Genomic DNA, 54,721 nt, shown 5'->3' on the forward strand with positions numbered 1-54,721 from the left:
CCCTCACCTCCAGCCCCCCTTTTCTTTCCTCCCTTACTTGTAAATGGTTGCATTCTGCTAGCCACGTGACGCTGACAGGGCCAGGGGTTTCACTGCTGGCGGGAGATGAGGCGAGATTCACTCGATTAACAGTCCAATCTTGTTCTCTCGCAACCTCTGGTTGTGTAACAACCCTCTTGACTGGGTGAAAGTTGGAAATCATTACAAATCCTGCTCATTGCATTTTAAGTGGAAACCAGTACAAATTTGAACATTTGCTAAGGAGGTTTCATTGAGTTTCAGTGAAGTCAACTGAGGACTTCTCTCCATCACACATGCTCTTGGGAGCTCTTGGGAGCATGCAGTTATGGAACATAAGGTCTACATTTTATTGGTTCGGATTATGGTTAGATAACCCCTCTTACTTGTGTTTTTCACTTTGTCAGACTTGGTTTCAGCAATGTCTCAGATCTGAGCAATTGCATTGGTTTGTACAACGTTGTAATATCAATGGTGATCATCCTATGGTGGCCAAAACTACTTTTACTATAACTACTACTGTTAACTGTTACTTTTTCACCATATCCAATGATGGCAAACATACATTCATGTGGAACAATTCCACTTACCGTGTTTCTTTGTTTAAGATGAAAGTTTGTAGTTTTAAACAGGCCTTTGTTACGTAATTCCTTCTCTGGTAGTAGTCCATCTGGGAGTACTCCTTTGGCACATACAAACGCGTGAGTGTGTCAGTGTGTAGGCGAGAGCAAGATGGAAAGAATCAAGTGAGTGAGTGCGTATGTGTGTTTGAGTTGTGGGTGGGTGTGTGAGTGTGTGCGTCGGCCCTATCCATTCTCAATGCTATCGATTAAATCAAATTTCAGATTTTAAATTAGTCACTTTTTTACGACTATGTTTTCCACCTAATGATTTGAATAGAACAACAGCGCACCAAAGCCATCCTTGTTGCCAATATGCATGAGTTCCTGTGTCCGTGAGTGTATTTGTGTGCACGCATGTGTGCGCAGTGTGCGGGGGCAGCAGCAAGCTGGTGAGTGGGCTGCTCACTGCCTTCCCATTCTTTCTGCAATCAGAGACACTTCCACACTCTTACCAGAGCCATTCACAACCATCACTAAAGAGTCCCAGAAACAGGATGTAGGCCAAGCCGGAGCTGCTATTGCTTGGCCACGAGACACCGATTTGGTTCCAGGATTATGTAAACCTGCCAGATCAAGCTGTGTAGTCATTTGGTCACACGCTGAATTTACATTTTCAACGATGGAATGAAACACCGGAAGCTCTTCTCCTCTTCTTTTCTCTTCTCTTCCCAACTTTTTTCTCCAACAGCAGGTTGGGCGAAAAGGGGAAATATCTGAAAAAGCCCGCAGATCAAAGACAGATTGGTGTGTTATGTCACCATTATTTAATCTCTTACTTGTCTGCTTTCAGGCCAGAATGACGAACTGTTACAAAACAATACTTTATTCTTAATTATTCACATACAATTGACAGTACAATGTAGTAAAATTCAATTACTGCATTTAACCCATCCTAAGTATTAGGAGCGGTGGAAAGCTTCCTGGGGGCCACTTGGGGTTCAGTGTCTTGCTCAGGGACTGGAGGAGCCTGGGATCAAACCCTCAATTCTGACCTACCACAACGTAGTACAAACCTGTGTCTGTGGTTGCATATAGCAAATGAACAACCACCGTACTGTACATGCAGAAATGTGCATGTGTAACAGACACAAACACCCTGCAACACTGAAGAATGATTGCAGATCAGTCTCCCCCAGTGCTCTTATAATACAAACACAGACTAGACTTATCTGACTCAATCATCCCCGAGGGTATGTTCTCCCACAAGAGAACATATAATGAAGATGTGGTGTTATTTACGTAACTACAGCAAGGAGTGATGTCTTTTAGCGGCCTGTCGTAAACTAAAAGGTTCAGGTCCTGAGGCGAAGAAGCTCATGGAGGCACCAACTCAGAGCAGTAAAACAAAGACAAGCCGCCTGGAGGAAAACACTCCGCTGGATGATTTCTGTCTACAGCGGTGTGTCCAGATGTTTCTGGCTATTAAGTCGGTACATGTGTGGGCCACAGTGGAACTGACTGACTGATTGCCTCTCACACCAAGGTGGACACCTAGTGGCCAGAAGTGTAAAGACAAATACAAAATAATTTCAGATGAATAGAGAAGAACTTTTACTGGATATATGAAATATAGTTTGCTTAAACTTCTGAACTTTTACTTTGTCAAATCTGAAAGATTTCCAGTGCAGGACTTTTAATTCTGGTATTTTACATTAACGTAACTGACATTAAATTAACTTCAGGGTCAGAATACCTCTTCCATAAATGGATAGTGTAGTCTGTGGGGTAGACAAAATGATGGAAACACCTCAAGGAGATAGGGAAAAAATGTAGTAATTTGTATAAACTGTGTAACATATGTTTTGAGTGAATACCTAATCTAGGACTCAGAGTTTCTGGAGCTTGTGAGGGACTAAATGTCTTGATAGCTTCTCTTCTACTGCTTCCATTTCAACCCTTGATATTTCAACCTGCGAACAAAGTACATTCATAAACAACACCACAAAAAGAGATGTTTTATATACTGGGGAGTGGCAACAATTTGAATCTAACCAGCAAAGGTATCATATTGCGTATGGTAATGTAATATTGTAAGACCCCACCTTCGTGGATGTGTTTGATCAAGATTTCTATCAAGATTATTTTGTTAAACCGATAACTGTGAAATCCAGTACACACATATCACACATATCATGAACATAAAGTTCTTTTTTACGATCAGGACATGCGTTACCAGTGTAATTTTGTAGCTAAAAAATCACCCCTAACATAAAATACTAAAAACAAGGGATGAAAAAGGAAGAAAATAAAACATACTTAAGCTTTCCCACCAAAGGAAGTGGACAGAATATCGACATTTTGAAGAAAAAGTTCCGTGGCAGTTTCAAAGCTGCAATTCTGAGGATCCAACTTACGGAGGATGTTGTATATTTCCAGAGTTAGAGTTAGCTGAGGTGGTGTTATACCTTAAATAATGCATAAATACCTTGTTCAATTGGACAAATGTTTGAGTGTGTAGTTTTTTGTGGCTGTAGGGAAGATAGTGTGGGAAGTGAGAAGCTTTAGCAGAGCGGGCTTCCGCGGGGAATGAGTGGCATGACAGCGGCCCAGCGGCTCTACATGGCAGATATATGTCCAAAAGTGCTGAGCTCACAGAAAGGTTACAGGCAAGGCTTAGCTGACCCAGCAGTGCTGCGCTCTCTCCCCCTCAATCTGTCTGACTGCATCAGCATAGCCTTCAATACAATATGAGCTCTCTTTCCCAGAAACCTGTCCAATCCACACTTTGCAGTAAAAAAAAGAGCAGGTTTAATTGGCGTTAACTTCCACCAGACCTTTAAACTAAATTGTGCGCTACTTCAAAATCTGCCATCCTGAAGAAGGGCTTTAGTTTTTTTCCCCTGAGGTTGTTGCTGTGAACGTGAATCACCCCTTGCTCTGACCTAAAGTAGCCCATTCAGTTGCATAACTTCCATCAGTGGGGTGGTCAGCGTGGCTAAGCTGCCGAGCCCTCCTGTAATCGCAACTCTCTTTTTCGTTCGATCCAGAAAAAACAAAGCCATATGAAGTGATAACAGCCAGGAAATGAGTTCCATAGAGAGTGACACAAAAGCCCAAGCCTGTTTCATATCCAGTCAATTATATAACGGGGAAAATGAAATTGATGCCTGTTGTTGTTGTTGTTGTTGTTATAGGACGCTCTTTGCTTTCATGTGGCCATGTGGGTTTGAAGGTTCATAAGAGACTCGTGTCTTCTCTTATTACGTTGCAATGAAACACATCCACTAAACTACCCAATAAAACGCGGATCAGACCGAGTCACGTTGAGGAAGCTGGATCAAGATGCGAGAGTGTTTTGATGACCCAGCAGTAGTAGGCTGTGTTGTGACTGTGCAACTAACACAATTGAGATTGAAAAAAACACCACGTATGACATTTAAGACCAGACTATGTTGCTAACAGACCTTTTTCACACCACATATGTTGACATAGTAGGAAAAGCACATGTGTATTCAAAACCATTAATGATGGCTGCATTCCACTTAGGAGAGGCCCTGGTATTGTCCATGCTGACTCACTGAAATGTTTTAGTGGGACATTTGATGGAATTGAGCCATCATTAAGGTTAACAATTTCAGCTGTGCTTTTCCTACTATGACAAGTCATAATGTCTGCTGTGAAAAAGGTCCATCGAGCACCAAGTCATATGTAGTTCTTTGCAACCCACTCATTAGCCAAGAGCCATTCTTCCACTTTTTCCCCCAGAACAGCATGTGAGTCTGTCACAGTCAGTCAGAGACAGGCTTGCAGTCTCACAGACTCTTTTAATGCTTCAACACCTTTGAAAAAAAAGAAGAACCTGCTTTTCTTTATGTAGGCTACAGCACCTTTCATTTTGGACCCATTTCATTCGGCATACGTCAATTTTTTTTTCTAATTCCTTCATTTAACTGCCAAGCTGCACAATGAGGTTACATCACAACTTGAACACTGTACTGTATTCTTGGTATATTAAGACAAATATGCTAACATTTCTGGTATTGTCCCTTCCAAATGTGAGCATTTTAGTGTTTTGCAGGTCACTGTTTTGGTTTTATGGCCCACAAACGTAACTCCATTCTCCTATGAGAGACTCTCACTGCTCTGATAAGCCCACTGAATGCAACTCGTTGCTAGCAATTAGCTGTTGAACAAAGTGGAACACACAGTGGGGCTCAAAAGTTCGGGCACCCCAGCTAAATATTTGTATTAATGTGCATAAAGAAGCCCAAAAAAGATGTGAAAATCTCCAAAAGATATCAAATGACATATGAGACATTTGTATAACATTTCACAAAAAGTTAGATTTTACTTCCATGGTTTACACTTTCAAAATATGCACATTAAGACAAATTTTTACCTGGGGTGCCCAAACTTTCGAGCCCCACTGTAGCTGTTCAAGACATATATACACACACATATTACACACATATTTTCTTTGGGGTGTGGTAGAGACCAAAACGGAGATAACAGCATTAACATTGGACGTGTGTCAGGTGGCCGGAAACATGACTTCAAATTCGAATGCTCATGTTGCTCTACGTTTCCTGGATCAAAACTTCAAATATAATCAGTTAAGGGAGCTTCAAATAGCCCATTTATTATCCCTTATTTATTTGTTTGTTCAAAAGGACAAGGGGTAAATGTTGACACTCTGGTAGATATACATGGCATGAACATATTTTGAGTTGGGGTGCTGACAAATTTTCGAGAGTGACATTTTCAGCCAAAGTCAACACACACAACACTTTATCCATCACAACGCTCCACAAGTGGAAAAAATAAAACAAGAATGAAATCCATAAACCAAGACAGGGCAAAACTAGGCATGGGTAACATAGGACATGGGCCCAAAGCTATGACAATGGTACAGAATAGGCTTAGTACAAGCTCAACCACTGAGCCACAAAACACAAGAGTATAAAACACATCACTGAATTAAATTAAATTAAAGTTAGCTGCCTTGTCGTCTGTTACTAGCAGGGTCGCTGTGGCAGTGACAGGTGTAGAGGTGGTGCTGCTACTTCTTTCAGTTACAGTTGCTGAGTTTTCTGACTCAGGTGTATAGGTTTTTTTAGCCTGTGATTGTTTTATGAAGAAACCCAAAATGCGCTTTTGTGTGATATGCAAGCTAATTTCCTTACTGTTGACTCCAAAAGTCTCCACAACCACCTTTGCTCATGAATGAGTGTCAGAGGTGCGCAGCGCGCCTTGCTCTTGGCAAAATTGGCTAATTGATTCTGATCAAATTATGTGTTTATCTCTTCCCAACCAAATTGTAAAGTCAAATTACATTTAATTGTAATGAAAGGTAGTAGGTTAACATCAATAATCAATTCATTAAAATAAATGTATTTCATTTTTAATTATGGTTGTAGTTTGTCTACCATTTGCTAAGGGGGTGCTGCCTCACCCTCCGCACTCCTAGTTCCCACGGCCATGTAAGATGTCAAGGTTCGTCCATTTATCAGTTGAAAAATTAAAATGCGTCAGACAAATTGAAGTCTGAACAGTGTGTGAGTGTGGATTTAGCTGAAGGACTGACTTATAGCTGAGGTACACAAAGGATCAGCCCCGCCCAGACTGCGTTTTCTGTCTGTCTGAACCTGTGTGTGTGACCCCCTCCATCCCCTACACGCCACCACCTTGTTCCTTCTCCTCCACGTCTGTTTACACTCTCCAGTGTCAACACCGCCTGAGCGCTATGGCAACACACACCGCTACGAGGAATCGGGCCTCATCTTCCACCAGTGTTTCACAACTGGTTTTAGAGGGGGGGGGGGGGACGTTCAGACAGCAAGTGAGGAAGAAAGATGCCTTTGATGTGGGGAGCGAGCTAGTGTTTTATGTTACCGCAGGTGTTAAAAATGGTGAACAATACAAAATACTGCCTATTCATAGCAAAAGATCCAGTTTTACAACTCCAGTGTGAAGTAGGGCACACCATCACCTACACCAGTGGTTCTCAACCTGGGGGTCGGGCCCCCGAAGGGGGTCATGAGACCCTTTCTGAGGATCGCCAGATGGTTGGGGAGAAAAAAACTGGAATGATATATTCCTACACTAAGGAATGGTTTTTACATGGCTGTGTGAGTTCGACGAACAGGAGGTCCTGAACACAGTAAGGGGTCTGAAAGATGTCGGGGGGGGGGGGGGGGGGGGGGGGGGGGGGGGGGGGGGGGAGAAAAAGTCACAAATGCTTTAAATATTCAACGAGCCTCGAACACATTGGACAGGGTTAGGTGCTAAATCAAAATCTAAAACTAAACTGGCTATTTGTTTGTATGTATTAATCAGAGCATTTATCAAAAAATCCCTCAAAATCAGCAGGGGGAGGTGCGTAGAAATAGCAGTTTACACCGGTTTGCAGCTGTCTTTCTCTCATTGTGTGGGTGTGTGTGTGTGTGTGGGAGGAGAGGGGGCCTGGCAATCACCAACCTCATTATTCTGGGGCTTCGCAACTTGAAAAGGTTGCGAACCACTGACCTATAGTCCACATTGACTGATACTTTTGGTTTTTATGCTTAAACCCCAATCTAGACTTTCAAAATAGTTACATAGAGGAGCATGAAAACATGTTGACGTGGTATGTATACGTAAACTCCAGCAGTAAGCCCATGTCTTTGGGGTCTTGAAATCAGGTGTTTATCTACCATCTACCTGGACCTTTCAGGGTTATTTGAGGTGAACGGTGTTTTCACGAGGCTCTTGAGATATCCAAAGACAAATCATCTAGTATGTCTTGGCATCCAACTTTCAAATCACAAATAACTGTTGAGCGTCAACATCTGATTTGCTTTGTTAAGATGTGACAGGGTGGAGGGATCCTGTGACTGAAAGACCACAGGCTGAATCCGCACAGCAAATACACTATGTGTCCTTAGAGCTGGAGGTGTTCTCTAAATTGAGTCACATTGGGCATGTTCATGATGAGTTCAGGGTGACCAAAAAGAGCTGCAGCTGCAAGTGTTCATCAGGTCACGTGACTGGTTGCATGCTGTGTATTTGTTTGTTTTTTTGATTCATAGAACAGGTTTTTTGTCCAACTGTGTTGATAAGTACTTGTTTTCGAGAAATGCGCGCCATGTGTGAACGTGTCAGCTTATATCAATTTCACTTTGTCTCCCAACATCCTTCATCCTGTGTCTGTAAAAACCGAGTAAACAGAATATTGTAAGGTTATCCCTGTGGGAGTCAACGCCCAAGTCTTTCGAAGAGGCCTTGGGGTGATGGTCCAAAACTTAAAAAGGTACATTCAGGCAGGTTGCTGACTCTTGTGCTGTTTTTTGTGGTAGACTTGCTTCAAAATCTTTCAATGGTCTAAAACAAGTTAGCTCTCTCCAAGAGATCAGGTTTCTCTAATCCTCTACCCAATTTACAAAAACTGTGATGCTCAGGAAAGCTGATTGTAAACTTCATGGTTATTTAAAATTGCATGTAAATTCACAGAGTGAGTCAGTCTTAGAAAGACAATCAATCCTCTACCTGTTTGTTGAAATGGAATTTGATATCTGGTGCTAAAAAAAGTGAAAAGTAGCGAAGATATTCCTTCAAGTGCTATTTGTCTTTCGATTTCCCTGTCCCAAATATTGACATATGGAAGACTACGGAATCTCTTTGGAGGTAGATCAAAGTTGCCTTTTCTGTTTCTTCTCATATTTGATGGGTGTAAGAGAGCAGAGGCCAGACAATGCAGTCGCACTTAGGCGCTGCACACAGACACACACACACACACACACATGCCAAATCTCATCATGCTGTCATGCAGGCATACACACGTATGCCTTCATGTGCAGACAGACACACACCCAGACATGGGCGCTGGATTTGAGATCAAACAAAGCTGGGTAACATCAATCCGTTCTACCTGTCTGTGAAACCTCTGTGCAGTAGAAAGCGTGCTGCCAGCTATAGCACCACGCCACTCCATGCCCCCCCCCCCCCGCTCTTCCTCCTCTTCCTCCTCTTCCTCCTGCTCCCCTGAGAAATACAACTCTTAAAAAAAAACATTAAGTTGGTCCATTGTTCCAAAGCAATATCTGAAGACTGAACTAAAACTAGCATCTTATTTTTATTAAAACAAAACAACAAAGAAAAGTCTTTGTGAAGATATGTTTTTCTGGGGAACATTTTAATGGCATCACATTCAGTCCCATACAAACATTACATCCATTCTGTGTGTATACAGGGCTTGTATTTCCAGTACAGGTACATACACTATAAGCCTTTTATGGTGGGAAAAACTAACAATTTTTCATTCCCAGCACAATGAACCAACAGGGCCACATAACATCCTGAATAATTAAACATGTTTGGAATGGTTTTGCACTCTTATTGAACAGAATAGTCCCAGGTAGCAGATCAATTTTACACATGAGACGAAACCAGTGGTGTTATTGAACACTTTAATAATACATTCTTTTTCTGCTGCTTTTGGCCCAGGCGCAGCTAGACCACAAAAAAAGTATCATTACCTCATGACCTAAATAATTGACATTCAAATTATGTTTCCCTGTGTGCTCCTGTCAAAAGTCAATTGAAAATCGTACGGACAGATCATCGCTTTAAAAAACGTGCTCAGTAAATGCAGCGCTGCTTGACTCAGTAAAGTGAAACACACAGAATCTACTTTTATAATGCATAAGGATCTATAGCTACGGCACAAAGCACTGAACCTACTGCCAATCAACTTATAGGATTTCTCACAACCCCTTCTAATAAACACTATGATGATGACGTATGCCTTTAACTGTCTTAAACCCAATTTGGAATTCATCCAAATCCAATTTAAAGCCACACTTATTACTAGTTTCATAGCAACAATTGATCCAATGCCAATGTGTAATGTGAAAGGCTTCGCTCTTAGTGACAAACCCACACAGAATTACAAACCTGCACAAAGCTTTTTTAGCATCTGTCAGCTCATTGTTTTGGTTTTCTGTCCCGTAATCTCACATTTTTTGTCAAGTCTAACTGCTTTCATCAATCCCAATTTATTTTCAGCACTGTTTTCTACCTGCCCAGCACCAAAATGGAAGACAAATGTGGGCGCCTTCCTAGGGAGGTGTTCCAGGCACGTCCAGCTGGAAGGAGGCCTCGGGGAAAAAGAATACTAGGTGCAGAGATTATATCTCCAACCTGGCCTGGGAACGCCTCGGGAATCCCCAGTCGGAGCTGGTCAATGTGACTCGGGAAAGGGAAGTTCGGGGTCCTCTGCTGGAGGTGCTGCCCCAGCAACCCCGTTACCGGATAAGTGGATGAAGATGGATGGATGGATGGATGAACCATTCACCATTCAAACACGTTCATACATTTTGGCCGAGGCTGCCATACAAGGTGCCACCTTCTTATCAGATACACACTCACACACATTTGTACTCCGATTTTTTAGCTCCGATTGGGGACACCTTGGGGTTCAGTGTCTTGCCCAAGGACACTTCAACATGGACTGCATTGCTAGGGACCAAACCAGAAATCTTGTGATTGGCAGGCTCTCCCAATGAGCCACAGCCGCCCTTGACAAAGTTAGTTAAGAAAGCTAGCTGGTGAACACACTATTGCATTGAGCAGCTTTTAGGTTGCTGGAGTCTAGAGTCTGTTCAGTAGAGACCTCACACACTGTCAAGTGTCGTCCCTGTGTCAAGTTTCTGTGTTTAGTTTTCTGTTTTCATGTGTTTTATGTTTTCTGTTGGTTTTCCATTTACTGTTTTATTTTCTAGTCTCCCTGTTCTCCCACGTATTGTCCTTGTTCTACCTCTGTCTTTTGGTTGTCCCAACTTTGAGATTGTCTGCCCCAACCCTAACGTCTTTCACCTGTTTCCCAGATGTTTTGGCTTCACTTTTGCGTAGCTGTCAAGCTGTCCATCTTAACAGTTAATGCTCCCAAATCGCATTAAAAATAAAAAAAAATCTATCATTACCGCCTTAGCTTCACATGCCTATTTTAACATTTCACTTTGTTGGCACTTTATAGATGCTCTCCAAGTGTAACAATGTAGTTACAGTAAACAACCGTCTGCTGCTCAAATACATGGCAAAGATATATTCTGGCCTTTTGAAGAAGTAAACCACAGCATCGCTTATCTGATTGATATAAGAGGAAAACTAGAAAATGGTTCATCCAGAGAAAAGGAGGCACAGCTACACACTTGCGTGGACACAGACTTGCATTTCAATTATTCTGCAGATGTAGAAGTGCACAATGTGTTCTTCATTGTACACTAAAAAAGAAACGTCTCTCTGGTGAAATCCAGCATTAGGGTTCATCTGTGTTTTGAGGGTCACAAGTGAGTGTGTTATATCTCTTTTGCACACAACACAAATTTCCAATTTCCCCTCCTCAACCTCAGGCAGGCAGCTTCAGCTACGCAGCCCCAGATGCTCCTCTGTTCTCAATCTAATGCTTTTACTTCCCGCCAAAGTCTGTGTTATATAAAGCGTTTTGGACCAGGAATGCTGGTGTCAGTTCATTCACCGTCGCAGTGCCCTGGAAGGGAAAATTCCCAAACGGCACCTTGACAATCTATTTGAGTTCCACTCGAGTCTGCTCTGCAGAGTTTCCAATTTGTCTGGTTAAATCGTTGGCGGTTGAGCGCCGTCCAGCTGTGTGAAAGAAAGGCAGACACAACCGCATCAGAGAGGGCAGCGAGTTTAAGGAGTGCCTGACATCAGAGGCGGTGCAGGCAACTGACAGCTGAACAAAAGCACATGGTACCACATCTGGCTTCTAGTTAAGCATGCAGTTTCCCTCAGAGTAGCTCAGCACTATGATTATCTCAGTCCCACCGCCTTATAATGGAACAAAGAGGATTGTTGTCTAAGGTTAGGCTTGGGAAACAGCAGCCCTGAGAGAGGATGAGGAGGAGAATCGGAGTCCCAATGTGATGCCAGGCAGTGGAAGGCAGGGTGTCTGGCCTGCGGGAACGAAAAGCATCTCTGAATGGAGGTGATTAGGGTGCTATCAGCTTAGTGTCACATCCTTGCCCTGCATGCTCCTGGCTTTCCTCAGCAACCCTGCTAGTGTCCTCATAGTCACCCCACTACAGTTGGACCATGTGCACCACAGCTGAGATTTACTGGCAGAAGAAAAAACACCACAAAGTCAGGAGGAAAGCACAGGGTGCCCCTCCAACCACAGAGTATTCGTGCAACTGCTGCTCCAGTGTGTAAACACACGCATGTGACACACATACACCATCCACTTGGTGCACGTTTTATGGAATCCGAACGTGGATTCACTAAGCCGCATGAAAGGGAATGTGCCAGCATGTGGAATAAACAATAGCTATACTAATTTCAACAGTGGGCAAGCCCAGTGGTTAGTCTCAGAAAGATACGGGTCACAAGTTCAAAATACAGAAAGTTGAAGATTCTGCCTGCTCTTGGAGTATCTCCAACCTCTGGATTCACTTAGCATGTAATAAGAACATTTAGGTTTTTTGCTTAGAGTGTAATGTAAAATCATCTTAGGTACTACTTTTTTTTGCAAGAATTTGAACTTCAATATTTATCCATCATGACATATGTACATGACATATAGGCTAATCAAAAAGAATTGCACACAGCCATTCAAAATGACCTACAAGGGTCAGTCGATGACGTTATACCAAACTGAAGAGGGACACACAACATTTAACAATGGTAAAAGCTTTTCATTTCTGCTTAGTTTTTTATTTTTTGTTTCTTTTATTTTGAGTCCACTCTAAATATGGGCCATGCTAACTTTATCCCCGACACCTTCATTGCATTGATTCAGGAAATGCTACTACAGCAAAACAGGTTTATTGGGTGTAAAAAGCACTAACGTAGAGTCATTTAAAACATTGTGTCAAAGTTGTGGCGAATGTAAACACAGAAGTAGCCAGCTGAGTTAGCTATTGTAGCTAACAGGTCATGCTAAGTTGATACTTGCCACCTGCACTGTTTGGACTCAGAAAGCTAGAGTGATCCAAATGAGTCATTTTAAAAATAGTCTCTGAGCCAGACTGAACGGAAACACGGAAAGTAGCCATCTTGATTAGCTGTCGTAACTAACAGAGATCAACTTCCAGGGAAACTCGCTGGAGTTTGTGGTTCTCAAATGTCTAAAGTAGCCTAGTCAGACTGGCCAAAATTATGAAAAAACAAAAAAACTAGTTGAATACTTGAATAAAAAGGTTTGACCCTCACTTTAAAATGCCAAAAAGTCTCAAATACCTGAAAGTTAGCAGGGCATCTAGAGAGACCATACATCTCTAGATGAAATAGAACAGAACACCCTACATTGTGGTTTAGACTGATAAGTTGGGTGGAGTATATTATTTTGAGCTTGAATCCCAAAATTTCTGCTGCTGCACTGCGTGGGTGTGTAGCAAAATAGGAAAAAGCACTTTTAAGTGAGGAAAACGCCAGGTGAATGTGTCATGGTTACTCATGGTACCCGGTCGTTCACCTGCGACATGATCACAAACTGATCATCACTGAGGAGCTAAAAGTGGAGTTTGTATCGTTTCCAAGCGATGGAGAATCATATCAAATATGCGCCAGTGCTCTAATAAAGGCTACATTCACCTAGATGGTTGTTGTAGCATCCACAGTTAGTACACTGACTCATGTATTAGTCAGCATGCTGACTCGTGCTTTAGTATTTCATTCACGTTCTCCCTTGAGCTAGATCCCTAGATGATACATGAATGTTACAGGTGACTTTTTAAATTAATTTCTTAGGTACTACCTTTTTTTGCAAGAATTTGAACTTCAATATCTATCTATCATGACATATGTACATGACATATAGGCTAATCAAAAAAGAATTGCACACAGCCATTCAAAATTGCCTACAGGGGTCAGTCGTTGACGTTATACCAAACTGAAGAGGGACACACAAGATTTAACTATGGTAGAAATTTTTCATTGCTCCTTAGTTTTTATTTTTTGTTTATTTTTAAATTCATTTCTCCTGCTTTGGCACTGTTGTCCTGTCTCTTGCCCTTGTTATTAATTGTGGTGATGAGGACAAAAAAAATAGTTCTATACTTTGGGAGATCATTTGCTATCTTTCTGCTTCTTATCAATCCTGGGTTTTACATCTGTACCAGGCAATAATGATACTGTACATCTAGGGTGTAACCTTTTTTTCCCACCCTCCATGATGAAACCTTTCCATATAGTGGAGTTCACATCCAGGGGTGAAAAGTGGAGGGGTGGCCGGGGAGGGGGAGCCTACCAGCTCAGACAGGTCTCAACTGGCTGCTTCCCCACCTTGGCAAGCATGTCGAGTCCAAACAGCTGACATCATCCCGCAGGAAGCCTTATTGCAAGATGGGACCTGGGTTAGAAAAATATGCTTTGATCCAAACGGGGCCGCAAGAAGGTCTTTCCAAAAAGATTTTTAACACCCGAGTGCTGGCAGTGCTGCAGAATTTCAAGTCGGTGATAGAATGTCATTTTTGAAGTCCAAGCCACAGAAGGATATAGATGATAGAGGTCCACACGAGAATTTCAACACCCTTGTATACTTATATATAGTGAATCTTGAAGGTTATGGAACATGTAGGTTACGTATTAAGATATACAGAAAATACAGTGCAGTATGCTTCCCTTTGTTAAAACCACCTTAAATAGAATCATGCATCAATACCGCTATGGGATGTGAGGACAAGATATGAGTAAGCACAGTGAGACACACCATCTAGTTCCTTCTAGACTGATTAAAGTAACGCACACATCTTTTGAGTCGTGAGCTTCTTTATTTCATATGGCTAGACTGCCACCTTGTGGTCATGTTTGATTACTGCAACATAATCTAACTTCCTGCTCCTTTAAATCAACTGGACTACATTTGCTCCTTAAGAATAACAAAAAACAAAAAAAGTACAAGAAAATACACATTTTGTTGACTTGTGTTTCTTAATTCAACATAATTCACCTTTATTGAGACACCGTCCATTTTAAAACCATACAACTAACAACAACAAGTGGTAGTTTGAGCACACCAGAGAAAAGCAACAATGACCAGAGTACTGCGAACGTAAATAGTCTCTCTTTTTTTGTCCTTTAATCCATGATCCACTGCTGGAAGAAAACAATGTCTTGCCAGCATTTGTTGGTACTAAGTGCAGCTGGTACATTAAGTGCATGTAGTCTACCATTTTTTAAAATGGGCGGCAACAGATGTGCAGAAATTTCATCCGTTCTTCCTGATTCACTCCCATTGGTCCCAGACTTTACATCAAAGTTCCTTGTGTGGACCTGGGGTCGTCTCGGATGCGTCGGACTCCTCTTCTTTTTCTGATGAGAATAAAAGCATGAATAAGTAATATATAATCTAAAAAGATAAATCTAATAAATTTCCTTTTAATATTGATAATATTGTGTAAATCAACAGTAATGAGTACAGCAAGATTTCATTAAAGGTCCCATGACATGGTGCTCTTTGGATGCTTTTCTTAGACCTTAATGGTCCTGTAATTTCAGCCATGGTGCAGAACTATAGCCACTAGAGCTAGGGGGGGCAAGGTGGAGGCAGGGGGCGTGGCCTTGACCAACAGCCAATTTGCTCATTTGAAAGCCATGATATCTCTCTCTCTAATGGGTGGACCAATTTTCTGGGCGGGCAAAGCAGAGAAAGGGGAGGTTACCTTGCTCCTTATGACCTCATAAGGGGCAAGATTCCAGATCAGCCCATCTGATCTTTATATATCGGTATATGTATGTATGTATGTATGTATGTATGTATGTATGTATGTATGTATGTATATATATATCTGCAGAGCACAAATCATATGAAACCAGTCCTTTAACCAACACTAATCATCACCTGGCAGTGGCGTTAGGACACACTCTCCATCTTGCTTCTCATAGCCACTCGAGCAGATGCACACATGGCTGCCTTTAGTGTTGATACACTGCTCGTGCTCCTTGGTGCATACCGACTCTGGCTGGGAACACTCGTCGATATCTGAAAAAAACACAACACAACTTGACAGAAACACTGTTTTCTTTCCTGATGACACACGGAAAGCTGACGTTACCAATGAGTGATAACGTGTAGTAAATGCAGAGAAACCTTTCCTCTGACCGCATACACTGTGAAATCAACCAGTTACAGTAAGGAGGAGGAGACACACATTTTGGAAGAATAAATCAGGTGATATTTTAACTCCTTTATCAGAAGCCCAATACGTCTCATTCCTCTGAGCCACAGGGCCACATTTTTGTCTGAGGACCACCGTTACACTCGATGAAAAGTTCATTTATTGTGAAAACGGTGTATAGTTTATATTGGTTTTGATCATGTTTACAATCCTGGTGGTGCAAAGAATTCTCAGAAGCACGTATTAATCAATCAGTCTGCAGCTGAAAATAGTTCCCCTATAGTGCCATCTACTGTTGTTTGAGTAACATTGGCTAAAAAACTAAAATGCCCAGTTGTTATGGACATTTTGCTTCAGTAGGAACATATAATATGAACAATGTCGATTAATATGTTGAATATTTACTGAATTAGATTGTTGTCAATTGTCACCAACTCAATGATACTCAGTTTAGTGTCATAGAGGAGTGACAAAACTAGAAAACATATTACATCTGTTGTTTTTTTTGTTTTTTACACTCCTCAAACATTCTTCCACAATTTATTTACGGCATAGAGAAGGAGTGAATTATTTACGTCATACCTGTGCAGGTGCCCTCTGTGTCTTGGTACCCACTGGCACAAGCCTGGCACTTATCAGGACCGGCTCCAGTGCAGCCGGAGCACACTTTGTCACAGGCTAAGGGTTACACAATTTTGTGAGTTTTAAATTTGATAGCAGAAATACACATTACACAAGCTTTATGTTATCATGCAGTATTGTTGTGTCCAAATCTTGCAGACCAACACTGAGTGAGTAATTATTACCCTCGCAGGAGTAGGAGCCTTCCGTATTGAGGCAGTATTGTTCTCCTTTACATGGAGAAGGATCTGTGGAGCACTCGTTTACATCTGTAACACATGAGATGACCTGCAGTGAGTAGACGGTGGTGTGCACAGACAACATGGTTTTTGCTGGGTTTTTTTCCTGTTTCCTACAGTGCATGGAGACTTTCTACTGGCCCTCTTACCAACACAAGTTTCCTGGTCATCCTCCTCCCAGCCTTCTTTGCACTCATCACAGTCCTGATTGGTCGCTCCATTGCAGGTCTTGCAGGAGGAGTGGCATTCTGCAGGGAGAGGTGAAGCACAAATTCAGAATCACGTCAGATTTACTTTACATGATAATGTATGTATTAAAAGGTCCCATAACATGGGGCTCTTCGGTTGCTTTTCTATAGACCTTAGTGGTCCCCTAATACCATATCTCAAGTCTCTTTCCCAAAATTCAGCCTTGGAGCAGAATAACAGCCACTAGAGCCAGTCCCACAATGAGCTTTCCTTTTCCTTCCTTTCATTTCTGAGTCTGTAGCTTTTGAGGAGGAGAAGGAAAAAAAAAGGGGGGGGTGGGGGCAACTGCCACTTTGCTCGTTTGAAAGCCATGCCGTCTCTTTCTCATGGGTGGGCCAATTTCTCTGGCCGGGCAAAACAGAGAACGAGGAGGTAACGTTGCTACTTATGACCTCATAAGGGGCAAATATCCTGATTGGCCCATCTGATCTTTAATTTTCTCAAAAGCAGAGCAGGATATCCGGGGCTTGTTTACACCGCTCCGTATTTCTAGCCACTGTGGGACCATAGGCAGAATGGGGGGGACTCATATTAATGTTAAAAAAACTCAAAAGTGAAATTTTCATGCCATGGAACCTTTAAGGTACGCAATGCGTGACAATAAACACTGGTGGTTGATCTGTGTTGAAGTGTACCTGTGCACAGAGAGAATGTGTCGTTCCTCACTTCATTGAAGTAGCCGTCGATGCAGTCCAGGCAGACCTCTCCTTCATAGCCGTGGTCACAGCTGCACTTTCCGTTCCCTCCGCGAGTCCCGTCGCCATCACAATTTCCATTCCCATGGCAAGGTCTGTCAGAGCCCCCCACACAGGCTCCAGAAAATAAAATCAGAACCCATAAGACACTTTAAGCATCAAGTTCTATTTGTATTAATGCGTTCTTTTTTTTAAAGCTACAATACATCTAGTTTGTCAGACACAGAACCAATGTACACGCTATAAGTGCCATTTTATGTTGTGTGAAAGGCTTTTCCTCACCATTGCAGTCCGGTCCAAACGTTCCCTTTGGACAGCACACTTTGATGGTTTCAATGCAGAACCATTTATGCAGATCAGGATGTTTTGTTTTCCTGTATTGCAACAGGAAACACAGGGAGACATTAGGTGTTAACTGAACCTTTTTACTCCACAAACAGCTCTGTGGGTGATTCCTCGGTCAGTGTGCCTAATCATGCTGAAAGAGCATCAATCTGTGTGCTTTTCTTTCTTTCTTTCTTTCTTTTTTAAACACAAGCTATGTTACATCCTAGTGTTGTGAAATTGACAGTTGAAATCCAACCAGGCTGATCATGCTGCCGTTTGACAATATTTGCATATAAGCCGAGACCCACCTCTTGAACCACCAAGTTTCAAAATTGTCTTCGTGTTCCTCTAACATGCGGTTACACTCGAAGCTGCTGCTGTCACACAGCCCCTCCACTATCTCCATCAGACGGATCTCGCTGTCAAGGAAGCAACGAGATGAACGGTTGCTGGGTTGAAAGTCATTAGTTATGCATGCTGCTTATCTAGAACTTTGATACAGTTGATTGTGCCGAGTTCAACAGCCAGCAGCTCTGGTGCAAAGCAAACAGCTGGGATGACCCGGTTCCTGTGGCAGGGTGACCTGGACATGACAGGATGATCTCACCTTGTCTCATATTTGGACAGTTTCCTCTCCTCCCAGGCTGTGTTGCCTCCGCCAAAGTTCTGCTTTGCTGTTCTGTCAAAGCCCTAAAATACAGAAATAGTGTCACCGTGTTTACTGGAAAAAACAGGGAAAGATATGAAATAAGTTAAAGACATTAGGCACGTTTCAACATTATGGGTAGTTAACACTTATTCACAATATAAGAGCAGGATAGCAATAGAATGACAAAAAACACAAAGGGGTAGGCTTCTTAATGTTCTTACCTTGTTGAAGTTATCAGTAATTTTCTGACAGGTAGAACAGGCGCTTTTAAAATCTTTCTTGGCGCAGGTGACTTGAAAAAGTAAAACAATAGTTACACAGGACAATAGCCGCAGTAGCCGCAGCTCTGGGCCGGTGGGCAGCATCTCAGCCGACCAATTCAGACCCTGTTTCATAACAGGGCACACGCTTAATGCACACACAAGCAATGCTTACAACTAGCGCTACACGGTTTCGGACACATCTAAATGAGCTGTTCCTAACATTAAATCTAAGTTGGTGTTATCTATGCAAAGCGCAACAAATTTGTATTTACATGCCGGTTGTAGGAGGAAAAAAAACCCGATGCGATTTTTAGATTTCCGCGTCAGCCTCTTGCTCGAATTGTGGCTTGCGCTCATTTGCTGGGATTGCCTGTCAAATACATCTACAACCAATTACAAGCCGCCACGGCGGGACAAAGCGCTCATTTCCCACGTGGAACATTCTGGATTTCTAAAAGTGGTATTTAAAATAATTACTTTTTTCTCCTGTCGAAGGACGTTTTTGACAGAATTTCCAAAGAAAATATGTATCCCACTAGTAGAAAATATGTCAATAGTTTTAGTGAAATAAAAGCGCGTTTGCTTCCTGTCTTGACCGGAAGTGATACACAATACACATCTTTCAGCTGGTCATGGCAGAAAAGAGGAATGCTTTAGGGCTGCCACTGCTGTCATTATTAATAGCTGTGGCTCTTTTGCATTTATTCGTTTGTCCGTTCACTAAAGTGGAGGAGAGCTTTAATTTACAAGCGGCGCACGACATTCTTTATCACAGGCTTAACTTCGACAAGGTAAGCAGGTGTTACTAGCTGTGCTAACAAGCTAACTATGTAAAGCACCAGTGAAGGAATACTTTTTGGATTTTTTATTATAACGTTTGTAAATACGTTACACATACCATACAACAGCACCGTTAGCACAGTCAGTATGTCTTACAGAGCTTCCCATTTTTACCATTTGTTTGCTTACAAAAGAGGCTACATTGAATAGATTTTTGATAAATGAATACTTCATGCAAAACAAAGCCATGAGTAAGATGGAAAACATATGAGGAAGCTTCTAGCTAGCTAGTGTTTAGAGAAGCATTGTGTTAGTTTTAGTTGTTGTTAGTCAGTGAAATTAACGCGGAATTATTCCTGCTATGGGCTATAACTAATATCACTGTCACATTTAATTGGGCAGTTTTAATTTCAAATCTGAAAAAAGAACATTGCCAATTTTATCTGGAGAGTACCAAATTGGTGGTTTTACAGAAACATTCAAATTGAATCATGCAATCAAATCTACATTGGGGTATGCTCTTACATCATATATTGCATTTATTCCAAAACCATATGCATGTCTTAATTATAATTGTCAAATTACTATTAAAAAATGAGAAAATCTCAGCTCAAAGATTTATTTAGTAGCTGTTTTTGGGATGAAGATGCCAAAAAATAGAGATCTTACCATCCATGACAACTGTCAACCTCTGGCTTCTGCTAATAAAGACATGTGGTATGACCGAGAGCTCCAGATCAGCTGTACTGAGTGTGTATTAGTGTTGTTGAGACCAGAGCCTGTGCTGTCTTTCAGTATGACCATCACGACTTCCCTGGTGTGGTGCCACGGACCTTCCTTGGCCCTCTGTTTCTCTCCATCCTCTGCTCCCCTGTTGTGCTTCTGTCCTCGCTGCTGGATGCACCGAAATTCTACATGCAGCTGACAGGTAAAGGACCAATATCTCACGAATTGGTAGTCACGATACAACTTTATGGGGTGGCAGTAGCTCAGTCCATAGCGTGTTGGGTTGGGAACCGAAGGGTCACTGGTTCAAATCCCCGTATGGACCCAAAAAGCTGGGAGCGCTGGGAGCGTGGATTGGTGGCTGGAGAGATGCCAGTTCACCTCCTGGGCACTGCCAGGTGCCCTTGAGCAAGGCACCGTACCCCCCGACCGCTCAGGGCGCTGGTTCAGCTGGCAGCCCACTCACTCTGACATCTCTCCATGTAGAGTGCATGTATAGGTCCTGAGCATGTGTGTGTATTTCAGGCCTGTGTGTGAGTACTAACAAAAGTGTGGACACAGAGTGTAGTGCAGTAATTTCCCCATTGGGGACTAATAAACAAATGATCTTATCTTATCTTATCAGTATACACTGCAATTCATTCTCCATTACTGTGCAACTCCACTCAAAAAAGCAAATATAAAGACAAATCTACACAGCATCAGCACACTGGTTTTGGTAAAGCAACAGGATAGACGGATGTATAAAAGGGTTCTTGAGCATGTTGTGTTACGTGTCGCCAATGTGGTTTTAAACAGTTTAAACAAATGTGTTCTTTTGATGTGTTCTGTGCAGTCCGAGCAACCCTGGGAGTGTGTGTTGTCGGTGCACTGTGGCACATGCAGAAGGAGGTGAGGAGGCAGTTTGGCTCCACAGTTGCATGGCTCTTCTGTCTGACGTGTGCTTCCCAGTTTCACCTGATGTTCTACAGCACCAGGACACTCCCGAATGTATTTGCACTGCCAATAGGTAAGATACATGGGTAATAATCGCCATAAGCCAGACACTCTGGATTTTTTTTCTTCTGTTTTTCCTAAATTAGCGAGGAACTCTACGTGATGAAAGTGCATTTTTTCCTCTCAGTTCTGGTAGCATTTACATCGTGGATGGCTCAGAAATACGGCCGGTTCATCAGCCTCTCCGCTTTAGTCATCGTTGTGTTCCGGTCGGAGCTCTGCATCTTCTTGGGTCTCATGTTACTGGCATCGCTGTTGAGCAGGAAGCTAGGACTGCTGCAGCTGCTTTATTATGCTGTTCCTGCTGGGATCTTGTCGCTGGGTGAGTAGTCAGTATACAGTATATGAATAATACATACTCAATAAACAATACAATGTCCCTGCTGTTTTTGATTCCCTTGTGTCTTTAACAGCTCTGACGGTGGCCATTGACACCTTCTTTTGGAGAAAGTTGTTGTGGCCTGAAGGTCAGGTTTTGTGGTACAACACTTTCCTCAACAAAAGTTCCAACTGGGGAATATCCTTTCATTTACTCAAGTACACTCCCACTTACGTATGTGCATTTACTAGGGGTGTGACGAGACGCTTACTCCACGAGACGAGACACAAAATAGTGGAAAATAGTTTTTTTATTCAACTGAAAAATCACAAAATGCAAAACAATTTAGGTGCATTTTGAAATCAACTATTAATGATGAATGTTATTTAACTTTTTTTTTTTTTTACTATTTTAATGAATTATATGCAGTAAAGGACGTGCAAACACTGCAAAATGTTTTGTATAAACTCTACCAACTGGCTTCTGCCCTGTACAATTTCACACTAAGCCAAAATGTTGCCACACAAATGATTTAAAAGTGGCAGGGGGATCTTCAATAGTAATTTCCCGCTCCATCACGCTGACATCACATCGCCTCACGAGACAACTTTTCACCTCGACGAGAAATCTCGTCGCGTTTTAATCTCGCCACACCCTTAGCATTTACTTTAACTTGTTAATCTACTGCCCATGAAAGTCATCGAGGAGGATCTCCACCGTGACGTTTTCCTTGACTCTCTTCTCCTCAGTAAACCTCTCCCTTTCTGTGGTACTTTTACTCCGCCGTGCCCCGCGCCCTTGGCTGCACGCTGCTCTTCGTCCCCCTCGGCCTCCTGGACCGGCGGATGAGGCTGCTGCTGCTCCCCACCGTGGGCTTCATCCTCATCTACTCGCTGCTGCCCCACAAGGAGCTGCGCTTCATCATATACACTTTCCCTGTGCTCAGCTTGGTGGCTGCCCGAGGCTGTTCTTTCATGTAAGTCAAAACATGTTACAGCCGATGCTTGCATTTGAAAATACAGGGCAGGCCATTTACATTTTATCAACCAACGGCAGTGCCTGATGGATTCCAACACAATCCAGACACTCTCATCACTTTATAACCCAAACAGAAATACATGAGGAAGATGAGAAAATTGTAGCAGCACAACCAGCAGCAACACTCTTGGCTGACAGATGTTGTTTATTTCTCCCATTTTAAAATGGATACGGAGCAGCTTTTTCCCAGGTATTATTCGGTACCATCACAAGAAAGACATCTTGTGTCAACGGTGTATCAGTGTGTGAGGTGTGACATTGCAAAAGCTATTGCTCACTTCCTTTATGCTTTTGTGCTTCAGTTTGTGCAACTACCAGAAATCCTGGATGTATAAACTGGGCTCCGCACTTGTGGTTGGCCAGCTGTTGGCCAATGCAGCGTTCTCTAGTATTAGTCTCTACGTCTCCCACCACAACTACCCAGGGGGCCGAGGAATGCAGGAACTACACCGGCTGTTGCCAGTCACAGCAGGTTGGAATTACTTTCAGCACATATTCGTAGGGAGTTTCTATAACACTATTAATCTCAACACCTTTGAGAATAGCTAATTACTCGATATAGATTTAAGATTTAACCATTTAAAATGTCAAAACATGCATGTGGTTTGTTTTATTTTTCTATGTTGTGCAAGTATCTCAACTAAACTTTAGTTATGTGCACATGTAATGAAACCCCATTAGAATCAGGAACTATATTAATTGTGGATGAGAAAAATAAATCGTGGCTTTTTTACTCTCAGTAATCATACAACATACTGTGTACAGACAGCGAAAGCATGCATAAAAGTTTTCTTCAGACAGCAGTGTTGTCACATGGTTAAACGATACCTCTGTCCCCTCAGATGTCTTTGTTCATATTGACACATATGCTGCTGAAACCGGAGTATCTCGCTTCTTAGAGCAGAACAGAACCTGGAGGTGGGTGTATTTTTGCAGTGTTTTGAACTTCAATTAGTCAAAAATAATACCCAATATTATCACTTTTGTAATGCAATCACTTTTTTTTACTTTTTCCTTTCTTCTCAACAGATATGACAAACGGGAGGACCTGAACTGCACAAATCCTGACATCAAAATGTACTCCCACCTACTGATGGAGGCTAATGTCACCAAGATCCAGCTACTCCAGGACACCCATCAGCCTCTGGCCTTCATTGAAGGGTACAGCAACATTGCCTTCGATGCGTTTCACTTTCCGCCCGTCAGTGTGCGATTAGAGAGAAAAACTGTGCTCATGGAGAGGAAGATTGCAACCTGACAACAAAAAGAGTGATTTTAACAAGAATGTGTTGGATTAAGTTATCTTTAGTGACCAAAAAAATTAAATAAGCGTAAAGGTGACCCAAAGCAGCATTCTCTAAAGATATAATGGGATCGATTGGAATATATTTGTATGAAAAGAATACCACGGGTCCGTCATGTGTCTCACTCACATACAGATCAACTGCAGACACGTGCTCCCCAAGTAGATAAATGCGTTGCATTGAACTGTCAGACATCTTTTCTGATGTTTGAAATGGTTCTTTCTTCTCATACTGATGTGTAATGCATTGCTTTTCTCATGAATAGCAAGCAAAGAATTGTTTTCTTGCAGACAGGAAACCCTTATCTTACACAGACGACGTTGTTGTTTAACCTCAGGCTGGTTTTTGTACATTTTGTAAAATAGATTTTATAGATGAATAAAGCTGAAATTGAGTGGAGGAAACCAGATTCCTAAATTGGACTTTTTGTTTTAAGCCTGCACATGATGTAATTTTCTAATGATCTTATTGATAACCAAAGAAAAACCTTAGATATTGCATAAGGAAAACCTTTATTTAAAAATGACCACAACATTTGCCTGGTTCCAGTCTCAATGCTAAAACATTTATCAAATTAGGTTCAGAAGTCATTTAATATAAAAATGTACAGTACATTATTTTACTCGATATTAAACCCATAATTTAATCCCCTGGACATAAAACTTAAATTGTGCTTAAGAGACAAATTGTATATTCCAAACAAACTGCTTATTCTGAAAATACAGCAATATTATACATGATCTCATTAAAAACATTTCAGCAAGTAAAAAAAAAAAAGTATTTTTCTAATTGACAGTACCATGAGCCACAAATCCACAATGAAAATTAAATAACATTAACTTAAAACATCTTTCAGTCACAGCATTTATTTCTGGGCCATCATTCAGAAAACAACTCTGCATCTATCTGTAATACACAATAATCAAAAAGCATCCTGACGTGATCTGCGCAATTTAACAGAATATTTACAGCATTTTGACCTGAAGTAGTTTTGAATAAGGCACAAGGAGAGAGTAGACACAGAAAACTAAAAAAAACACATTGATTTACAAGCAAACACATTATCACCAACCCCTACAGCTAGAAAAACCCTCCCTCCCTGATACACTTTGGACTGAGACGTTTCATAACAACAGCTCCAAAGTGTTTAACAGTAGTACACAGAATAAAATAAAACCTCCAAATCTGGAGTGAGAATCAGTGTATAGATCAATATTTTACATGTTCCCCAACAGACCCCCCCCCCCCATTTCACAGCTATGCAACTTGGTCCTTGATTAAAAAAAAAAAAAGGGTTTAATTTAATGCTCAGCAATAATCAGTACTGAAAATAAATCAAAGGGAGGTTGACTTTGAGGAACAGCAGGCCCTCTATGTTTTCCAGTAAAGGCCTGGGCTGATTTAGGGCACAGTTGACACTAGCTGTGCTGAACAGTGTCTCTGCTGGGACAATGCTGGGGGGGCAGCCCACATAACGGGCGGCTACTTTGGCAAGATTGGGCCACAGCAACTTTTTCAGGTTCCAATAGTCAAGGGGGTCACAGCTTTGATCGAGTATGTCTTCCTCGAGGTACTCCAGCACTGCGAGCTCCGAGGACTTTGGCTTCTCCTCGTGTTTTATCTTTTGTCGGATGTCGGCCATGAGGGACCAGAGGTTGTCTTTGTTTGGGTGGGAGGTGTTGGACGACAAGGGGGCCTCGTTGCAGCCATTGGGCAGCGGAGGCTGAACTACATCTGAGGTAGTCAAGAACAAGTCCAGCTCTCGGATCAGATCTTGTTTGCATTGCTCAGCTTCTTCCTCTGTGAACAACGACGTCTTGTATCGTGGGTCCAGCATGGTCGCCCAGGTGTATCGTGGGTCGTGCAGAGTCGCCGACATTTTGCACACCATGGCTTCCTTCAGAGACTTGAGCATGTTGTCTATGCCCACAGTTTCATCAAACAGCAGGTCTATCTTTCTGTTGAGGATGTGAATGAGTGGTATCACTTGTCCCAGAGTGGCAGTGCGGTTGCTCATCTCCCTGCAGGCGACTTCGAAAGGTTTCAGTGCATTGCAGACCGACAGCATCACCTCCCACTGATCGCAGCTGATCATTTCCCTGAAATTGCACTCGATCGACATCTCGTCGATGGCTCTCTTCTGTTCCACCAGCCGCTCCAGCATGAAAAAGGAGGTCCTCCATTTGGAAGGAACATCCTGAATGAGTTGGTTCTCGGGCAGCTGGTGCACCCTCTGGAGCTCAGCCAGCTTCTCCTTGGCCTTTGCCGAGCGATGCACACGTTCACAGATCTTCCGTGCGATACTCAGAAGGTTCTGAACCATTCTCTGGCTTTTTATGGCTTCGCTAACAATGAGGTCTATGGTGTGTCCAAAACACTGCATGGTGACATGGCCATGGTCCTCCAAGGTGTTTCTGACGGTGGTGTTATCAGTTACAGTGAACCCCTTTTTCAACCCTGATGAGGTGATCCAGGAATCCCACAGATACTCCAGCTGCTTTGGGATGTCCTGCATGTCATGATCACAGTCTATTTGTGAGACACTTAGGAGAGCAGAGCAGTGGAAGTCCTGACCCTGGGGCCTGACGCTTGACTCGTACGTCGCCCAGTGGGCAGTGAGGGTCAGGTATTCCCTTGTCTGGCTACTGACCCAGATACTGGTTGTGAAGTGGACAACACCACCTTCGGCCTCTTTCAGGTGGGTCAGCACAACGTCCTTCACCCGTTCGTACATGTCTGGTATGGCGGTACTGGTAAAGTAGGAAGAAGGTGGTAGAGAATACTGAGGCTGGAGGTACTCGAGCAGTCGGTTTAGTCCAGCATTCTCCACCACAGCTGATGGCTGAAGATCCAGTGCGAGCATTTCTGCAATTAGTTTGGTGATTTTTTTGGCCACCGGGTGGTGTTCATCAAACCTCTCACGGCTCTGTTCCGTTTCATAAACAGAAGTGTCCATGAGCTCTTGTTTAACATGAATTTCAGCAGACGGCACATCCCCTGAGATAGTATTGTTACTTTCAAGAACATGTCCATGAAACCTCTGCATGTGCCTGAAGAGGCAGCTTGTGCCAAGGTTTGTAGTCTTTTTGCCTCGGCTAATTGTGCGGCCACAGTGCAAACAAACCACCTTTGTGGGGTCAGTGGGTGAAATGGAGAAATGGTTCCACAGTTTTGACGTCTTTTTACTGAAAACGGGCAGTGTTTGGGGCTTTTTCTCGCTGGCAGGGCTCTCAGTTTCTTTGGTTGAAACTGCGTCCGTAGCGGTGAGATTGGTGTAAGGATGAGGGGAGGATTCCTTCTCATCTGTGCTTTTTTGGTTTTTGAGGACGTCTGGGTGGCGTCTCATCAGATGCCTCATCAGACAGCTTGTACCAAAGTCGCCGCGTTTCCCCCGACTGATGACACATGGACAGTAACGGCACAGTGCTTTTAACTGGTCCACTGGGGACACTATGAAATGGTGCCACACTTCAGATTTCACCCGTTTCATGATCTTCTTGTTTTGCTGGAAAACGGAATGATCCTGATTGAGGCTGGGGCCCTCAGAGAGGTCGCATGGCGAGGAAGTTAGGGATGTATCCTCCCCCTGAGTTTTGAAGGAGAGATTGAGAGAGGATTCCTGCTCTGAGAGATGCATCACATCATCAGATTCCTCTTTTATATCCATGCGGTCCTCCAAGCTCTGGGGTAATTCATCTGATATGGTTTCTGGTGAGGATGGGAGAAGGGTAAATTCTTTTTTTACTTCCAGAGGCTCGTGTAGATGCGTGCGGGACAGTAGTGAAGGCGGGTTGGTATAGGGTGGGGGAATGTGATTGCCTTGTCCGTTTTCCTCAATGACAACCTCTTTGTGGGCTCTCCACATGTGGCGAATAAGACAGCTTGTCCCTAGATCCTTCCCATTTTTACCCCTGCTGAATTCATTCATGCAATGGATACATACTGCTTTGGAATTGTCAGCGGGTGACAGGTAGAAGTGTTTCCATACAGCGGATCTCCGGCGGGAACTTGAGCTTTTTGGGGTCCCGGGGAGGCGCTCAGGCCCACCGTCTGACATATCTTCAAGGTTGTTGTCATTGGAATGTGAGGATGAGAGCGTGCTGCAAACGGCGTCAATGTTGGCATACAGTTCTAGTTTTGGTTCAACTTTGGGTAACACTTCTTTGGATGACAGATCAGAATTTTCCGCTGAGGAGGTGGACGGTGAAGTGTTCTTTGAGGCAGAAGAAATGACGCTATTGGTCAAGTCTCCGTTTTTTGGTGAGTTTGGGGATGGAGGTATCAAAGATGAGGCAAGGGAGCCGGTCAGATTATTTGAGGGTGCGTCGGCTCCGTCTTGTAAAAGCACAGTGGGGTGAGCCCTTCGTACGTGCCTCATTAAACAACTTGTACTGAGGTCTTTCTCGTTCTTACCACGGCTGAACTCTTTCATGCAGTATAAACAGATTGCTTTGGTACTGTCTCGTGGTGATATGCAGAAATGGTTCCATGCAGGAGATTTCTTCCTCGGGTTGGTATTACTCCTCATAGATGAGAGAAGGCTCTGAGTGACAGCGTCCATGGCAACATCATAAAGGGTGCTTGTGTATCCACTTAGTAAATTGCTATACTCATCACCATCTCTAGTTACAAAAGGGCCAACAGAGCTACCAAATCCTAGCCTGTCATCGTCCTCGTCCATTCCGTTTGCATCCCCACCCTCCCCTTTGATATCTTGACTTGCTTCATTTCCATTCTCATAACTTTGACTCTCCATATTTCCCTCAGTATCAGTGTTTAGGCATTTTTTTGAAAGGGTGGGGGAAGCTGGGTCAGTCTCACTTGCTCTGTCCGACTCCAACTGTTTGTCATCCTGAGGAGAGGAAGGGGGAGAGTCTTTATCCAGTGTTATTGAGGAACAAGCAGGGGACTTTGCATCCACAGTGTCATGAGGGTTAATGCTGTAGGATTTAAACACATAGCCATCCTGACCCTCAATTTTTAGGCAGGTCCCTTTGGCTTCTCTCTTTTTACTTTCCATGGAGCCATTATATTCACTGACCGTATCCTCACGCTTGTGAGACACCTCTTCCTCCCCATCCATAGCAGCAGCCCAAGGGTGTGTGTAGAATAGTCAGGTCTGCGTTGTCAAATGTATATTTTTTTGTTCAGGTGTAGTCATCGACACTGCAGCACTCACGCAGGTGTTGTGATGAGTGTGTGGCTGCCCGGGACATAGGGTGCCTGCTTGTCCCTCTCCATTTATGACTGAAGTAGTCCCACCTCTCCCCCACACAACCTAGAGACAGGGAGAGAGAGAGAATATATCAAAGTGTCTTCTTAGGAAATGAGACTCCAAAACAACCTGTAATACAGGTATGCTGCAATAACACTGAAGTCATGATGCTTTACTTTCATTCTTATCTTCTAAAACTGACTTAACAGGCTCTTAATACAAGGTTTGGCAGCAACAAACGATGTGGTGCGTTAGAAGTCACAACTCTAAAACCCCGTTTTATAAAATGTATTTTTGACCAGTTTGATTTACTTTTGAAAGCAACTTTAAAAAGGTAATAAATATGGAAAGGGTTTTAATTTTAAAAGCCCGGCCCGATTAAGTAGTTGCTGTAAGGCTACGCTGTCTTATTGACATAAGCAGGTTCAGCCTGGCCATAAGGTACTTTTATGGACCTTTTTAGGATTTGGCTCTCAGCTTTAATATGCAAATTAAGAGCAGGATCACCTTTCCATGCTTCTTCCACAGAACTGTTGCTCAACTGTAAGATTTCTGGATTATAATAGCCTGCGCCCACTTATCCCCAAAAATGGTATACTCTCTCGCCAATCCAAACATTTCCTTATTCAGTGAGACAATCATGCTTAACAGGGAACAATTTTTACAATATGTATACTGTTAAATTAGAATTTTCAGTTAGTGGACTTTATCTGTGTGCTAACGCCGTTTTTTTTCGCATCATATTTGATTATCTGAGCCTCATAGTACAATAGATCTATGCCCAACTGACAATGTATTTCAACACTAAAACACTTTAGCAGCTGACTAGAACATTTTGAGGAACTGATGACTGAAATCAGCTTGGCGGTAGAATCTGGTAGGAGGAAAAAAATCTAGTGTCCCATTTTGGTAGAGTAGAGACAGTCTATTATTTTTGCCATAACAGAATCATTAGACTACAAATACATAATCAGCACCCCAATGTCAAAAATAAGGATCTGTCATTAGGTTAGATTGTCTTTGTTTAAACTGTCTTAGAGACCGGTTTATAATATTTTGTCTATCCCAATTGATATAAATGGGGTGGTAAAAATACTTATTTTTAAAGCACCTACATATAATGCAATACAGTTTAACAGCATCACAATCTACAACCTCTAAAATGACCACTGAGTTTAATAAAGGCAAAAAAAGACCATGAACTAGTCTTCATTAAAGTGCTCTGCATGACTGTTATCAGTACAAGACTTTCTTAGTTTTAGCTCATAATAAACTGGTAACTACCTTAGGTGAATATGGTGTGTATTTTTGTTACCAAGTCACTCGGAATCTTGTTCGAAGGTAGGCTGTGGGGTCAGGTCTGATGTGATGTGTTAAGAATAGCCGTTGCATTACACTGAATGAAGCTCTATGTACCTGTACAGTATTTGTCAGTAAGAACCGTATTACTACAGACCAATGTCATAAAGATTAAGTGTGTTGTACTTTCAGCATAACATAAGAGAATATATTGAGACACCACTACTTAACATTTAGTTTAACTTTTTACAATACATGAGCAAACTAGACGTTACAGGCAATACATTTTTGAATATTAGCCTAATTACACACAGGTTTAACCAAGTCTAAATTATACTAAAAAATAAATAAATAATCCATAACCCTTAATCTAACCTCACAAATTTGGCCAACATAAACAACTATATACTTGATTATTAATCCAAAAACAGCGTGAAGCGACTTCTTAAGTGAGCAGTGACAACAGTTTTTCCGGGTTTGGCTTAAGTGTTAGCCAGGAAGATCCGAGGGGACAGCAGAAAATAGCCAATGCTGATTAGCTTTCATCTTCACATAACACACCGACTTGTAAATGGCTATATAAGCCGGTTTACGATTCTCCCCCCATTGAATAACCGCTAACACAAATCATGAAGAGTGTGCGACCCTCATACCAGTGACTAACGTACTGAAACATTGTTGGCAGTAACGCTAGCTAGCTACATCATCAGTAAACACCACGGCGGCTATCCTGGTGCTAACGTTAACTGGGGTAGCCGCATATTTAACGTTAGCTAATAAACACACAAAACCAACACAGGTTCAACACTTCTGTCACATGGATTTGTAGCACAAAAAATACCAGACAATGCAACTTCTACAACTATCGTTAACGTTGCAACGGCCCGTGTAGTAAATTTCGGACCACACCACGACTGCTAACTGGTTAGCTGCCAGCTAGGCCACACACAGGACACACAGCTAACCTGGCGAGGCAGAACCCAGCCGTGGCAACACAAGAACCATACGGGATCCGAATCAGGCCAGCTCTCACCACGACGTCCAGGTCACATTAAACCCTCCTCAGACATGTACATGTGCTCAGCATACTTACTGTGAAGTATGACGGTGTGATCACTTGGTTTCGGTTCCTAAACAGTTAAATATGACACATTTGATTGATCCGGAGGGGGGTTCACTTTGTTGCTTTTGTCTGCTAGCAGTTCACGTTCGGCCGGAGCAGCTCCACACAGCGTCGGACGGAAGGAACATGTTTTAATGATGTCACCGGGCGCAGGGTCGTCAGTAAAGCGAAGGGGCGGGAGGGTCATCCATTCAAGCAATAATGCCATATAACCCTGCATTACTTTGTCTTTTCACTCATAAAGATCAATTATAAGTTATTAAAATAACAGATTGAGTGGTCTATGAGATGTGTTACTTATACATAACAAGCGAAAACATATGATTTTTTATTGTAACATTATTAATAATACGTAATGAAATGTAGTAAACACTTTACTGACGTAAATTACAATTAGACAACTTTTTTGGCTTCAAACGTGTCTGAACGAACGCAATTTGACAACGGTTACAAATCATAACAGAGACGTTTTTGAGGATCGTTGATAGTTCAATGAATAAAGTGCTGCATGTGTTGCTGCCACGGTCATTCTATGGCAACAGCTTAATTGATTTTGAAACATATATAAACTATTTGATCATCATGAGAATTACGGCTTTAAACCAACGGGCCTGAATTATTGACCTCAAAAGTGTTAGGGGGGGTCACCAGGGTGGGGCATGATAGCAAAGGTTTGTTGTTGTTCTGCCTGCGTCCTCAACCCTTTTATACTGTCCCCTGTGGCTAGAGGAAAACTGCTGAATCAATAGCCCAGTGCATGACAGATATATAGTAACCAGTTAAACTCATATGCTTTAGTAATACAAATGTAACAGTCCGGTCCAGAGAAACAGATATAACGTTAGGTCTCAGCTTTTATTCTGACATGCAGTGCAACTATACTCCGATTCACGCTTCATTTGTTCGGAGCTGTGCCTTCGGACCGACTAAAGGCAATGCATTGGTTGTGTGACAGATGGGCTTTTGTGTGAAATCTACGACTCACCATCAACATGACCTCCAGCGTCACACGTAGAGTAGTGCGTACGGGTGGGAGTTGTCTGGTGAAACGCATTGTTGTGTTGGGGGATGAGCTGCCCGTACTGCTGCTGCTGTTACTGCTATTTGCTCCTGGTCGACTGTGGCTAGCCAGTGATTCCAGCCTATGAATGGTCCACAAAGCAAACCATTGTGTGTTCTCCGTAGAATTTAATACCGAAACTTCACAGGCATTTTATTTATTATTTTATTAGTAGCTGAAAAGACCCCAGTATCGCCCGTTGGATGAGAACACTGTGTGCGGAATTAGAGCCACTTAGCAGGCCGTATCGCCATTGCTTTGTAAGGCTGCTGGCTAGCTACCGTCTTCCTCAACTAGCAAAACTGTTCGTGAATCCGAGGTATGTTGTTTTGCTTTATGTGCTTTTCTGTGCGTTTTGCGGTGACGACGTGGAAGCATTCAGTGCATCTGCAAAGTGTGTGTCTAATGTTATACGTTGGGTGTGAATTAACATACGTGGTTTTAAAGAGCTCTTGTTTTGTTTGACGCCATTTGCTCCGTTTAGGGGGTGGCTAGCTCCTCTTGCTAGTTAGCTGGCTAGCTACTGTTATTGTTAGCAACTTGGCCACTTTGACAGTGAGTCGTTATGTCAAAAAGAAAATACATCTGCACCAAATGGGCAAGCGCTAACTTCTGCGCAGTCATGTTGAAAGTGTTCTGTGTGACCGCCTCCCACCACATTTAAATGCCTCAGCTCATTGACAAAACTGTAACGTACAGCTGGCTACTTAAGATACATCAGTTCACAACATAGCTATACTAGTCTCTGTAGCTTTAAACTTTAAAGTTCTACCTTCCTTTTGCTCTCTTGGTCAGGTGGTTTACTTTAACGTTATTTATGTATGCATTAAAATCTCATAATGTAAAACTTTTTCTATGTTTTGGTTGAGGGGAGATTGGATTAAGTTATACCATATCTCTCAGTTTAAAACAGGAACATTGGATTATAGAAATCCGTTTTAATGCATGTTATTTCTGGAGCATACATCCATATTATTTGTTTTCTTACTTGCAGGTTACATACTAGTTTGATAGCTGTCAAAGTATGAGATATCCAATCCACTTTATTTATATAGCACAATTTTAACAAACATAAGGTTTCCAAAGTGCTGCACAAAAAGATAATATAGAATAAATAGATAACATAATAAAAGCACAAATAAAAAGATGAGGTACCCAATATAAAGATAAAAACGGCAAAATAAAATAACTACAATGCATAACCAGCACACGGTAAAAATATGCAAGTGTACACATAAGATCAACACTCTACCTGGTGTTAAAAGCCGAAGAGAAAAGGTGGGTTTTAAAAGGAGACAGAGAGGAGGCCTGTCTAATGTGCAGAGGCAGCCCATTCTAAAGTTTTGGAGCTGCAACGGCAAACGCTCGGTCTCGTAGCTTTAGACACCGTAAGGAGCAGCAGGTCAGCTTACCTGAGAGATTGGCTGGGAGTGTAGGGTTGCAGCAGCTCAGAGAGGTAAGGTGGGGAAAAGCCATTCAAGGCTTTAAAAGCAAATAAAAGGATTTTAAAATGAATCCTCAAATGGACGGGCAGCCAGTGGAGTGAAGCTAAAATAGGTGAAATGTGCTCACATTTGCTTGTGCCAGTTAAAAGACGTGCAGCAGCATATCTCATACTGTGGTGTAAAACGTAGCATTTGAAAACAATTAAAGCTTTGACAATTATGTTGCTGTTTTGAAAGTTTTGGACTATGAAAAGTGGGACTTTATGTCAATCCTGAAGTGTGTGTTATGCCACAGAATACTGTATAAATAAATTATCATGGTCTTTGTTTTTTCGGACCTGAAAGGCAGCTCCTCAAAAAAATGCATCCACCTTTTCTGCCTCTAGGTTTAACTTACTCCCCTTGTGAAGTAGATGTAGACCTCTAATAGTCTCTCCCCACTCTGCCTCCACAGCAACACGGGGCGTCAAGATGAAGAAGAAAGCTCGGCAGCACCGGGTTGCGGTGCCGCAGAGGCCGCCATCTCCCATCAAGCCTTCCCCCAACAAGCAGATCCTGACTTACGCCCAGGCGCAGCGCATGGTGGAGTTCGATGTCGATGGCCGCCTCCATCGAATCAACGTATACGACCAGCTGGACGTGATCTCGGATGATGACCCCATGGTGCAGGAGATGATGGAGTGCACCAGCAATAAGGAGAATGCTGAGAAACCACAGCAGGTCCTCCTGAGGTCAGTGAGACTAAAAAACAACCTGGAGAAAAGAAACGCTGCATTGGGCATCACTGGCCATGGAGAAGGAGGTGGACATCCGGCCGCTGGTAATGCCGGTCCAAAGCTTCAGGAGCCTAAATTTCGTACAGTGGAATATAATCTTCCAGCAGTTCCTAAGCGCTCAGCTGCCTTTTACAAATACACTGAGAAGACAGAGGAAGAGCTGGACGAGGAAACAGAATATGACATGGATGAGGAAGATTATGCCTGGCTGGATTTGGTGAACGAAAAGCGGAGAAGCGAAGGGGTCAGTCAGGTCTCTTACAACGTCTTTGAGTTCCTCATCGACCGCTTTGAGAAAGAGTTACACTTGGAGAGTCTGGATCAAGGCAGTGAAAAGCACGCTCCCATCGACGAGGACGCCGCCTGCTCCATCTGCATGGATGGAGAGTGTCACAACAGCAACGCTATCCTGTTTTGTGATATGTGCAACGTGGCTGTGCACCAGGAATGTTACGGTGTACCTTATATTCCTGAGGGCCAGTGGCTCTGCAGACACTGCCTCCAGTTACCCACCCAGCCCGCAGGCTGCATCCTTTGCCCGAACAAGGGTGGAGCTGTGAAAAAGACGGACGATGACCGCTGGGGTCACGTGGTGTGCGCCCTCTGGGTCCCCGAGGTCGGCTTCTCCAACACCACCTTCATCGAACCCATCGACGGCGTCAGCCACATTCCTTCGGCCCGCTGGAAGCTCACGTGCTACCTCTGCAAGGAGAAAGGTGTTGGGGCGTGCATTCAGTGCCACAAAGCCAACTGTTACACCGCCTTCCATGTCAGTTGTGCCCAAAAGGCTGGCCTCTTTATGAAGATGGAGCCAATCAAAGAGGTAACTGACACCGGAGAGTCAACATTCTCTGTGAAAAAGACAGCCTATTGTGGAGCTCACACACCTAACGGGTGTGTAAGAAGGCCTCTTACAATATACGATGATGCCAAACCCAAAAATGGACTATGTAAGAAAGTGTACAAAAGGAGAGGCGTTGGTAAAGGACAGTCAAAAGGAAAAAAGAAGAAGAAGAAGAAGAGTAAGAAACCTGAACCTGAAAGTGAAGCTGCAACCCCTGCTAGTGTGCCTACGTTTCCTGCTCACAGGTATGCTTGTGAGTGGTATTTGTTGTGGGAGATATAGTATTTGGTGTGTTGTGAGGGCATAATACATATTCATGCTTGGTTTGTGAGTGGGGGTTCAGGCCAGGCTTTCCTGTCTTTCTCATAAACACAGACAGGACTGTGGGTTGTTGATGTACAAACACTGGCTGTTGCAGGGTTTGTGCATTTGTGACGCTGGTTAATGTTTGCCTGCACACAGAGAAGCTTCAGGGATCTGCCAGCATGCCCTTTGTCTGCACCAAGTGCCAGTCAAATGCTGTTTGAAGTTCGTCTGCGGCTGTTACTTTTAATATTACTCTGAAAAACCACAACCACATGTAACCAGCCACAGTTCACACAGTACACCAGTGACCTTTGAGGTGTGCCTAGCTAGTTGTCCTGTATCTCTCCCTGGCTGTGTCCTTCTGATACCCATCTTCCTGCCTCGTCTAGGTTACAAACCATTCTGAACCAGGTGTCAGTACAGAAGAAGAAAGCATTTGTGGAGCTGGTCCTGAATTACTGGACGCTAAAAAGGCAATCGAGGAATGGGCTTCCCCTCATCAGACGCCTTCAGACAAGCATGCAGTCTCAGAAGAATGCACAACCGGTTTGTTCATCTGTCAGTCAACCACAGGAGACTTTCAGTCTTCATTTTGCCTTTTACCAAAGTACCAGAAGCATTTCAAACTTGACATGTTTAGTTTTCAATTTCACACATTTTCTATTGGCCTTTTAGAGAAAGTGGTTTGCCTAGTATGCTTTTCAACATGTAGTGCTGCTAACAAGGAGTTTGACCGTGCAGTGTTTACATGCTAGCCGCATGCAGCATGTTAACTACTAAATGTGGCTCTGTGTGCCGTAAAGAAATATAAGACCTCATTGTATGGAAAAATGAGTCTTGATAAACATGTACCCATTGTGCAAGTTGCTAATTCCTTTCTCCAATTCTGCAGTATACATTTTTTTTATATTTCAATTTCTTCTCCAGAGGCAGAGTGAGGAGGAGAACCGGGTTCTGAAGGACCAGTTGAAGGAGTGGCATCGTCTCCGACATGACTTGGAGAGAGCCCGGCTGCTGCTAGAGCTAATCCGCAAGAGGGAGAAGCTCAAGAGGGAAGAGGTAGGACTGGAGGAATCGATGGGTAGACTTTTGACTTAAACCTGTGGTCTTCTAAATACCGCTAAATAAACGAAACAATCTGATCTTGTAATGGTTCCTCTCTGTGCTATGTTCCAGATTAAACTGCAGGAGACCCTTCTAGAGATACAGTTGAGTCCATTCAGTATTTTGCTCAGAAGCCTCCTGGACCAGCTCCAGACAAAAGACCAGGCCAAGATCTTCACCCAGCCAGTTGATGTTGACGAGGTGAGCTTCAGTAGATACTTGGAAGCTTTGCAGTTTTCTGTTGTTGAGCTTGTCCGCACATCATATAATATGTATTTTTTTCCTTTGGATCACACCCACACACACACACACACACACACACACACACACATGCACACCCCTATACCTATGAAAGAAAATGAATCCCATGAGTAAAATATGCTGCAAAACCATTTTAATTCTTGCATTTCTTGTTATGTGGATGTACTTTATCTCATTCTGTGCCACTGTTTATTTATTTATTGTGTAAAAATGCAAAAATTGTACCGTTGTAGCAGGGGGGTGATTGTTGTAAGCTTCACCAAGGAAAAATAGATAGAATAGAATCTGTCTCTATTTAATCTCTTTTGGCAATAGCAGTGCACAGTGTTGGCTGATCAGACACGTTATGCAACATATCTCATAGTGCCGGATTTAACTTGTGGCATTATGCCGATTTGTGGTTTGGCGCTCAGGTAATTAGCCAGAGAAGAAAGTAACTGCAGCCATGATGAACTTTTTAGGACATGTACATCCAGTTTTTAGCAAATACAAGGACTATCATTTGTCCCCCAAAGACTTCCTGTTTGATAGGGCTCAAAAGTGGACTTGCTGGTTCATGTTTCAACACAGTACTTTGCCAGTGTGCTGTTTTCAGGTGGAACACCTGCTAACGGCGGAACCGTGAAATAACGGGAAGTCACACAAACCTTTTACATAATTTCAACTCTGTGTTTAATCCAAATACATTAAATACAAGAGTCCAGGGGAGGACAACACAGAGTGGGATCTTGTGAAATATCAAATCATTGATTATGAGTTTCTATACTACCACTCACTAATGGAGAGGAATTACAACCTTTGCTTCCCCGTACATCACCAAACATGTTAAAACATGTTTAAAGTTGCACTTGGACACACCACAAAGAATACAGACAGCTCATCTCAGTGACTCTCTGGTTGTAAATCAACCCCCCCCTCGTTTAGACAGTGTGACTGACTGTTAAGTGGAATGTGTTACTCGAGGAGGTCCACTAGCAGATGGTGACGTGTGAAAGAGGTGAAGGGTTCATTTTTTAGCAAGCCTGGCTAGCTCAGTCGGTAGAGCATGAGACTCTTAATCTCAGGGTCGTGGGTTCGAGCCCCACGTTGGGCGCAACTTTTGACTCTGAATTACCAGTAGATTTGGTTTTAAGACATTTCAATCTAGAAAAAAATATTGCATATTATTGATATATATATATTTTTTTCATCAATAGTGTTGTGAAAGATAATGTGCCCCAGCAGACTAACGTGATCTACTTTACAGATACGCTGACATGAAAGCTCTATTAGAGACTGTATCTAAAATAATAATATTTGGTCTAGCATGTTGGGTTGACATGCAACATACAATGACATTCCCCTTATGTTTAAAAATAAATAGTGAAAGTAATTCTCAGATAATTACTTATATCTGCTGTTTCCTGATAGGTGCCCGACTACCTCGACCATATTCAGCACCCAATGGACTTCTCCACCATGCGGCAGCGCATCGATGCACAGGCCTACAACAACTTTGAGCAGTTTGAGAACGACTTCAAGCTCATTATTGACAACTGCATGAAATATAACTCAAAGGACACCTATTTCTACCGGAGTGCCGTTCGCCTCCGAGACCAGGGCGGGGCCCTGCTCAGAAAGGCTCGGCGAGATGTGGAGAAAATCGGCTTTGACACGGAAAGCGGCATGCATCTGACTGAAGCGCCCGAAATCAAAGCACCAACATCCTTTTCTTGGGAGGACGGTAAGGGCAGCGGCGAAGGCACACATGCCTCTGTGATGTGTTTCCATCAGTGGAGTCTGGGCGAGTGAAGGAGGAAATAGTCACAAAATTTGACCATGTTTCTACTGTTTTCATTTTCTCCTTAGTGGACCGCCTACTCGCGCCAGCCAATCGGGAGCACCTGTCTCCGGACAAGCAGCTGCAGCAGCTACTGGAGAAGTTTGACCTGACCTGTGCCATGAAGTCCAGCCCCTCCCGCAGCAAGCGCCTGAAGCTGCTCAAAAAGACCATCAACGATGTGCGCAATGAGATGAGCCTAAAGAAAGTCCTTCCCTCCCACCACCACCACCACCACTCGTCTTCCTCCACAACTCCCTCCACATTAGCATCATCTTCATCAGCTGCCTCCCAACCAGAGTTGAGTAACCCTAAAGAAGAGAGATTGAAGCTCAATGGACATTTTCCAGATGATGAGGGTACGTATTGGGTTTGGATTTGTGTGTGCCATGTGATTTTGAAAGGCAATCACATGTCCTTAATATCTTGACGCGCAAGTCAGAGGTCAGAGGTTAGCCCGTAATTCTAAACACAGCCTCCCCGAGCAATGCCACACGCTGTTCCCTAAACTGATTGTGTCTGAAACATGGTAGTAGAGTTGTCTTTGCTCTGAGTTGCCCTCCGAATCTCAGATTTTTTTGTTAGCAAATCAGAGTGAACAAAATTGCGATTAAGTCTTATTATATTATTCATTAAACAATAATTATAAACTCTGCTCTGTTGGTGTTGCCGTGAGCATTGGTCTGCTGTTTCAGGGGAATTCGCAGAAAACACTACAGATGCTCCTGGTATTTGGGAAAGCGGAGCCTATGGTTGTGAACATGAACATTTCTAATTTTCTAAAAAGAAACTCAAGAAAGCGATCTTAATTAAAACCTTTGAATGGCATAGGATAATTGGAGGTAACTTGTTTGTTAATGTGGAATAAGATTCTTCAATAATGACACACTCTTAATTAAACTGATAACTAATGTCTTTTAGACTCAAATGTTTTTTTTTTTTTGTCCAAACAGAACAAGAAAATATTATAACCAATGGTTTAACGGAAAAATGTTCAGAAGGCTTACGGACACACAACACCTTATGTGAACTCCTGATTCCAAATGACAGAAGCAGACAGTTACACCTTTTAGGATTACATGGCTATCGTGGTTGTGCTCTTGCCGCAGAGAGCGATTGGCAAATCCAAACAATATCCTTATGTCCCTCTCTTTCACTGATCCCTGAATGGGACCGCACCTAGGGCTCAGAGCCAACACTGTCCGCACCAGTACACTATAATCACTACGAAAAATGTGGAAATAAGGTTACTGTAGTAACACACTTTGTTACTGCATTGGCTTCTTAAAGCTTAAACTCAGAGACATGGCTGAGTCACATTAAGTCTGCTAAAGATAGCGGTATAATGAGCTGGTGGGTAAAAAAGAAAGGAAAAAGATATTTTGCACATTTTTTAGTCATAAAAGTAAAATAAAAACTGTTTATTGTTTACCTTTATGATAAACCTAAAAGTAAGGCTAGGAAATATGTCGATGTTGTATCGATATTGGGATATGAGACTAAATACCGTCTTAGATTTTGGATATCGTCATATCGTAATATGGTATAAGTGTTGTCTTTTCCTGGTTATGAAGGCTGCATTACAGTAAAGTGATGTCATTTTCTGATCTCACCAGACTGTTGTACCTGTTCTATTATTTGCCTTTACCCACCTAGGCCTTATATCCACGTTACTGATTACTGATTATTTAAAAAAAAATCTCATTGTGTAAATATTTTGTGACAGCACCAATAGTCAACACAACAATATTGTTGTCGGTATTGTTACCGAGGTATTTGGTCAAAAATATGTGATATTTGATCATCTCCATATCACCCAGTCCTACCTGAAAGTTTATGTGTTGCAGCGCTTTACTGTTGGTAATCGCGTTATACTAGCTCATATTTTGTTGTGTTGTTATGACTGGACGTTTGTTGTATTGTTAATGTTTTTACTTTTGGTTGTTCTTTCAAAATAGTACGCCAAAGATTTCATTATGCGCTTATTCACAGCTAATCCTTTACAATAATAAAATGTACTATATTCTATTTCTATAGCACCATGAGGAAATACTTATGAGAATGGAAGAGAGAGCGAAAATAAATTAACATAAATAATAAAACTGAAAGAAAAACAAATGCACTGCACCCAAAAAACCAAGTAAACAAATTGTGGTGCATAATTATGAAAAACTTAAAAGCAATAACTGTAAGCCCGTGTGCCATAGAATGAAGAATATGTGTTGGGCTTGGTGGGTGCAATTTGAATAATTAATGTACGCTGCATGGTCAAACATTCAATCGTCTTCTTCTTCCCTACAGGAGACAAATCTCTTCCTCCTAAACTGGAGCATTCAGACTCTATCCCCCCCCTCATCCACTCGGACACAGACCCCGAGCCCCCCACCCTCAAACCAATCGATGCCGCCCCAGACTGTGAAGACAGGCATCCCAGCAAGCGCGTCAAGTTCGACGGGGAAATACCAGACCTGCTCCCCTCCGCCCTACGCCTCAACGGCCACTCCCGCGACAGCTTGCAGAACTCGTTGCTGGACAGAGACGTGAGCGTGGTGGCCACGTCCACGCTCGCAGAGCCCACGGGCACGGTTAACCGCCGGACGGCCGTGCTCTTCCGCAAATCCAAGGCCGCTAGTCCCCGCAAGCCCCCGAGGAGCGAAGACGAGGGGGCTGACCAACTCGAAAGAAAAGAGGGCGAGGAGGAGGAAGATGAAGACGGCGCACCGCTGGGCTCCAAGTCCTTCCTGTCGGTGGTCATACCCCGGCTGGAGACGCTACTTCACAGCAAGAAGAGGAAGCACAGCGGCAGCAGAGACGGAGAGCAGGACGGAGATGGGGGAGAACATGAAGACGAGGGAGAGTCCCCTGTGAAACGACTTGACACCGGTAAGAAGTGTACACAAAAAAATACTTAAATGGGCTGTGTGTCGGTCACTACCAGATGTGAGTTGAGTGCCAATGTGAGTTGCGCATGCAGGGTTTACTGGCTACCCAATGTGAGTCAAGTATACGCCATAATTTCGCCAAGGGATCCGGATCCAGCTGCAAGCAAGGTGGGCGCCTCTGTGTCATACTGAGATTTGTGAAATCCACAAAATAATAAACTTTTCTCGCCCCTCCTGATAATTGCCCCAATGCCACTGGCCTCCTCAATGACCCCCAGTAGCTCAAAGCTCTATTGAAAATAAAGTACAAATCAATAACTTCATCTTTTACATGTTATCTATGGATACATGAAGTGGAGAAAGAAAGATTTCAGACGAATTAGGAGGCAGCAGGTTCAATATTTTATAGAGAAATCAACAGGTTACGGACTCCACTCTCATGACCCTTTATGCATGTTTACTCTACAAGACTCCAAAAGCTGCAGGAAAACATACTGAGCCTTATTTAAAGTTAAGAGTGTTTAGATGTTGCCGCGTCTTTGTCGCAAAGTGACGCGTGCGCAACTCACACCTGCATTTGCCTCACATCGGGTAGTGACCGTGTCACTGACTATGATTTCTGTGGTGATTCAGTGCCATCAATATTTCCACTGCCTAACTCCCAATTTCCACCGATTCCAGGACGGCGGCAGAGTCATTAGGTTTCCATTAAAGTCAATGTGTGTATTTTCACCGACTGCAGAACGGCTGCGTTCCGACATCCGGCCCGACTCCGGCGATCCGCACAGCTTCTATTTCTGCCGGACGCCGTAGAGCTCTGCAGCAATTCAGCACATGGCAGATACTGCTGGACAGGAAGTCAAACACAGAAACAAAATACAACATCTGATTTAGTTTTCGAAAGAAATTAGAGCGTGCTCACGGCGAATCATATTTCCCTGCACTACACCTTGAAAACACAGCACAGAGTTGTTTCCTCTCTACGCCTCTGGATGGAAACAAACTGTTGTTGGTTTTGTGGTTCTATTCTACGTGAATTCGAGTGATCTCCTGGGTCCTCGTGACTTCAGCTGTCTGTCAGTCATGGCCGCAGCCGTTATGCAACAAATCCGGACCTGGTGGGTATTTGACGGACGGCGGAGCACGGAGCCGCCACGCAGCGGAGCCGATCCGCAGCCGCTCTGCAACCGGTGGAGGTGAAATCAGGCGTAACACTAGCCTACCGTATACTTTTTCCCGGTTTTCCTAGTTACCCAATGTCAGAATAGGAATACCATTCCTTCACTGCTCTGATTAAATTAGTGTATGCATTTAGTTCTGCTGCCAACCCCTGAAACTGTCAGTTCAAACATTGCAATTAGCCGTTAGACTACTTACAAGTCAGCGCAGTCAAAACAGCACAGCAGTAATTAGCAACAGACACTTGTTTACTCTTTTACATCAGTGTGCATAATAAGATTAGAGGCTGATTGGGAAAAAAATGCAGACACATTACCATTTCGTGTTGGGTTGTAAATCTTTGTTGCATTCTATTGTGCTGTGCCTCCTCTCAGGCTTGTCAAGCGGTTTTCTGGAGGTGGAAGAGGAGAAGGAGTTAGAAGACTCTAGTAGACCCAGTAGACCTGTGGAGCCACGAAGACGCTGTGCCTCGGAGTCCTCCATCTCTTCATGTTGTAGTCTGCCAGGAAGCGCCAGGTAATCCGCCAGATAATAACATACAGCTAGTCTTGTGTTTATCTTAGTTTGATTTGACTTTAAAGCAGGACCTAACGATGTCAGCTTCCCTTCTTCTATTGTTCTACTAGCTGGTTGTCAGAGCAAGCCATCTTCAGAACCAGAAGTTGACTGGTGTATATATGTCTTTTTGTTTTGTTTTTGTTTCTAGCACAATTCTCAGTCTTCCAAAATGTGGGAAAGGGAAGCCCGCCTTGGTCCGGAGAAACACTGTGGACGACAGGGGGGAACTAATCGCCTGCATCGAAACCGGGAATTTTGCGAAAGCTGCACGACTCGCTGCTGGTAAATTGGCTGCATTACGAGAATCTGAAAGCATGTGTGAGGGTTAGTCTTAACTTTATGTACACAGACTATCTATTTTAGTCACAGTTTCTAATAAATAGAAGTACAAAAGCTGAATCAGAACCTGGATGATACTGACTTTTGAGGTTGATACTAATAACTCACACAGTAAATATGTTTTACATGTAGGGTTGGGCATTGTTTGTTTGGACGATTCTGATTCCAATTCAGATTCTTATTGATTCAGATTCTTTGAGGGGGGGGGGAGTTGAAGTGAGTCACATTCTTATTTCACAAATAAGAGGAAGGTTTTATTTTTGATTTTAATAGTGGGTTGCAGTTTGACCGAGCTTTTTCAACTCAAAATTAAGCCGCTTACTGCGCTCCATGGCTGCAGCACAACAAGCGCCCTCTTGCTACGGAAACCAAAACTTGCACGTATTAAATTGGTAAGCGATGATCGGATTTTAAACCAAAATCCTCCAAACGATTCCTATAAACATGGGCCCTCAAATTTGGTTATTGGGAAAAATCTGGACGTACCTAGGCAGGAGACTTGACAAAAAAAGTAAATATTGATAAAACATTTATCACCAAAAAACCTCACTGGACTTCCAATTAAAGGTCCAACGTGCTTTGTAAAAAGCACACAGCACATATTCAAAAAACGGTGACTTCAAACAGGCCGTCCGGGCTTCTGTACAGATATGATGTGACTATACTACATATAGACCCAGAGTGCCGTTACAGTGCCGTTACATCCATACCCCGGCTGCAACGATGGTGTAGAGACGCCGAGAGCGCAGATGCTGAAGACCCGAAAACGCTGACCAATCAGAGCAGACTGGGCTTTTTCTGGAGGGGGGCTTAAAGAGACAGGCGCTAAAATGGATCGTTTCAAACACAGGGTGAATACAGGTATATACAGACAGTGTTAGAAAAATAATGTGTTTTGTGAACATTAAAGCATGTAAACATGTTCTAGTAGGAACCCGGAATACAAGTGTGAACCTGAAAATGAGCATTATATGGGACCTTTAATAGAAAATAGGACCAAGTATACAGAAGGCAGCTTAAAAAACTGTTATGTGCTGAAATTCTTTCTTTTATGAGCCAAAATATATGCACAATAAATATTTGTGTATGTTGCCAGACGTCTGCAGGTGCTGTACAATCTTAAAATGTTTTAAATTGTGTTATGAAAACTATCAAACTTTGAACTGGAGAATTGGACCTTTTAAAATTTGGTCTTAAAAGTTTAACTGGCAGACACCTGACATTCATACACACATTAAAGCAGGGTTGGAAATTACCAGCAGCTTCCAGCCAGCTTCTTGTGACTTTTGGCAGTGACCGGTGAGTCTATAACCTCGGAATGCCATCATGGCATGTGACCAGTCAGTCAGCAGCTGGAGACTCCTCTAAAATTCATATTTGGCTAATAAAAAGCTAAAAGTGGCTGGTAAATTTTAATATATGTCGTTCACTGTGGCTCTTAAAGGGAAAAGTTAATTTCCCACCCTGGTTTTGCTGTGTGATCCTGCACTTCCAGCACAGTTTTATAAATGTGTTTTTTTTGTGTTTAAACCCACACTTGACTTGTTTGGTGTTGTTCCCGCTTCCATAGAGGTTGGCAACAGCAATATTTGGATGCCCGCTAGTGCTGCAACTGTTGCATTGGAACCCCTAAAGCTAGTTTGGGCCAAGTGTAGTGGATACCCTTCCTACCCTGCCCTGGTGAGTGTTTATGGGAGAGAAAAGCATGACAGTCTAGTCTTTTTAATCTGAAGTTTTCTTGTCATCTCTTCACTTTGGAACATAATTATGGCACTCTCGTCCAGGACCAAGCAATAGTTTTACTGCGGCTGTTCTTGTAGGTGTCCGGTGGACAGTTGTGGGTGGGGGGGGATGTCTGGTGTTTATCCTTTAGGTGGCAGTCTTTCACTGTTAAGCACTACAACCACTTCACTTTGACCTTAGCTTGAAAAGACAAATGAAGAAAACTGTCTGTCTGTCTGTCTGTCTGTCTGTCTGTCTGTCTGTCTGTCTGTCTGTCTGTCTGTCTGTCTGTCTGTCTGTCTGTCTGTCTGTCTGTCTGTCTGTCTGTCTGTCCGTCTGTCTGTCTGTCTGTGTCTCTCTCTCTCTGCGAGGGGATGTATGTTTGCCATTCGTTTGCATTCATGGGCATCTGTGTGTAACGGCCTCCCCTCTCCCCCCCCTGTGTGTAGATCGTCGACCCCCACATGCCGCGCGTGGGCTGCCAGCACAACGGGGTGTCAATCCCCATGCCCCCCATGGACGTGCTCCGCATTGGAGAACAGATGCAGTACAAAGCCGAAGAGAAACTCTACCTCGTCCTCTTCTTCGACAACAAGCGCAGCTGGTGAGTGCTGCTATCTGTTAGAGCGATTTAAGCTGACGCAGGTCTCTGCAAGGATAAACCTGTCAGCATGTCCCTCAGCTGATCATTATTCTCTCATGGCTGCGTCACATCAATTGTCAAGAGACAAGAAAATAGCTCTCCTAAAAATGTCCACTGTTTTTCAGTGGTAGGCATCTAGTATAATAAATAATATTAAAATAGAGTAGAACAAAAAAGCTTTTTGTTTTGTTCTTTACCACCAATCAGTTGATTAAATACTCCCGAGTTCTAGTTAGTTTATCCTGGCACACACATCATTTATCTTCTTTATTTTCCCAAAGAAACGTTTTCCATCCCAAAGACCACTGCACCCTCAAATGTAGCTGAGACAGTAGCAATAGTAATATTTTGGGACTGACAAGAACTGATGTTGGGGCTGGTACTGTGAGTCAGCCAGTTTTCTCCGTTTTTCCCTGCCAGAATACCTGCAGAAAACCTGTGATTTTTATCTTGTGTGTGTTAGAGTTCGACCGTTATATCGGCGGACTGATTTTATCGACCAATGTTAGGCATTTTCCAAACAGAAAATCAGTATTGGCATTCATAATATAATATACCATTTTTTTTATTTTTTATTTATCAGAATAATTTATAATGACACAAAGGATTCTGATAAATGAATATTTAAAAAAATAAAATAAAAACCCTTTGTTATGAGTGTTTGCATTATATAGTTTGTCCACCAGAGGGCGCTCCACAACGTCCCTGTTGGCAACACTCTTTGATTTATTGTGTTTTTGGTCAAAGGACTTTTAAGTTTCATATCTTAAGTTTGTCTTTTTATACATTTTAATTATCTATTTCATTTATTTGCTGTTCCTCTGTTCTGTTGTGACAAGAAACAAACAATTTTATTTTAAACTGCATTATCATATTATCTTAGTGAGGACTCGAATAACTACAAATAACTAATGTGTTAATCTGTTTATGTTCTGTTACACATTTTTTTAAATAACCCCAAAACCGAGGCGCCTTCTTCAAATAAGTGTTGAAACAAGTAGTCAGTTGACATTCATTAAAGTAAAATTCCAAACATTTTCCAATTTCAGCTTTTCAAATGTGAGCCTTTACAGCTTTTCACTGTTGTTATATAATTTTTTTAATTTCTTTTTATCAGACTTGAAAATAACACTATTGTCGTATCATAACTAGATCAGTTTTTTAGCTTTATTCTTCCTGTTCCGTGCAAAAACCAAGCTGAGAGCAAAATCTGCTAGCGAGAAAGTTACACGTAGAGCTATTGTCGTTGGTTTCCCTCACCTCAAATGAGAGAAAAAAAACATGTGAGACTAAACACTAATTATATGTAGCTCTTTGTTTCAAATCAAACTCAGTTCATTGCAACAAATCCAAGTTTTCTTGTAAGAAGAGCAATACAAACTTCTAGAATTATTAAAAATAAGCAACTGTAAGCTACTATTCAGGGGTTGTAATACGACTGCTGCATGTTTTGTCTCCCCTTCAGGCAGTGGCTACCTAGATCCAAGATGGTTCCTCTTGGAATGGACAAGACCATAGACAAAATCAAAATGATGGAGGGACGCACATCCAGCATTCGCAAGGCTGTCCAGATCGCCTTCAGCCGTGCCATGAACCACCTGAGCATAGTGCAGGACGAGCCAGTCAGCGACCTCAGCGACGTGGACTGATGACGCTTGCTCGCTCGCTCTCTCTCTCTCACACACACAAACACACAAGTGTACGTTTCCTGTACCAAATACCTTCCTCCACTCCCCCCTGACTCCCTGTCTCTGCAGGAGACTCAAATGTTTACTGGGCACCTGCTGTAACAGGTGGTGTCTCTTCCTCATCCATTCCTACTCGCACACACTCCTACCATGTGCTGCTGGGATATGGCTGCTGCTGCTGCTGCTGCTGAAATGAATGTGTCTATCTATTCTTCTCCACCTCTAGGCTTGTAACTGTGCTTAGAGACTGCTCTTTATGTCCACTTCCCATCCCATCCCTCACTCAGTCCACCAATCACAACTGTCATTTTCATTCATCATTTCAAGGCAAAAAACAAAACAGTCAGTGATTGATTTCCTACATTTTGGTAGCCTTACCAAACGTTTCCGTGGTGTCAGGACTTTGTAGTGAGACACGAACTTAACACCGACCGTTAAATGCTGGCTGTGGCTGATGGGTTCGTTATTTTGGCAGGTAGCCAATCATCATTTCTGTTACAAGTCATTAAGAAAAGAAGCGTTTTAGTAGCTGGCAAATTAGCTAAAGTGGGCAGAAAATGTACATTTCATGCCCACAGGAAGGCTTTTCATTTGTAGCCAAAGCTTATGTGATGTCACATTTACTTACTGGTTCTCTCCATTTACAAATCTTTTTTGTTTGTTTTGTTTTTAAACTGTAAATATTCTGTACAGTTGCCTGACACTAACTTATTTTGTAATTTTGACATCAGTGGGTACTGTACAGGGGTTTTCTTAGTATTTATACTTGATGAGTTCTTGGCACTAACATGTGAGTGCTATTTTGACAGTGCTGTATGATCAAGAAGAATGAAAAAAAAAAGAAGTGCAAAAGCCTTTGTATAAGAAGATTAGGGCTAAGATGTCATGTTTCAGAAAATTATGAAAGTATTCCCTTTTTCATTTTTTTTAAGTTATTGAGGTTTATAATCGTAAGCTTCCATTTGGCATTTATTCATTTTTGTATTAAAAATAGTTTTAGTATATATTTTTTCCAGATATATTTATACAATTTGAATACACGGTAATATGGTATGGTATGTAAGTCTCTGAAGCTCATACAGGCAGTCTGATGTCGTGGACCCAGAACGTATATTGTTCTCAAGAAACCAAAAATGTTGCTACCCAGATGTTTTTTTTGCCGATTTCATTTTCTTTGTGACGTGTGAACTTGTTGCCAAAAAAAGTGAAGAGAAAAAAAAAAGTAAAAGTGTATTTTTATGTGATACATTTGACTGTTCCTTGGTTTTGCTGTAGTCGTAGGGAGACGTGCCTGCGGTAACTTCTTGTAAAGTTTTTTGCATTACTTTATACCCAAGGAAAGACTCGCAAACTGATTGTGGTAAAGTGGCACATTTTGTGGTGGATACTTGCCTTCTTTTTTAAGTAACCTTTTTCTAACTTTTTTTCAAGTTGTAGACTTCAAGACATTTCATTTTTATTCTCTTGCCTTTTTTTCTGGGTAGCATTGGGTAGTTTTGGTATATTTCATTTTGTACTTAACTGTAGTAGTTTTTTTAATCAGGTCATATGATATATTGCTGGGACAGTTTTTTTTCTAGCAAAAAAATAAAAAGAAACAAATATGAACATGTTTTGTTTTTTATGTAGTATCTCTTGGTGGCATTGTGCAGTATTCAGTGTTACACAAAGTCACTGCTAAAGTAACAGATTAACAATTTAATGAAGCCAAATGGTGGGGCTGCACAATTAATCGCGATGTTCTTGAAAATTCAACATGAACTAGTGCAATATCCAAATCGCATATTTGTTAAAGGCAAAACGTGTCAAACTATTCTAAAATAAAGTATTGTGGTGCTGCAGAGACATCCCGGCCTACAAACGGACCAAAGAAAAAAAAATCATTGTTTGGTACAAATCCTTGCAAAAAATAACACTTCAATCATATATTTTTCAATGAAAATTAGTGATACAAATATGAGCATTCCTTCCAATATCATGTATATGCATGCATGTTGCAATCGCAGTCAAAATAATCGCAATTAGATATTTTCCTCATATCGTGCAGCCCTAGCCAAAATTCTAATTCAATTTGTGATTACATTTACATATTTTAAGCCTCATCTGGGGCACAAGCAGGACTCAAATTCTCCTCAAAGTCACTTTAAAAGGACGAAACCTCCTTCATGGTTGGCGGCGGGCAGACACTAATTCACCCTCCTACCTGCCATATGGCACTGCAACCTTCTCATTTACTCAGCTGATGATTGTCCACCTAAACAGAAAATTGTGCCCTATAAGTTGCCAGCTAAATAACATTTGCTGCTGTATTGCGATTTAAATGAATTGTTGAAGCTCAGAATTTCATAATGGAAATCTATGAGAGAGGAATGATTAGATTCAACTTATGAAGTTAACTGCTCTGACATGCATGCAGCCACTAAGACACAGTTTTAGAGCAATTTGAGTCAGAAATGACTGTTAGCTGTGAGCCGTTAGACCTCATCATTAACATGACGGACTGGAGTGTGGAGCAGTTTCAAGATTAGAAAATATTTTTCTACCACCACTACTGGTCAAAGTCCCACATTTTTTACTCTACAAGCACACATGATACCTTATTTGACAAGATTCCAACAAGTAAAAAAAAAAATCTAAACCCTAATAGGTTGAGCACTGCGACACACAGTGGTGTAGTCTAATGTTGTGGGTATAGTGTACTTTATATGTATGGGGGGGGGGGGTCTGGCTGTCCTCCCGCAGGGAAATTTTGAGTGTCAAAGACTTAATTTCCTTTATGCACAAATTCACGGTGGAAATACCTTTACCTAGCCTATGCAAAAAACAATAACAGATGGCAATTCAAAATTTTTCAAAATAATATGTTGTTACATAACATTGCACATTTTAAGTGGGTATATGGAAATCCTTGAGCTTTTTTAGTGGGTATAACTGCATATCATGTTGGAAAAACCACTGGCAACACACTAATTTACTGCTGTATAAACATGGTGGCCGACGCCCTCTTCTTCCGTTTCATAACCTTAGATTCTCCATTCAATCAAACACTGTATTGTACAACATCATGCTCCTGCTGCCTTTTAAAACCACCTGGAACTACAAGCCAATTCCTTTTTTTTTGTGCAATTAGAAGATGATCCTGAAAACAGTGATCGGTAAAGGAAGTTTGTTGATTTTGCAGAACTTGCTTGGTGGGGAGCGGCTGATATGTACATAACTTAATATACCTCTCCTGGATACGGTTTTGTTTTATTCTTTCTATTTCCATCTTAAGTGTTGTCTCACTTGGCACAGTATGCACTTTGTTAATCTGTCCCTTTGAATCCCCACAGAGGACGTTAGTTTGAGAGATTCTCTCGTTTTTAATGACATTTGCTTTTTCGCCTGTAAATGCAGCTTTTTAATGTTAATACTTGCTCTTTGAGCAACAGTGGCAGCTGCAGCTTGCCAGCTCTCATTCACATTTTCGTGATGAAATGTCTTCTCTAGTTATTTTACATCATTTTCAATGCTTTTTCTACATATAGCCTACTACATATTTCATATGTTCCTGCTGATAAATGAAGAATTCTGTATCAGGAGCTGTATTAATAAAACCATTACAGTTCCCCTCTTGATTGTTAGGGCTTTACAAGAGATATTTCAGTACTGACTGTAAAAACCTGCAGTTGAAGATACACCTGTGCCGCTGGTGTACTGTATCTTCAGCTACAGGTCCTGTGGTCATTTACTGAAGTAAAACTACCAATGCAACAATTAAAAGTATAAGTCCTGTATTGAGAAAAACTGTATTGTGGTATCAGTTAAATGCACTACATGTCAAGAAAGCTTTGAACTATATTGGTTGATTATTAGTCAAGTTTTGGCCCCATATAAATGGTCACACTTTAAATGTGAGGGGTCGTGAGATGATTAATGGGGTAAAAAAGAAGTTCTGCTACACATTTGTCTTAGTACTTTGCAGATTTTTTAAATCCTTGTTCTTTGTCTAAAATATTAAATAGTTTTACCTCATTTTGGTGCAAAGTTAAGTGGAAAAACTGTCTGAGAAGTGAAGTGGATATGTATGTCAAGGGGAACCCTGTAAACATGTAAAATTGTAAAAGTAACTGAAAAGAGGCATGTAAAAAAACTGTAGGGAAGTAAAGAGTACTATATTTCCCTCTGAAATGTGGTGGAGTAGAAGTATAAGTCCAGAAATAGGCCCACAGCCAGTAGGCTATCCCTACTGTTTAAGCTAACTGAGTTTGGTAGGAGCTCAGCACTGCAGAATCAGGCGGCCATTTTGAGTGTGTCCACAGAGAGGCGCTGTGGCTCCACACATAACCTCCCGCCCATTCTGTCTATGGTTTTGCATACGTCATTTTTCGGCGTACCTGAGCGTCCACCTGCACTACTCAGCTCTGTTCACTCCCCCACCCAGGTAGGCATCAGTATTCAGCATAAAAACCGTTTCCATCACTGTGTTCAAATGGTGAATGCACCGATTAGAGAGAATGCCTATTAAAGCTAAACCAGTTTAAAGACGAGGCTGCGGCGTTGGCGCCTTTCTTTCTTCTCGAGCTCAGCTAAAAGTCTGCTAATACCAATCACTTGCCATCTCCCCCCCACCTTTTTCATTTTTGTTTTCACAGAGAGTGGGCAGGCAATTCTCATCTTAAGTGTTTTATTTGTTTATATGCTAACACTCAGATAAAAGTTGGCTAACAAAGATGCAGGGCTTTAAGTGGAAACAGCAATGTGTGGGCGTGAGTTGAACCCATAGCATACCTACCAATTCGCACTCGTGGAGTTAGCTCTGCGGTGCGTCATAAAAGGCCAATAAGCTAGGCACGTCCTCGATGCAAATCTGAATGGAGACTGTTGAAATATGCATTTTACTTAAGGCAATCCATCTTTTGTTATTTCAAGCTACTGACATTCGGAGAGGTAGCGTTATTATGGGGGATTAAATGAGCTAGTAATGGCCCTGTGATATAGAAAGCCACCTTCAAGCCACATTGAAAGACATCGCCCATCTTTCTAAACGATTGAAGCTAATGTAGTCGCGCGCAAAGACAGCAGCACAGTCTGACTGCATCCCCCTCTCCTCCCTTTGTCTGTCTGTCTTCACCAGATACTAATTGTGTGGGGAGGTAAACATAGCAGTCAAGTGGAGAGGACGCCGAGTCAAGCGTGAATATCAATCTCCCCACATCAGTGTCATCAAATGACTTTGACTGAGTTGAGGCGGGCTCATTAGAGCGCTGGAGCAGAGTGCCGCCGGCCGCAATAACATCCAGGTGGAGGCCTCCGAAGTTACGGAAGCCCGCAGAGCTCCACAGGTGAGCACGTGTGTGAATGTGTATTGTATACAGATGTATAAGACAACCGTCCACCTTGCACTTAAGTGTTGCCATAGTTCAGGGAGGCAATGACACACATATACACTCACTCACTCACAAACACACACTTTCTCTCTCTCTCTCTCTCTCTCTCTCTCTCTCTCTGTGATACACTCTTCTGCATCCTGTAATGAGCTTGCAGGCACATGGAGCTGCGCATGTTCGTAGCTGTAAATGTATGCGAGCATGTTCCATATTAATGCATCTTATTATTATAAACTTGAGCCACCAGTAGTTTTTTTTGGCTCCCATGTCAGGAAGTGACAGCAATGCCTGGGTTTCACAATGGTGTCAGACCTGGCAACTAATTCCTGATAACTCCCAAGGTTGTTGTTTTTTTTAGTTTTTATTATTATTTATTTTCTTGACATTTTTGACTTTTCCCAGCAGATTAATTCAAGGCGGAATGAAAGGCGGTAGGGCTGCTTTTTCTCTACACCTGAGCCATTGTTGATTTTCTGACAAAAAACCTAAAGCAGAGATGGAAAAATAGTTAAAAGAATACTTCTCATTCTCTGATTTTGGATTCTAATAAAATCCAAAATCAGAAGCTGCTTTCTTTCATATCATTGCAGATAGAATATCTTTTGTTTTTGGACTTGCGGTCTGACAAAACCAGATCATTAAAGACAACACCTCGGAATTTGGGTTACAATCTGCATTTGTTGACATTTTTTAGACTGATTAGATCTTATATTTCCCCTTCAGGATTGTGTCTCTCTGACATAGGCTATATATCACATTTCCTTCATCTAGCGCTTTAATAAAGCTACATATTGTTTAAATCTAATATTTTCCATATCAAAGAAGTCCATGCTTTTTGTGGCTTGTAATGTTCTATACGTCTCGTGCATTGTTAAACACGTTGCCTTCAAGTTCATCCTGACAGATTAAGTTCGGTGAGTTTAAATCAGTGGGGGTTTGGAAGAGTAGTACGTTTTCATCTTGAATTTTAAGAACAAAATAGTTCCCCTAGAAGCTCCATAACTCTTGTAAAAGCTGCATAGTCTTATTTGTGACTGAAAGTTGGGAGGTGTGTGAGGTGACTCGTAAAGGAAACGCACTCTGAACCCTGCCCCGATCCTCCTGCATTAAACATCATGCAAACCATTTCATTTTGGAACACGTACAAAAATATTATCCTCTACTGCTCCCTTCCACCTCCCTCATTTCC

At 42.3% G+C, this 54,721-nt stretch overlaps 4 protein-coding genes and 1 non-coding gene across 14 annotated transcripts; 3 read left to right on the forward strand and 2 right to left on the reverse strand.

The window, feature by feature from the left end:
• Window positions 1-14,498: 14,498 nt before the first annotated feature.
• On the reverse strand, window positions 14,499-19,082 carry creld2 (cysteine-rich with EGF-like domains 2). Its single transcript, XM_034864055.1, has 10 exons — window positions 18,696-19,082; window positions 18,433-18,515; window positions 18,134-18,244; window positions 17,781-17,872; window positions 17,439-17,615; window positions 16,704-16,802; window positions 16,501-16,584; window positions 16,277-16,372; window positions 15,418-15,558; window positions 14,499-14,888 (listed from the first exon to the last, which is right to left on the reverse strand). Exons 1-10 carry the CDS (start codon window positions 18,867-18,869, stop codon window positions 14,830-14,832), a joined length of 1,116 nt encoding a protein of 371 aa, XP_034719946.1. The 5' UTR covers window positions 18,870-19,082; the 3' UTR covers window positions 14,499-14,829.
• A 231-nt stretch (window positions 19,083-19,313) lies between these two features.
• On the forward strand, window positions 19,314-24,215 carry alg12 (ALG12 alpha-1,6-mannosyltransferase). Its single transcript, XM_034864054.1, has 9 exons — window positions 19,314-19,528; window positions 20,313-20,445; window positions 21,079-21,252; window positions 21,367-21,561; window positions 21,653-21,756; window positions 22,311-22,534; window positions 22,899-23,068; window positions 23,439-23,514; window positions 23,626-24,215. The coding sequence occupies exons 1-9, from the start codon at window positions 19,370-19,372 to the stop codon at window positions 23,852-23,854; spliced, it is 1,464 nt and encodes a 487-aa protein (XP_034719945.1). The 5' UTR covers window positions 19,314-19,369; the 3' UTR covers window positions 23,855-24,215.
• Window positions 24,216-24,391: 176 nt separating this feature from the next.
• Window positions 24,392-31,673, reverse strand: zbed4 (zinc finger, BED-type containing 4). 3 transcript variants are annotated; one of them, XM_034864053.1, is made up of 3 exons: window positions 31,508-31,673; window positions 28,942-29,178; window positions 24,392-28,752 (listed from the first exon to the last, which is right to left on the reverse strand). In XM_034864053.1, exons 2-3 carry the CDS (start codon window positions 28,981-28,983, stop codon window positions 25,219-25,221), a joined length of 3,576 nt encoding a protein of 1,191 aa, XP_034719944.1. In that variant the 5' UTR covers window positions 28,984-29,178; window positions 31,508-31,673; the 3' UTR covers window positions 24,392-25,218. The 3 variants fall into 3 exon arrangements, with proteins under 3 accessions (XP_034719944.1, XP_034719942.1, XP_034719943.1); XM_034864051.1 differs by having other exon boundaries at window positions 24,392-29,178; XM_034864052.1 differs by having other exon boundaries at window positions 24,392-29,178; window positions 31,380-31,663.
• A 569-nt stretch (window positions 31,674-32,242) lies between these two features.
• Window positions 32,243-49,771, forward strand: brd1a (bromodomain containing 1a). Of its 8 annotated transcripts, none has more exons than XM_034864042.1 (13): window positions 32,244-32,916; window positions 34,497-35,907; window positions 36,358-36,526; window positions 36,896-37,027; window positions 37,145-37,273; window positions 38,744-39,056; window positions 39,182-39,511; window positions 41,454-42,035; window positions 43,588-43,729; window positions 43,920-44,095; window positions 45,681-45,790; window positions 46,282-46,436; window positions 47,941-49,771. In XM_034864042.1, the coding sequence occupies exons 2-13, from the start codon at window positions 34,514-34,516 to the stop codon at window positions 48,122-48,124; spliced, it is 3,816 nt and encodes a 1,271-aa protein (XP_034719933.1). In that variant the 5' UTR covers window positions 32,244-32,916; window positions 34,497-34,513; the 3' UTR covers window positions 48,125-49,771. The 8 variants fall into 8 exon arrangements, with proteins under 8 accessions (XP_034719936.1, XP_034719939.1, XP_034719938.1 ...); XM_034864044.1 differs by having other exon boundaries at window positions 32,245-32,916; window positions 43,920-44,053; XM_034864043.1 differs by having other exon boundaries at window positions 32,245-32,916; window positions 36,358-36,514.
• trnak-cuu lies at window positions 38,354-38,426 on the forward strand. Its single transcript has one exon. It is a non-coding gene; the product is annotated as a tRNA-Lys (tRNA).
• Window positions 49,772-54,721: the final 4,950 nt, after the last annotated feature.

This window comes from Etheostoma cragini, chromosome 23 (genome assembly GCF_013103735.1).
Source record: "Etheostoma cragini isolate CJK2018 chromosome 23, CSU_Ecrag_1.0, whole genome shotgun sequence".
NCBI lineage: Eukaryota > Metazoa > Chordata > Actinopteri > Perciformes > Percidae > Etheostoma > Etheostoma cragini.

Coding starts and splice junctions, on each gene's coding strand:
- creld2 (XM_034864055.1), bottom strand. CDS start 18,869: ATGAAACAGGGTCTGAATTGGTCGGCTGAGATGCTGCCCACCGGCCCA. Junction 18,245..18,432: donor CTGTCCAAATATGAGACAAG/GTGAGATCATCC, acceptor CTTCCTTGACAG/CGAGATCCGTCTGATGGAGA. Junction 17,616..17,780: donor GTTTGGACCGGACTGCAATG/GTGAGGAAAAGC, acceptor TATTTTCTGGAG/CCTGTGTGGGGGGCTCTGAC.
- alg12 (XM_034864054.1), top strand. CDS start 19,370: ATGGCAGAAAAGAGGAATGCTTTAGGGCTGCCACTGCTGTCATTATTA. Junction 19,529..20,312: donor ACAGGCTTAACTTCGACAAG/GTAAGCAGGTGT, acceptor GCTGTCTTTCAG/TATGACCATCACGACTTCCC. Junction 21,757..22,310: donor ACAAAAGTTCCAACTGGGGA/ATATCCTTTCAT, acceptor TCTCCTCAGTAA/ACCTCTCCCTTTCTGTGGTA.
- zbed4 (XM_034864051.1), bottom strand. CDS start 28,983: ATGGATGGGGAGGAAGAGGTGTCTCACAAGCGTGAGGATACGGTCAGT.
- brd1a (XM_034864042.1), top strand. CDS start 34,514: ATGAAGAAGAAAGCTCGGCAGCACCGGGTTGCGGTGCCGCAGAGGCCG. Junction 43,730..43,919: donor AGTCTGCCAGGAAGCGCCAG/GTAATCCGCCAG, acceptor TTTTGTTTCTAG/CACAATTCTCAGTCTTCCAA. Junction 45,791..46,281: donor ACCCTTCCTACCCTGCCCTG/GTGAGTGTTTAT, acceptor CCCTGTGTGTAG/ATCGTCGACCCCCACATGCC.